This window comes from Juglans microcarpa x Juglans regia, chromosome 4S (genome assembly GCF_004785595.1).
Source record: "Juglans microcarpa x Juglans regia isolate MS1-56 chromosome 4S, Jm3101_v1.0, whole genome shotgun sequence".
In the NCBI taxonomy this organism is placed as follows: domain Eukaryota; kingdom Viridiplantae; phylum Streptophyta; class Magnoliopsida; order Fagales; family Juglandaceae; genus Juglans; species Juglans microcarpa x Juglans regia.
In genome coordinates, this window is record NC_054601.1 from 10,358,566 (window position 1) to 10,430,654 (window position 72,089).

The window sequence follows — 72,089 nt, forward strand, 5'->3', positions numbered from 1 at the left end:
ATATTTTTAATATCAAGACAATGATGAGAAAGAACAACAGATATTTCATTCTTTACAGTCAATGTTGATGTATTTTTAACACGTACAAGATCAAAAGATCGTTTTTGTATAAAACCATCATCATCAACAAATCTCAAGATTATAACCATTTGCTCCCTCTTAGACTCATCTCGTGCCTCATCAACAATAATGCAAAATTTAGAATTTTCAACATCTTCACGAATTTTATTTCTCACCTCTTTTGCAAGAACTTTCAAAATCTCTTTTTGAATTTTAGGTGAAGTATACTTTGAAGATTTATGAGCATTTTCCAAAACAAGTTTTCCACCTTTGTCATTATACGAAGTCAAGAATTTAAGCATCTCAAGAAAATTACCTCGAGTTTTTGAATCAGGGATCTCATCATGACCTCTAAAGGCACATCCTTGAAATGAAAGCCATCGAAAAACATCAATAGATGTTTTCACTCAGAGTCGATTGTTGAGAATTTGCTCGGAGGTTTGTGCATTCATTACTTTATCAATATACTGTGATTGTTTTAATAAATCCTCACAAGCTTTCATAGCATTATTATGACAAGAGCAAGGATCCTCCCTAATATGATTCAAAAAGGCACAATATTTTCGATCATTAACCTTCTTCCAATTTCTAAATCTTATTACAGTAAATATATCTAATCCAAAGCGTTGAGATACTTTCATTATAAAAAGATAACAAGATAAACAATATGCAGCATCTTTTGATGGAGAATACTCTAACCATGATGTGAATTGTACAAACCAAGAAGCTTGAAAGCCGCAAGAATACTTTTCAAAACCATAAAACGGATATTTTGAGAGACATCGTATATAATATGGACCCATTTTCAAGTAAGTTTTTATTTCATCACATTGATTGACTCGATGTCCCACATAAGAGGATGTAATCCGGGATCTCGTTGTAGAGAAAATATATCAATCTCTTTAGAATCAAGAGTTGACGATGTAAAATAAATCTCTTCAGACTCCACAATTGGAGAGTTAAGATCAGAATTTTCCTCAGGTTTAATCTTTAAAATTTTAGAAGAATTTTTTAAAGTATCAACTTCTTTTCTTTTGAAGAATGAGTTGATAGTTCTCAATTTAGACATAATTTATGAACCTAAATTAAAATCAAATTAAAACATATAAAATAAAGTTAGATATATATGAATTCAATTACTCATTAAACACGAATTTAAAGTTAATCTTTAAGCACAAAATAAATAATCATTCAATAAACATAATTATATATAAGTCAAATCAAGTAGTAATCAATATATTTCAAAAAGAAAAAAAATAAACAAAAATACAATTGAATGAACATTAAAATCGAAAAAAGAGAAAAATAAATAGAAAAAAATCAAACCATGTATCAGACGACGCACTGGCAAAAAACTTTAAATTGCTTCAAGGTATGAAAACGTAATCGGTAACCGTAGGTCCGTAAGCCTCGAAAGCTAGCATTTTGGCTGTTTGGCAGATCATCTAGACAAGACAACTTTAACGTTTAAACGTTTAGAATAGAAAAAGAGAACTGCAGCGTAGAGACGACAGTGAAGGAGACCATCCGAATTTTTTTTGTCTTTATTGAAAAGCGTGTGATTAGGTTATTAGATCATTTTATTTTATGTAAGATGTATTTTATTTATTTTATTTTTAAATTGGATTAATTTTTTTAAAATTAGACTTATAAGTAATTAATCTATAAAATCAAAATAATTTTGTAGAGAGGGCTAAGATAATTTTTTAGAGGGGGCCAACATAAAATAATATTAATATAATCCTATTAAATTATAAAAAATTAATATATATTATTTTTTTAAAACTTTGGCCCACCTGCCCCTTCATAGGCCCGCTGATGTGTGGCTGTACGACTACACTACAATAAATAAGGTCTTTTGAGATGAAAATTTTTGTCTCAAAAGATTGGATTTGGGACCAAAATCACTATCCCAAAAGGTATTTTGGGATAAAAATAAAAAATTCATCCCAAAAAATATCTTTTGGGATGAAATTTTGCTAGATCATTTCATCACAGTGGAACAATTTTTTTTTTTTTTTTGACAATTAAAATTCGTCTTAGGAAGTCATTTGAACGGCCAAAAAAACATTTGAACAATATGTCTATTCGAACAAGTACTTCAGGACCGGTCAATCGATATTAGTCCGTTCGACCAAATAAACATGAAGAAATGTTCAAACAAACAAATTGATTATCGAACGTAAATTATATTAATTTTCATAATTGAATATGACGTTTGAACGTGCTTGGGACGGAAAGTGTGAGTTGCTTGTTCATGTTGCAACGTTTTTTTATGATGAATTCTAACTTGTGAGGTTCTGACGATTGTGTCTAATGAATACATGTTCAAACGTTTGATGATCATTTGAACGGTTAGTATTTTCATGGAGAATACTAATTTAAAACCAAATAGATATTTATATTTCAAAAATATATTATAAATTTTTCAATAGAAATAAAACTAATTTAATAAGTCATAATTAAATAAATAAAATAGTAATAATACTAATAATGTTATCAATACATAATTTTATAAATCCTAAAATTTATGCAAAACATGAAAATCAATTGCTTTAAGGCTTGAATTGTTGCATAAGCGTCTGAACTAGGAGTTGTATCTTTCTTTGTTAATCTTCTTGTTGTTTTATGTGCATATTTATATTTGCTTGTTTTGTCAATTGAGCATCTAACTCATGCTGTTTTGCATTCAATTATTCGATCCAAGAATTCGCATTCTCTAACGCAATGGCAGTAGTACTTGACGTTGATGAAGAGGCTGAAGACTTTACACAACGATGCAAACCCTCAAATATGCTTAACGTTGACCCAAAACTTGTGTAAAAATTTCAGCATCACTTGTTGATGAATTCTGATCTAATGCAGCTTCAACATGGAAGACAACTATTTCATCCTACACATAACATATAAAACTAATATTAACACAAGAATTTAAGTAGGTTTAATTAAAAAAAATTATAATACTTATATAATTCTCACAAGTATCGGGATGAGTCTACTCTCCATTACTATTAGTATGTGATGCAGCATATAATTTTATCAGATCATAATTGGTGTCTGACTCTTTCTATAAGAGACATTGTTAAAATATAAAGTCAATTAAAAAAACTATATAAAATAAAATAAAAAAGAGTACAATACCAATTTCAGAGAGAAGCGATAGAAATATCTTGAGCCTGCATGATGATGAATCTTTAACTTCGATCTATTAGTTTTGCTTATAAAACTTCACTCCTGCATAGAAGTTGTAAAATTAGTAATTGAAAATTACAAATAGGACACATAAAGAATTCATTTAATTTACCTAATACGATGGATCCTCAAACATGTCGCAAACTTTTTCTTAATCTTCAAGTCGGAAATCCAGAAAATGATGTTGGTGTGCATCTTCTTTGTTGTCGTACTTCTTGTAATGCTCGTAATACCTCGCTTTATACTTGCGAAATATATTACACATTAGCTCATCAACAGTCTTACGCTCCTTTCTCCGAATAAAATTTAATTCGAAGTCATCCATGAAAAAGTATATACACAAAAATATTATCATCTATAATATTAAATAATATCAATATAAATTTATTATTTAAATATTACGAACTAAACAACGCTTCTTTATAAGCTCTTTCACATCTTGCGAAACTTTATGCCATGAACTCGTAGTTAAATGTGCATAAGTCTATGTAAGAGCAACCACATGTGATGCAAGCCAAGCTGTTTGTTGTCCCCTACCTTCGGTATGTTCTTCAAAAATGTTAACCTTAATCTTACTCACTTTATGATATTTCTCCAACGTCACACCTCTAGTAGTGCCTCGTCCATGATGAGATTGTACTGTTATCTCTATAAAATAATATTTAGTTATTTATCTCGTATCAATTATCAATTATCTTAATTGAAAAAATGAGTATTAGCTATTTATCTTGTTTCGCAGTGTTAATCCCTAATGGTGAGTCAGACAGAGAGTTAAAACAAGTGGAGATGGGATGCGAACTTCCTTCCTCTTTGGTCACATAATTGAGAGATACTGTATAATGTGAACACAAAATCGGCCAATTATCTATATCAGTTTCATCTATAAATACTTTAGATGACTCAACACTTTGATCAACTGTCGTCTCAACTATTTCAGCCTCAATATCTTCTAGGGGTGGGCAGCGAAGCCCCGTACCCTACTACCACTCCCCTGTCCGCCTCGTCCAGCATGGGCGAGCGAGCTACCCCGCTTTGCCCATGTGAGGGCGGCGACATCCGCCCAGCATGGAGAAGGCCTAATGGGACTTGCTCCGCTCCACATATATATAAAAAAAATTATTTTTTTTATATTTATATATATAAATATATTGTATATAGAGATGTACAATTTATTAAAGATTTTAAATTGTATTCAACTTATTGGACTACTAAGCCTCACATTGTTTAAGTATAACTATTGTATTGCCTTTGCCTCCTATATAAACGTTGGCCTAAGAGGCCAAGGTAATCTAAAATCTAACTCTAATGAGTTTAAGTTCTTTTTGTATTTATAAATTTTAATTTATAATTTGGGTCTAAAAAAATATTTTTGGATAAAAAAAAAATTAGACCCAATATATTGGCCTAGTCAGGGGGCAGGGCGGATGGGGTTTTTTCCCCAGCACCCCATCACCGAGAAGGTGGTGCAGGGGGAAAAAAGCCCACCTCCCGCATGGTGGGAGAATGGTCCACCCCACCCCGCACCATGCGAGTAGTAACCCTAATATCTTCCATATGGGATCATCTCATACTGATTCAAATCCACAAATAAGTTAAAAACAGGTTGACTTTCTTTGTATACTTCTTATGTAGAGGAATCATCTTCTTCGTCATTTTGTTCCTCCGCCACAAAGATCATCTTCTTCTTCATTTTGTGACGTTCGAACGGTTTGACCCAAACAAGATATTTTTTGTTCGACCACAGTTTTCATTCGACCACTATAGATATCGTTCGAACCAATTATTTAATATTAACTTGTTAATTTATTTTCATCGTTTTATTAAATTGTTCTATTAATTAATTTATTAAATTGCTATTAGTATATAATTTTGTGAATCTTTTCTCATATTAGATTTTATTACTAATGTTGAATATATATTTTATTTTTTAAATTTCAGGTTCATAATAATGTCTTATAGGGGTCGTAAACGTGGCAAATCAAGCAAACCTTCTATCCAAACAGTTCGGGAGTGGACTGTTTTACTAGAGCGGCAGGTAAAACTGTCTGATTTTGTGACTCTTATATGTGAGGGTTATTCCCTTCCATCAGTATTCAACGATTGTGGTTGGACATCAATCCTAGATCAGCGAGAAGATGCAATGGAGTTCATTTCCTATATTGACATCGTCGCTAAATTCTATAAAGAGCTCGGTGGTGCTAGCCTAGACGATGGAGGGACATACAAGATCTTTATCTGAGGAGCTCCTGTTATATTTTCAAAGGACGGACTCGCTGCATATCTCAGTATTCCTAGGTTGGTCGATGCTTATCCGAACCTGCTGCCTAAAGAGTCTTATCCTTCAGGTGATGCGAAGATGGCTCAAGACGAGAGACCAGTTTACACAGATAAGGTTGATACACTCACTGATTATGAGGTCAAAGACCTGATTGTTGGTCCAAATGCTCCAATGTACGATGGGGCGAATAACATTAAATAGGCAGATTTATCTTCTTTTTTCAAGATCATGAATTTGATAATCGCCAACAATATTAACCATCGACTGCACAAGACCAAGGTTGGCATGGATCGAGTGAAATTTCTCGCTCGTGACATTCCAATCGACCTCGTGGGGTATATATTTGAGGGGATTCAATCAGAGACTCGATACATTACGACAAATATATTGTCGTTCAAGATCCTGATTACTCAATTTTTACTATATTTCGAGGTTATGCCAGATGTTGCCGAGCGTGCACGGGAGCCGATGAGACCGAATAACAGCACCACTCTGTCACAAAACACAGGACACTCGATATTTCATTTTTGTGGACTTGTTCCTGACCGGACTGATTTTCAGAGAGATGTACAGCTGGGATATCTTGTAGTATCTGCTGGTGAGGCATCTACATAGGCCGAGGCATCACACACATCTAATCGTGAGGAGATGACCGACATACTGCGTGCTGAGATCGGCATACACACATCAGCGGTAATCAATGCAGTGCATACTGCTATGTCTGAGTTGCGTACAGAGATTAGTGCTAGCATCTATGAGTTACGTACAGAGATTAATGCTAGCATCTCTGAGTTACATATAGATATTCATGCTAGCATCTTTGAGTTACGTACAGAGATTCATGCCAGTAATGCAACTCAGGTCACGCTTAGTACTCGACTGACACAGGTAGAGAGACGATTAACTGCAATCGAGGATGTGTGCAGAGAGCTCGCATCACAGTAGTTTCTATTTTTTATTTATATTTTTTTGTTTATAGTTATGGACAGTATATGGTGTTTTGATAATTTGCTTTAGTTATAAATTAAATATTTTTTATCTTTTTTAAATTAATTATTGATTTATATTATATGGTATATAGCTGATAATATTTATTTAACTAAAAATCTTATTTAACATAAAAGAAATCATTAAAATATTTTTAAATTAATTTATGAATTCATATATATGATACATATATTTTTTATATTTTGAATTACGTACAGAGATTAATATTATACTTTCGAATGTATAAATGTGGTGTTCGAATATGTTCAAACTAAATATGTTCCGTTCAAACGGTCTAGAAACATTCCTGCCAGATTTTGCCACCAAATATTTTCCGTTCGAACAACAAAATTTACATTCTAACGGTTTTGAACTTTCCCCAGCAAAATAAATTACTTTCCCGCCAAAATTTATTTGTTCGAACGGATTTTTTTCCGTTCAAGTGTACATTACTTTTTGAGACTATCTAATTCGTCACAAAAGATCCTATCCAGTCGAACGGTTTGGTAAAGTCATCCATTTTTGGGGATGAAATTTAAATTTCGTCTCAAATAATTACTTTTAAGGACAAAGTTAGTCTCTAAAAATCAAATTTGTTGTAGTGACTGTTCGGTCGCTAGTGAAACGTTCATAAAACATCATATATAATACATATTAAAACTATGAACAAAGTTGGGGAAGGGAGAGGAAAGTGAAAATTAGGAAGGAATACTCGGGAGCTCATTCTCCCTCCTACAAGGACTCAAGAAAGGGTGATCGATGAATTTGGCCTTTTAGAGAGAAAGGGAGAGAAGTTTCCTTAAGAGAGGTTTAGGGTGTAACCCGACTTAATATGGCCACAATGAGAAGTTTAATTAGAAGATGACAACCTCTAGAGTTCGAGCCTCTAACCTCTTTAATTTCCTACGCCTATCGGTCACTAAACAATCTAATGCAATAGGCTGCGTCAAACCTAGCTAGCCCATTCATGCTTTATCTAGAATAAGTACGTACCTACAAGTTGCAACTACGTACATATATATATTAAAATTGCCATGCCACTCACGCCATTGTAATGCTACAATAAGCCTATAATAAACAGCTTTGACATAGAATATAATTATAAGAAATAATATTTACAGTTATAAAATATTTAAATAATGTGCATTCTTTTTTAAAAGAGTTTAATAGTAGAACTCACTTTTTTCTTTTTTAAAAAGAGTACACTACACTTACATAATTTATAACTGTATTTAATATTACCTATAAACGTGCTAGCTAGAGCCTAGAAGGGAAAGCTCGAGCAAGCAAAGTGTTTCGGCCTTGGGCCTCTACTTTTTGAAACTTACACGGTGTTATTATTAATATTAGGTGATGGAAGAGTAGAGTCCAAAACAGGAGAAACTTACATAAATTGGGTTAATTTGGGCTACTTAGCAGAACTCCAGCCCGGCCTTTATCTATGAGAAATTACCAAAGGTGCAAATTTATTGTGAGGTCACACGTTACAGTTTTAGAAAAATAAAATAAAATCAAACACCAAGAATTTTTCACGATAGTTGACGAGGAATACTTCTACATGATCGATAAAATGTTAGGTGTGTCAATAAGGAGACTTGCAAATTATAAATATTTTCGAGGTTCGTGATAGATCGAGTCAATAATGTTTATATATGTATTAGATCAAGAAAAAAGTGTGTTGTAGTAGTTGTATGGCTCAGCTAAAGCAAAAATAATAATAAAAGCGTTGAGAACAACATAATACCTGAAAAAACAGGTAGAATGCATGCATATATGCCTTGTAAAATGTAGGCGAAGTTGCTTCTTTATGTAATTAATATATATCATACCTTAGGACCTAAGTAAGGAAACTAAAAACAAGACAAGCTATGCTTTACCTGTAGAGATCGATATAAATCCTAAAAGAAAAGGATATTATATATATATATATATATATATATATATATATATTATTGTATGATTATCTAGACTTGGAGTCAATACCTTGTTCAAGTCTCCTTGGTTTAACTTCATTGTCAAGATCATTTCATTTTTCAATGTCATCTCATCTTTTTTTCTTTTTTCTTTTTTCTTTTTTCTTTTTTCTTTTTTCTTTTTTTTTTTCCTTTTTTTTCTCTAACATGAGCGTGTCGATCACGGATTCAGCGAAAATAATGTTTTTTTTATATGAAGTTTCATGACATTAGATGTATGACAAGGACGACTCCTGGCATACAACATGTTAGAGTAGATATATAATTGGCATGCAGATTGAGTACTAATTTCCAATTAATTCATCTTAATTTTTATTATCATTTAATAATGCACGTACGCATTGGGTTACATGCATGTTTCATGTTCTTTTGTTACCATTAATAACAAATTAGCTAGTAAAACAATCAAATAATATTTGTCTGCAGTAAAAAGGGATTATATATATTGGTCATTAATTCACTGTAGGTCATTTTCTTGACACTATTTTCTAGTCTCTTTTAGAATTTTTTTTGCCTGCAGAGTTTGATGTGCTCAAAAGTCTTGGAAAATGGTGGGTAGACTACAAGTCAAATTGCTAAGATATTAGAATTAGCGGCCCTCCATTATTCTTTTGGCCCTTTTGTTGAGCAATTCAGCGGTTGCAGGTGATTCAAATAACCAAATCCTTACTACATTGACTACATCGAGCTTTATTAATAGAAAAGAGCTACTAAAAATACAAAAGGATCCCATAAAGGAATTTCACACACTGATAATCAGTGTGCCACGTTTCCATTTTTCCTAACTCCTGATTCCCCTATTTACCTTCTCTCTCCTTTTTTCCCATCTAGCCGTGCGCCTCACCCGACTCTGTCTCCCAACCATAGCAACGCCACCGCAACTTGTTGCCGGCCACCACCAATGGTAGTTCCCCCTCATCAGTGACCTCTCGACCAGACCCAGCCCCCTACAGTGCAGCCCCTTTCCCTCTCCTCCTCCCGAAATCGAGTCCCTCTCACACAGCTTCTCCTTCTAGCCACTGCCATCATTGCCGTCGCAACCCAACTGCGCTACCGCACCCAGCCCCTCTTCGACATAAGCTTCTCCTCCAGCCAGTAGAGCCCTTTTCTCTCTCCCTTCTCCCCGAGCAGTGCCTCCCTCTCTCAATAACCTCCTTATCGGTGCTCCACACTGGCGGTGCCGCTTGGACCGCCAATGTCTTCTATCCACGACGGCCGATGGGGGGAGAGGACAAGGGGCGAGAACGGGAGGAGGGGGAGAAAGGAAAAGAAAAGAAAAATAGAGGGAGACGTAACCAGTGTGCCACATCAATGTGTGAGATTTCTTTGTGAAATTCTTTTGTGTCGTGTCTATAGTGTTTTCTTTAATAGAAATATCTCAGACACTACAAGAAATCAGGACTTTTTTAGTGTTCAAAATCGTCACAAAAATTCTAAAAAATCGCCGCATTTATCCATTTTCGCCGATTTTTCGTTTGCTGCATGTTTAATGAAATTAAACCTTCAATTTTGAGTTAAACCAGCGATTCATCGGACAAAATGCATAATTCCAACGATTTTTGTCAGTCGCCAATGACTTGTGCTAATAAGAGGAATGTTATGAATAAAATGACAAAAAATAATATTTTTTAATTACTTTTTTTTAATTATATGACATTAAATAATTGGTAAATAAGTGAAAGATAAGAAATCATTTTTAAATAATTTAATAATGAAAAAGTAACGATAAAGAAGAAATGTTAGTAATAATGGATTCTTAATTAATTTTGTTTACCGATAATCATGTCTAAATTAAGAGAAGAACCGGTTTCAATGCATTTTTCTTTAATGTTGAGTCTGAAAATATACTGAAATTTGACCAAGTATAGCAAAGAATTCACTGAAAATTCATTAAAAAAATAAAAATAGAATAAAAACTAAACAATGTCAATAGATTAGTTGGCAAACTAGGAAGAGTCATGCAAGGGGATTGGTCCAACAGGTTCCTACTCCCATTTTTATGGGTACTACTGATCATTCTGGCAACCAACTTTTATCCCTAGTTACAGGAGTTTATAAGAATTTACAATATTAATAGGAATGTTATAGGAATGTTACAATTTTAAATAATAATAAATTTAATTATAAGTCTATTTTTTAACGCACCAAATACGTTATTGGTATAGAAGTCAGTTCACATAGAAATATAATAGTACTTCTTTCAAAAAAAAAATATATATATATATATATATATAATATTACTTGAATTTTCTTTTATGAATATAATAGGTTCTGCGGTAAGTGGTGTGTTATACACCTAATTTGTATATATTATATACTCTATTTAAAATTTTAATACTTTTAAGATGTATTTTTATGATATTTTGAAGAAATAATTTTATAAAAAGATTAAAAATTCTAAGAAAATCACTTTGATTTTTATTACAAAAGTTCACGTAAAAGAAATTAACATTACACATAGAGCAAAGCAAGCGCACCGACAAGACTCGGTCAATGCGTTTACTTGTTTGGAAATTGGTGCCAATTGTGGAATCAGGTGCAGAAACCGAGAAGGAAAATGATACGGTACTGGAAGTGATCTTTCCAATTTCATCGATTTTTATAAAAAGTATTTTATTAAAAAATTATATAAAAATAAGTATATAAATAAACAGAATTTTATATAATACATTAAATTATAAAATTATTTTTATTATAAAATAAATATAATAAATTTTATAAAATTACTTCAATTTATAATTATAATAACCGATACAACAGGGCAAATTTTCAATCCCATTGTCCAATCGAGAAAGGAAGCTTCCAGTAAGGCAAGTATTGATCTCCCAACGGCTAAACAAACCGTGGAGAAATGTCAGTGAGTCGGAGTCGGGAAAAGGACTTTGTCGTTTAAAAATTGGGATATTTTATTTTAAAAAATAATTTAACAGATTTTATAAAATAAATTTATAAATTAATATAATTTAATGTGATATGTTAGATTATAAAATTATTTTTATTATAAAATAAATCTTATATATATTTTACAGGTTTATTCTATAAAATTTCTTTGTAATTAAATATATATATATTTTTTAATGAAAGAAAGTTCGAGTAGAGTTCCAACGGCTAGTCCAAATTAACGTCATCTGCCCTCAACTAACTTTGCTGAATTCTCGCTACTTGCACTGAACTGCACACTAGCTGATATTTTATTAATTGTTCTATTGCCATGTGAATCTGTGAGGCTTTTATTGGCTGCACCCTTAAGAGAAAGAAAAAATAAAATCTTTTTATATTAAAGATTTAATAAAATGAAATTTTATAGATTTACTTAATTCAAAAACTCAACTTGCAACCGAGGCTAGGAACCTCTGCGTACCATCCCTTCACGTGTACAATAATGAAACGGTGTATTGAAACACCTTCATAGATGAAACACGAAACACTGAAAAAGAGAATACGGTTAGAGAAAGCAAATTTGAGGGAGTGACCAAGACTTAGAGAAAGAGAGTGAGATTTTTACCAAGAGAACAACCGAGAAGAGTGGAGATATCCTATGATGATGGCTCACGGAGGTACGAGCTCTGTATAGTGTGGGGAAAGGTTAGATTTTTATGATATTGACCAATGATGGAAAGAAGAGGAGGAGAGGTGGCAGTTTGGGCATCTTACTGAGAGGGGCAACAGGCCAGTGGTTAGAGCTGAAGTCGTCGGGGATAGAGACTGCGGGATGGAGGATGTGCTGCGGCACAACACGCCATGGAGCAGCCAAGAGGGTGGTGGAGGATTGGGCTTCCGTGGTGGGTGGCAGAATGCTCTATTTCAGAGTAGAAAAACATAGTATATTTCAGCCGACTGCAGCGTGGAGTAACAGCGTGATGTGGAGGTCCTAGGCGGTGGCTGGTGGTTCTTGGTGCAGGGTGGTAATAGCAAGGAGAAGCTTGGGCAGTACTGGGTGATCTTATTCAGTTCTCCTCCAACGAAGGTTGACGTGTGCGTGGAGCTACTTCTCATTTGAGGACACAGGACCTGGGCCGTGGGGGCTTGGGCAGTGGACGAAGTGAAGGGCTGGGTGTGGCTACTGCGGTGTGGAGGCTCGGAAGGTGGTGGTGAAAAGCTATAGCACACGGTGGGGCTTATAAAGGATGATTCCTTGAATCAAGTTGAGCATCAGGCATGAAGCACGACAGTTAGAAAATCACAAAGGATTTATGACTCTATTTGACTCTGTATCCAACATAAATTTTAGCCACAATTTTAGTCTTGTTACTTAGAATAGAACCTGCATACTTATTCGTGTATCAATTAGTGTGTGAATATACAATTGTTTTGTGAGCAACAAAGATTCTGTCCATATTCAATCTTCATCAGGGCTTTGGGCTCATGGTTTGGCTATTTCACAAGGGTGGTGCTTCCGGCGCTAGGGTCGTGCAGTGGCTTCGTTGTTGGGTTGGCAAATGAGGGAGGAGCATGTGGTTGTGGTTGTTGGGCAGGGAGAATGAGACGGCGTGGGAAAGTGCTCGTCGTCAAGTTTGTAGACGGCACCAATGCGTCTCATTTCGTTTCGCTCTCATTTCATTTCATTTCCTCTTATTTTGTGGTTTTTTTTTTTAATATGTCACCACGTCAGCTGATTCCCCCAAAGGTACCTAACCCCATGTACCTGTAGTAGAACTGTACTTAATTTGATGTAACATGACATATTGTAAAACACGTTTTAGTGTAAATTAAATATAATCTATCACATCATTTGATTAATTTTGTAAAATTTTTGTGTAGATCTAATATTTCTAAATAAAGAAAAGTATGAGTTGAGCTACTACAAATGAAAATACATGCTTTATGTTATCAAAAATGTTAAAATGTAATCTCCCCATACAATCGCTACACAACCGACTATCACATCAGTTAAATGCACCGACCGTGTTTCATTTAAGTAGCAGACAATATGAAGTTTGTTTTGGGCGGGCGGGATATAATGTTTAATCAAACTCGAATAATCGGATTTCGGAGGTGGTTATTGGCCAAGATTTCACCTGGATTGATAACTGGATTACCCACCTGCCCATATCTGGGAGCATGTACAAACACATGAGGTAGGTATTGAGTTTAAAACCTGGTATCCACAAACCAAAATTACATTTTTTTAAAAATAACTTATGTCCAACTTGAGTACTCAGATTTTCGAGTTTCAGATTCTTCTAAGTACTGGCCAAGGTTAACTTGAGCGAATACTCGGACCACATTACAACTTTGAGTCTAGGTATAACTAGATACCTAAATCCGTACTCGGGTGAATAGTCATAATTGTAAGGTAAGTAGTTGATCCTAAAGGACACCATCCACTAAAAGCATGCCCATGTCATGCGATACTTTAAATGAAAACACTATGTTCACAAAAAAAAGCCACCGAAATTTTTTATCGAAATTTTTTTTAATTTTTTAATTTTTTTTATTTAATGATTAAATAAGTGTTTTTAAATGAATATGTGATTTTTTTTATTTTTAAAAAATATTTAAATAGTTTAAAAAAATAGTAAAAGAAAAGATAAAAAATATAAAAAAAAAAAAAAGATTTGTAGGATTCGGTGGAAGAAATCTTTTGTGGACGCAGCAACGTCCTACTTTAAATCTTGATAAGTGGAGCTGGGTGACGTAATGTACTAATGTGCCTCACTTCGAGTCCTTCTCATGCTTTTGATGGGCATCATATGTTGAGTACATGCATGTGTTCTATTCTTCTCATCCAATTATAGGCATTGCTGAATTAAAGGCCTTGACATGTTAGTGTCACCGACCGACTACACATCGACGTGAATCCAAAACATTTTGGTCGTTAAATTGTCAATAATGGTTTTTAATGTCAAAATGACGGTTCAATTCTATAATTTTATCGTTGTCAAGTATCATGCGCCTACGCACATGAAAATAAAAGGGTTTATAGGAATAGAAAAGTTTACCCTTCGTCTACGCAAATTGAGTCAGATCTCACCTACTTAAAATTAGTGCCATAAAGAAATTTCAGAAAAGAAATCTATAAAACGACATGTTTTAACGTGAAGTTTTAGAATATTGTAAAGTTATTTTTATTATAAAATAGATGATATATCATATAAAATTATATAAATTTATAGATTTGTTTTTATAAAATCTATTTATAGTTGTAGCACTTTTTAGGGGTGAAAATCGACTCCTTTAGTGCCGTTTTTGAACAAAACCGACGCCGATTGATGAGAGAAAAAGGATTGGAGCAACCGACCGTAATCAGTTGATGGAGAGTGGTAAAACCGGCCGACGTAGTTTCGGCTGGTTGTCGTCGGTTCATCGGCGTGAACATCAGTTCAAACACTCAACAAATTTCTCAATACTCAACAATACAAATTCAAATATTCAACAATAAACATCAACTATACACCGTACAGATCCAAACAATAAACATCAAGTTGATTTCATCAACTATTCCATGAGAGAGAGAGAGAGAGAGAGAGAGAGAGAGAGAGAGAGACGAAAGGGTAATGAGAGACATGAGAGGCTGAGACAAAGGCACTGAGAGCCCGAGAGGTAGATGAGAGGGAAAGGGAGAAGGGATCACCGCATCAGAGAGGAGATGGCATTGCCGCATCGTCGGAGAAGGAGATGGTATCGCCGCAACGGAAAGGGAGGTTGGGGGCTTGGCTGCCGCTTGGGAGAATCTGAGAGAGGGAAAAAAAATTCGAAAGGATGAATGAAGAAAAAGGGCTCGTAGGGGTCTTTTACCTTAATTCAAAACGACGCCATTGCATTTATATTTTTTTTACAACATGCGTCCCCAAAACGACGCAGTTTCACTCATTTAAGTGAAACGACATCGTTTCATATACACATATTTGAAAAAAAAAAAAGAGAAAGAAATATAGCTGATGTCAATCGGTTCAGAGGTTTTTCCTTGGGTCGAACCGAGACCGAACCGGCCGACGTTGGTTTTGCTTAATTCCAGCCGCCGGCCTATCGGTTCTATGCTCTGGTGGCCGATCTGAGTCTATGTCGACCGGTTTTCACGGTTTCTATACAGCCCTAGCACTTCTCATATTTATAAAATGATGCTTAAGCAAAAGCTTAAACTTAATATACCCGACAATTAAAGTCTAGGGTTCGGTGAGAGGGGACTTTATCTTACCATTTGTTGTAATGTAAATATGATCTTTTTTAGTTTTTTGTTGTGGATTTGTTCTCTTCATATGAATTTTTTTGGACTGTAATTTTATTTTGATTAAATATCTGGAGACTAGCTGGATATGCTGGAACATGTGCAACTAATACAATTAATGTTTATAAGATACAAAATTATGTTAATCAGGTGATATCAATAATTTATAAGAATTCAACAAACTAAATAAATTCAAGCTGTTGATACATTTAATATTAGTCAATCATGAACAATTTATTCAACAAGTTGTGTACGCGACACGATCGATTATATTAAAGATTTTTGTCCGGTTTAAATGTTTGATCCATGTGATTAAATATATTAAATTATAATTTAGTGGAATTAATAGTTCCTAGCCCCCTAAAAATATGTCATTTATCCTTTTATTTTTTTCATAAACTTTGGAGGAATGTATTATTCTATAAAAAAGCTTTTTAAAAAATGGGTTTTGATTAATATATATATATATATGTATATATAATAATTTTGGACTCATAAAATAAAAAGAACTACTATATTTACTTACTTTTTTTACAATATTTAAATTACAAGCTATTTTGTAAAGTAAATGAAGATATAGTCTTAGCGTATGTAAATTATGTGTAATCCCTTGAAAAAAAATAGAGTCTACCATTAAAACAATTGATTTCATCAAGTCCGTTCCGAATTTTTCTATTTTTTTTAAAATGCATAAGATTTATAAATTCTAAAACTACAAATCGATTTCTTTTAACTTGTTTAAAAAGTTAATTAAAAAAATAAAATTGATAGATATAATAATATAAAAAATCAAGAGTCCTCCAACCGTAATTTCTCACTGGAAAAACCCGATGAGAAATGATATTTGCAAAGTTTAACGTCTTGTTTCATACACATTTGGGCTGGGTTCTAGCAACTTGGGTCTTGAGTCTTTCACCTGCATATTTAAAAAAAACGAAGAGTGTGGGGCCTTGGTGGAGGCTAGGGAGTCTCTGATGTTAAAGTTAGTATATCTCTTTAATAGTTTGTGCGTGAGTTTTTCTTAGGAATCAGAGAGGATACCTCGTACCTGGGGTTGACTTTTATACTAGGTTGTTGGGTAGGGATAGCTCATACCTAATTTCAAAGAGCCCATGTTCCTTCAACTGTTCGTTTAGTCAGAATCCTTTAATATAGCGTGGCTTCTGGGACGGCGTCATTAATGCGGTATAGAGTTCGGGGAGTGGCACCATTAGTACGGCATGGCTCCCTAACTCACTTTACCTTTCGGGCGTTCCCTGTTAAGCCCCTTCATGCTTGCTATTAGGAAATCAATGGTTCTCCATATTTCTCACCCACCTCCCTACGCAGGTTCTTGAGGGTAAGGTGTCAGGGAGGCGCGTTCCATCTACCCCTACTGTCCGCAATTCTCACGCATGGGTTGCTTCGTGGGTGAGTTTCGCTCATGGGTCAAGTACTTTGCAGAGGCCCATTGACTTTTTTTAGAGGAGGATCTTTGGGGTTGGCTGGGCTTGACTGGGCTCTCTGATTTACTTCCTCAGTCCTCCCTCGTGGGCTTGCTATACGGGCTGATAAGAGGAATAACTCCCTTACAGTTACCCCATCAATTATTATCAGACTAGTATGCTGGAAATTCCTTTTTGCTTTTGTCTTCATGCTATATATTTTCCTGCAGTCGCTGCTGTTGAGATCCTCTTCCCTAGAATTGGATGGTTATTACTCTCTAGGCTCTTCTACGTGTCAGGTTCTAGGCTCTAGATTATGCCCGTATGATGTTTTCATCATTTAACGATGTCAGGCGACGGTTCCTCTCTCAACCTTATTGGCACGTTTTCTAACAGTTGGATTTCGCACTTGATTGCATCCTTCCAGTTCCCTGAGCATTGATGGTGTCAGGCAACTCTTTCTCTTCACGTCTCATCGTACAATACATGCCATGAGATTCATGCACGTCTTGCCAGCTTCGTGGGGCGCATGCGTTCCCACTAGGGGTGTAAATTTAAACCAGGAAACCAGAAAATCAGACCGGTTGGACCGGTCTGGTCCGGAACCGGTTCTTGAAATAAGCAAACAGGTCAGAACCAGTCCGATTCCGGTTCTACAATTTCCGGGACTGGACCGGACGAGTTGGGGGAAAAAATATAAAAATTAATATTTTATATATAAGTTTTATATGTAATATATAATTATATGTGAAATTTTTATATATAATATATATAATTATATATCATATATGAAGTAATTTCATATTATAATTTATAAATTATAACATAAAATGTTAATGTTAAATATGAACATTTGTAATTTGTTTGATTATATGTTATTAATATAATTATATATAAGATAATGTTACTATAATTTATAAAATAAAAGTTTTATCTTGAAGATGAAAATTTAATTGATCATATGCTTTAAACATAAAATATATATATTATATTATATTATATATAGTCTAATATATTATATAACTATACTAATATATAAGTTTATGACTAATACTAATATATAACTATACTAATAGTATAATATTAATACTATTATATAGTCTAATATATTATATAGCTATACTAATATATAAGTTTATAACTAATACTAATTTTTTTACTAAAATAGATTTTTTTAGTAGTGTAGATTTTGTAATAGGAACATAATTTTAGAACATATATTTTGAAGTATTTTTTTTTTATTAACAGATTTTTATTTTTTAGTTACAAACTTACATTTTAAAAAACCGGAAAACCGGACCGGACCAAAAACCAGTAAAATCGGAGATACCGGTTTAGGAGAGTAACCGGTGCGTAATCGGTTTTGAAAAATACAAAACCGGTACATACCGGTTCGGTCCTAAATTTTGTCTAAAACCAGACCGGACCGGTTACACCCCTAGTTCCCACGACTTTGGGATGTCAACCCTTGCTTGGGTCTATTTAAATCCCCCCCTCGTCGTTGGAGCCCACTTTGCCTTCTCTTCTTTTCTCTGAGCTCTTTGTGCTTCCTCCCTTTCTCTTCAAACTTCTCTTTGTATGTTTTATGTTTTCCCTTCTATTGTCTTTGCATGTCCTGCCCCTAAAAACCCTAAGCTTACCTAGCCTTCTGGTCCTTCACATGCTCTCGGGGGCCTAGATCCTCCTGAGGTCTACACTACACAAAGATTTGACAGGTTCTCATGGCGGTCAGTAGTGACTCCTTGTGAGTTGGAGTCGCTGAGAACAACCTATAAGGTGCCTAGCATCGTAGAGTTTAAGGTGTCGTCCCCCAACGAAGGTGTCGTGGATTCCGAAAGGTACGTGTCGAAAGTGGTTGTGTACCCTAGCATGTTCTCCAATGGCCTTAGGCTGCCTTTCTGCTGTCCAGTTCGTGATATGCTGGACTACATGCACTTGGCATCTGCCCAACTCCACCCAAATGCGTAGAGGATCCTGGTATCGTGTTACGTCATCTGACAATGAGTGCTAGAGGAAGCAGGTCTCGAGCACCCTGATCTCACTGCATGTGAGTTCCTCCTTAATCACAATCTTCTAAAGGAGAGTGGCAACACATGCAACTTCAGGTCCATTCTAGCAGTTACTTGTTTGGAGCCGCAATATAACGGGGTAAAGGTGTGGAGTCTGCACTTTTTATTCTTGTCTGGTAGAGGGTGGAATTACCTGGTTAGGCAGGCCAATAGGTGTGACTATCCCGTTCGTGTCATTTGGGGGTTCGTGGGCGATGATAAGAGCTTTAAACCCTTGGCAACTCCTGAGGAAGTGAGTAGGACTGAGATCGTTTGCAGTTGGGTGAAAGCCCTTCTGAACGCTATTTTTTTTTTAGACCCTATTGGATGAGGGCAGTATTTGACAGTATTTGCCTCCTCCGGCCAACATGCGTTTTGCCGATTGGACTTTACTGATGCAGGCGACAGTACCTCAGGACCGTAGCCATTCCCTTAGCCTACAGGTGGAGGGGAAGGGGAAGAAACCCAGGAGGGAGTCTTCTACCTGACAGACGAAACACCCATTCCCCCTCCGAGGCAATCTTCTATTACAATGCTCGTTTAATGACCAAAGTCGTCGTCGCCGAAGGATCTGGCTGTGACTGTACTACTTTCTCACCCTACACCTTCTTCTTCTTCCCCAAGAGGGGCAAGCGGCGCTGATTCTCTTCAACAAGTTCGGGCTAATCTTTCGATGGCCAATCTTACGCAGCCCAGGGGGCTTCTCCCAACTATATCAGAGACTTCTTCTCCAACCTCGCCAGGCAATATGGGTGTTGTGGAACTCTTGCCTAGAGAAGAGTTGCTCTCCATGCGATTTTATAGGGTCCTTTTGGACCATCCCATTTGAGAGTCCTAGATAGTGCCTTGTCCCCTGACATTGATCTCGAGAAGGCTCATTTGCCCTTATCCGGAGAATGTCCTGTCGGGGGTGAGGATCTTCTTGACTGGGTTTCGGTCCCAGATTCTCCCATGGCTTATTCCCTTGAAATCGAGGTTGTCTCAAACAAATTCAACATGGAGAGGAAGGTGACAACATAGTGTCTGGGAGGGAGATAACGAGGGTCATATTATGGTCCGAGTGGGTTCTGGCAGATGCACCCGAGACTAAGGTTATGGCGATGTAAGTGGAGGTAAGCGAAGCTTCAACTGTTGCGGCTAACGTTGGGGCTCCACTGCCCTCCACTTACACCACCCGAGCCTTGGCTTCGGTGGAAGTTGGGGCTGGAGTTGATGTTGGCGAGAGTGGTGAGGCCCCGGCCACTTTGGTGGAGGCTGGTGTTTCTTTAGCCTTCATTGACACCATCTTAGCCTTGGTGTCGATTGGGGCTGGTGTCAAGGCAGGGATGCGTCAGCGGGCTGGCGAGGCTCCAGGAGTTTCCACGAGCTCAAGGGTCAGAAAGATTCACGAACATGCCCTGGACGGTGAAGGAGAAGGCGAAGGTTGGGGAGGTACATCCTGGCAGAGTTCATGGTGGGTGCTAAGGCATCGAGGGGTGATGGCATTATGCTCGAGAACCCTTATGAGGAAAGGGGGGAAGATGCCCCAAGGTTGGCGGTAGGCAGGACCGGTCTAACCGTATCCAAGAAGTGACTGGAAGGCTCAAGGAGTTCTTCTTCAGGGTCAGCTATTGACTCGTCATATTTTCCTTTAAGCTTTCTTGGTGCATTTTCCTTCGTCACTAACTTGAAATTTTTGTGCCAAGGCATAAAGCAGTTGGCGACATTCATTGTGGATGATTGGGAGGGACTGAAAGGCAAGAACTGGGCACTCCAATCTTTGGCACGGTTTACCTTGCACAGTGCCAAAGAAGAGAGGGAGAGAAAAGTGGAGTTGGAGGAAACGCTCGTCAAGGTGCAGTTTAGTCAGCAGTGGAGGCAGAAGAAGATACAAGGCCTAACTTAAGTCCCAGGAGGAGGCCGAATCACACCGTCTTGAAACGGTGCTTACTAAGGAGGTGAGGCACAACCTTTAGGAGTCGCTCAATCGCCAACAAGAAGAGAGCAGCTGCAAGCTGACAACTCGAAGTTAATCAAACAGCACGACTTTGTCTCCCAGTTGGAAGTGGTTGCAAGCTGACAACTCGAAGTGGTTGGAAGAGGGGTTCAATGAGGCCTCCAAGTCTCTGCAGGAAAAGATGGACTCTCACAAAGCCAAAAATAAGAGAGTGAAGAGTTTGGAGTTAGAGAAAGTTGAGTCCGATCGTGTGATAGCCGCCCATGAGACCATCATCTTGGACTTGCACTCTCACCTTGACAGCGCTGAAACGGCCCTTCCCCAACTGCACGAGGAGTTGTCACACGTTCGTTTGGTCCACAGTGATCCCTAGAGTTACGGCTACTTGGAGGGTTTGGAGAGAATGAGGAATCACGTGCTCCTGAATCTTTGGAGAAAATTGAGGGCACTGAACGTGCAAGACCTCCTCCAAACCCAGCAGCATTGAAGGGAGGTGCCTCGTTAGGAAAATAGTTGATCCCAAGTGCACTCTCAGACAACCCAGCCAGTGCCAACCCCACCAATTGAATATTTTTCCCTATATATTGATGTATTTTCATTTTCTTGTATTTTGTAATAACATTAATGGAATTCCTCGTACATATTTTTCTCCTATTATTGGGTTCTTTTTCTTCTTCGCTTTGTAATGTACTTCGTAGTAATATTAATGAAGTTCCTTGTTCATGCTTTTCTTTCTTCTTGGGTTCTTCTTTTTCTTCTTTCCCCTTAGCTTTTCATTCGCACGCTTCGGGGAGTACACTGGGTGAGGAGCATAGGGATGATGCCACTAGTGTGATAAACAACAAGAAGTAAAATTTGTCCTTTATTAAAATTATAAACTTGGGTTGTCTTGATTCGTTGACGTCGGTTTGGGGGGCAGGGCTCATTGGGAGTCAACGTTATGTAATGGAGAGAATAGGACCCATATTTCACGAGGAGAGAGGTCGAGATGTCTTAGGCTAAGCCCTCCTCTTTGGTCTCCCCGAGGGGCATGAGTCACCATGTAATTAAGGAGTTGTCTCATTTTTTGCCGTAAGGTAGGTAGAAATTGTTTAATAGCACTAGAAAAACTAAACAAGTTAATATAACTAATCCGCAACTAGGAGTGCGAAGGTTGCAAACTTGACTTCTCATTTGGTGGATGAGGAGTTCAGCGAGGATTTTGAGGCGCTACTTGTTCGACGTTCCATTGTTGAAGATAATGTAATGTCGGGTAGTCAAAGGACTAAACCCACTATCCATCGAGAGAGGGGTCGGGATGCCTTAGGCTAAGCCCTCCCCTTTGGTGCCCCCGAGGAGGTAGTTTGCTAGACGGTTGAGAAGCCGATCAGCTCTTCGTGACGGGGGTAGGGTAAGTTGTCGGGCAACCGAGAAGTTGGACCCACTCTCCCATGTGAGGGAGGTTGAGCCACCTATCCATCTATTAACACTCACGTAGAGGTAAGTTGTCAAGCAGTTTGAGACTGGACCGGCTCCCGCCCGTTAACATCATAGGGAAGGTAAGTGTTGGGTCAAGTTAGTGCTAATCAGGGCAAGTTGCCGGGAAACCAAAGGGCTAGACTCGCTCTCCATCGCGAGAGGGATGAGATGGCCTTAAGGCGTATCTCACCCTTTAGGGCCCATGAGAAGGTCAGTTATCAGGCAGTTGGGAACTAGACCTACTCCCGCCTTTTAACGCTCACGAGAAATGTAAATGTTAGGCATCCGAGGGTTGGCCTGCTCTCCACTGCAAGAGAAATAAAGCAACCTTAGGCATAACTTATCCCTTTGATACCTCGCAAGGAGGTAAGTATTGGACAACTGAGCAACCAGTCTGCTCATCACACCGATGGTGGTCTGGGTAAGTTGTCAGACAACCAAGAGGCTAGACCCGCTCTCGCCCGTTGAAATCACAGGGAAGGTAAGTGTTGGACTAGATAGTGAATAATGATACTCATTGTACTATTTTTTAAGTTTCATTATTTTTATACTATATACACTTCAGTTTGCTTGGTTTTGTTTTAGAACATCTGAGATATGACATTCTATTTACCACCATTTTTTTAAATAAAAGAATTATTCTTATTAAAGTTGCATGAAGATACTTACAGTTTTTTTATAACATAATTTTTTTTACATAGCAAATTTTTGTTATAAAGCAGATTTTTTATAACAGAATTTTTTTACATATCAGATTTTTGTAAATAGTAAAAATTTTTAATCAATTTTTTTTTTACAATTTTTTTTTATAAACAGATTTTTTATGACAAATTTGCATTTTATTAAAACTGAAAAACCAGATCGAAAACCGGCAAAACGGGAGGTACCGGTTTAGGAAAATAGCCGGTGCGTAATTGATTTTGAAAAATATAAAACCGATGCATATTGGTGCAATCCTAAATTTTGTCCAAAACCAGACCGGACCGGATAAGTTACACCCCTTGTCGCGAGAGGGATAAGATAGCCTTAAGACGTATCTCGCCTTTTAGGGCCTCGCAAGGAGGTAAGTTATTAAGCAATTTGGGACTGGACCCCTTCTCGCCAATTAACGCTCACAAGGAAGGTAAATGTCAGGTAGTCGAGAGCTAGCCCCTCTCCGCCGCAAGAGGGATAAAACAGCCTTAGGTGTAACTCATCCCTTTGGAGCCTCGAGGGAGGTAAGTTGTCGTTGATGGAGATTACGCTATTGGAGATTACGTTGTTAGGGTAATGAGTCAAGATATGGCTAGGTAAGACGTGTTTTATTCCTGAAAAGCCACACTTTCATTGATAAAATTTACACTATTGATATGGAAATGTAAATTACAAGTCATCAAGTTTTTTAGCAATAAAATTTCCGCAAGTGCTCGGCGTTCCATAAGCGTGGCAACTCGTTCTCTTGGGAGTCTCAAAGCCAATAGGGGCCTTCCCATCGAGGGCCTAACTTCCCTTTGTCTCGGGTAGTTTTTTCCGTCTGTTTTAGCATAAGATCCCCGACTTTGAATATCCTTAGGCATACCCGTTTGTTGAAACATCGTTTTGCCCTCTACTTGTTGATGGTTGTCCTTACTTCAGCTTCAAGCCTGACCTCCTCCAGTAAGTTAAGCTGCTTTTCTAATCGCTCATTGTTGAAATCTTGCTCGAAGTGTTGCACCCTGTAGGTGGGGATCCTGACCTCAACTAGCGGCATCGCCTCATGACCATAAGTGAGAATTAATGGGGTTTCTCCTATTGGGGTCCTCATTGTGATCCGGTATGCCCATAGAACATCGGGAAGTTTCTCTGCCCAAGCACACTTTCTATAGCTAAGTTTCTTTTTGAGTATTTTCATCAATGTCTTGTTGGTCACCTCCACCTACACATTGGATTGAGGATGTCTTGGAGATAAGTAGCAGAATTTGATCTCCAGTTTCCGGCACCAGTCTCGGGAATACTCAGAGTCAAACTATCTCTCATTATCTAATATGATGACGCGGAGAGTGTCAAATTTGCAGATGATCGTCTTCCACAAAACGCGTGTGATGTCGCTTGTCGTGATCATTGCCAATGCCTTGGCCTCCACCCACTTTATGAAGTAGTCCACTGCCACTACTACAAATTTTACTCCTCCTTTACCAAAGGGAATGGGGCCTACTAGTTTAATTCCCCATTGGGCAATGGGCTACAACAAGGTGATTGACGTCAATTCTTTCGGCGGGCAATGAGGCACTTTGGAGTATTCTTGGCAGTTCGTGCACTTCTGCACGTACTCCTCGGCATCCTGTAGAGCTCGAGGCTAGTAGTATCCCGTCCTCATCACTTTGCACCTTTCCTCCGGAGTGGTCGTCGCAGGTTCCCTCATGTACTTCCACCAACACATATTGGGCTTCTTCGAATGAGATGCACCTCATGAGAGGTGTGAAGTATATCCTTCAATATAGGACCCCCTCGACTAGAGTGTAACGAGCTTCTCTGTTCTTGATCTTTCTAGCTTCTTCGCACATGTCGTCGGGTAGCTCATTGGCATCTATGTACTTGATAATATCCTCGACTTTACCTCTACCACTTCAATTCTCACGATGGGTATTTCGACAGTTCTAAGTTTGTTCTGGCAGGGGAGAATCTTCTTGCCTGAACTTCGTTCACGCCAATTTATCCACCTTTTGATTATTGGCCCTAGGCACTTGTTGGATCTAAAAGTATCCGACGTGGGCATGCTCAGCCTCTATCAGCGTTAGATACTTCTTTAATATTTCGCTCTTTACAGCGAACTCCCCCCATACTTGATTGACCACAACTTGAGAGTCGGCTCGCACCTCTACTTCTTTGGCACCTAGAGATCATGCAGGTTCCCAAGGGTAGGGTGTCAGGGCGGCAAGTCCCATCTACCCCTACCGTTCGCATTCCCCACGCGTGGGTTGCTTCGTGGGTGAGTTTTGCTCATGGGCTTGGGTACTCTGCAGAAGCCCACTAATACCTTTTAGAGGAGGGTCGTTGGGCTTGGTTGGTGTTAAATAAATGTCAACCAATGAGATCCTTGCATATGTCAAGATGAACTAAGTCTTGCAGCCAAGATTCAAGACTCAGGTAACAAAGATTATTTTAAGGTGGAGGGCTGCAAGGTCATTTTGTGTAACTATACATTTGTATAAATATGAGGCTCTATAATTTTGAGAAGCATTCTTTATAATACATGATACCAAGCACAAGAGAGATTAGAGAGAGTATATTTTTCTGTAGAGAAGATTCTTCAAGAATCTAAAAGAGAGCAGAAGAGTGTTCTTGTAATCTCACAAGCTGTAATGCTTTGATCATGAATGAAAAAGACTCTAGACTATTCCTGTCATGGATATAGATCATTAGGATCGAACCACATAATTCTTTTGTGTTCTTGCATGTATTTTAGTTTATGTTTTCTGTTGTTCAATACTTGTGGAATTCCTGGCAAACTTGGAGAAGGCAATTCTGCTCTGGTATAGAGATAGAGGCAACATAAGTTCAACGGTTGGGCTTGACCAAGCTCTCTGATTTACTTTCTCAATGGTTCCTCATAGGCTTACTATACAAGTCAATAAGAGGGAAAACTCATTTACAACAGTTATAGAGTGCGTAAGCTTCATATACTCATATTGAAAAAAGTGAATAACTATGAAATTCATATTAAAAAAATTAATTTTTTAATAATAAATCTCACAATTCTTTTAAAAAGAATATCCGATACTTACATAATTTATAATTATATTTAATACTATTCAAATCCAATATACATGATTGGATAGTGGAGGCCAGACTGGTGGAGTTAAAGAGAGCAGGGTGTACAGACTGCTCGGCTGCATCCGCAGGAGCACCGGCTGCACCTAATCTTCCTGAGAAAAGCGAAGCAAATTCCACATAACCACCCTGCCCAAACATTTATTCCACGCGGCAACAATCTATTGGTTTGAACAGTCAATCTGGTCCACCCATCTTCTGTGAACTACGTACTCGCTGCCTGTCTCCTGTGTTCTGCTGAACTCCACTGGATTTTTCCTCTCCCAGGCTTTTTATTTTATTTCTTTTATAAAACGACAAAAAAGGACAAAATTGTGAATTCGGAAATCTTAGGACCCACGTCTGTCTTTTAATCATATTATTTAATTATAGCTTAGTTTAGTATCTGTTTTTAGCAAACTCTTAATTTAGTAGCCTTGATTCCTGTTGACGTTGGGTGAAAAAAAAATAAAAATAGAAATAAAAATAACGCAGTTTAAGGGAGGACAAGCCGTGCTGTACCAGTTTTAGTTTTGGTCGTTGTTTTTTTAGGCATATGATCTTGTTGTTTTTTTAGGCATATGATCTTGTTGTTTTTTTCTCTTGTGGAGAGCATATAATAATACTTCCAATTAAATATGTATTTATTTATTAATTATAAACTTCTGTTATAATATATGAATACCAGGTGTGTCCAGGGTTTGAGCAATTTAAAATTCTCATAATATTTTATCTCTTGGTTTTTAATTTGTTAGTTTTAAAATCAAATAGATGAGATTTTAGCACTTAGAAGAAGTTTGGATAGTGAGATGAGATGAGATAAAAATTAAAAGTTGAAAGTTGAATAAAATATTATTTTTGTTTACGAATTTGAAAAAGTTGAATTGTTTATTGTATTTTATGTGGGAGTTTAAAAAATTTGTAATGATTAGTTGAGATCAGTTGAGATGCTCTTCCAATCCAAACAAACCCTTAGGCCTCGTTTGTATATGTTAGATGGAGGGGCGCCCACGTGGGGCTGACCCCTCCTACAGTTGCTTGTAACGCATGGCTTTAAGCCATGCGTTACTAGTAACGCATGGAGGACAGCCGTGCATAGGAGGACTATATATAGTCATCCTCAATTGTATTTTTTGGCACCATCTGAAAAGTAGAAAAAGACTCTCTCTCTTTTTGTTCTCTCTTGATAAAATACTTAGGCTGTAGATTTGTTAAGTGTTACTCTAGTTCCATACTACGTAGTACACTTTCGCCACTAAGAGGAAACGCTTGGAGTTTATCAATCTGGAAAAACTTGTGGAACAATTCTTTAAGCTGAGCTTGAGGTACTTTTCCGCTGTGCATTCTTACATTGATATCAGAGACATTTTTTTGAATTGCTTTCAGTTTATATTTTTTTTTTCGTGTCACTTGAAATTGGAAGCTGAGCGCCTAGAGGCTGCTAAGCCCAATCATACGGCCTATGTGGCTGATTCTGGTTCGCGTAAGGCATCAAGGCCTAAACGCAAGAAGTCCAAGAATGGCATAGCTGCTGGACAAATTAAGAAGGTGTCAGGAACTTCTCAGCGCAGCAAGAGGGGCAAGCGCGGGAAGAACAAGTCAAAATTAGAGTGCTTCAACTGTGGAAAGAATGGCCACTTCACTCGTGACTGCACTGAGCCAAAGAAGGTACACTCTGACTTTTCTCGCATTGTTTTTGTAACTAGCCATGTGATGGTTGCTCACTCCTATCCTTTGTGGACCGTTGATTCAGGAGCAACCGAACACATAGCGCGAGATAGAGTCGGATTTGTGAAGTATCGCCGGATTCCAGCTGGGAGCCGTGATATCAAGGTAGGGAATGGAGCTAGTGTGGAGGTACTAGGACTTGGTACCTACAAGTTGGACTTGCTGGGTGGCCGCACTCTTTTCCTTCACAATGTGCTATACGCTCTCGAGATCCGACGAAACTTACTTTCTGTAGTCACTCTATTAAGACTTGGTTTTCGTATTGTATTTGAAAACAATTATGTTTCCTTTTATTTGGGCCATGTGTTTTATGGTAATGCTTTTCTACAAGACGGTTTTATGATATTGAATTTACATTATTCAAATATAAATGAGTCAATTGCTTTTCTTTCTACATCTGATAATTTGGATTCATATAAATGGCATGCTAGGCTTGGCCATATAGGTCAGGATAGAATGACTAGGTTAGCTAGAGAAGGCCTTATAGGCAATCTCGCTAAGGTCATCTTGCCCACATGTGAATATTTTCTAATGGGAAAGGCTAAGAGAAAACCGTTTGGAAAAGCCATTAGGGCATATTTTCCACTGCAATTAGTCCACTCTGACATCTGTGGTCCAATGAGTGTGAGGGCAAGACACGGAGGTGTCTACTTCATCATATTTATAGATGATTTTTCACGTTACGGTCATGTATACTTAATCTCCCACAAATCTGAAGCATTGGAATGCTTTAGGCGATATTTAAGAATGGTTGAGAATCAGTTAGATAAGAGTTTAAAAACTCTAAGAACTGACCGAGGACGAAAATATCTCTCTGAGCAATTTAAAAGGCTCTGTGATGAAAAAGGAATCAAATGACAGTTGACGATGCCAAGTACGCCGCAGCAAAATGGCGTGGCGGAAAGAAGAAATCGAACGCTGCTTGAGATGGTCAGGTCAATGATGGCGCAAGCAAACCTACCAATTTCTTTTTGGGGGAATGCACTTTTGACTGCTGCCTACATTCTTAACCGAGTGCCTTCTAAATCAGTAACTTCCACCCCATATGAACTATGGACCGACGAGAAACCCAATTTGAATAACTTGCGGCCATGGGGTTCAACGGGTTTTGTTCATGATCTTTCTCATAAGTATGAGAAGTTAGGCCCTAGAGGGAAGAAGTGTATCTTTATAAGGTACTTAGAACACTCTAAAGGATATGTGTTAATAGGTGAACAATCTGATGGGTGTGATTGAGTCACGAGATGTGGATTTCATTGAAAATGAGTTTCTAAGTAGAGGTGAGGTTGATAGGAGTTTAGAACTTCATGAGATTGTGGAACAAACAGAAAGTGCTCCAAGGAATTTAGTTGAGAATGAGGAAGAATTCTTCAAGCTCCTACAAATTATAAAAAGGATTTGAATCCGAGTGGGAGCACATCACTTGTCAATCAATCACAACAACCTCAGCCGCGTAGAAGCACACGTGAAAGGATTCCCCGTCGTCATTTTGAGATTGAAGGGGAAGCTTTTATGGTAGCTCCGCATGATGATGATGAGCCTAGGACGATTTATGAAGCTCTCTCATCTTCTGCTAAAGATGAGTGGATGAAAGCTCTTAATGATGAGATTGAGTCTATGAAGACAAACCAGGTCTGGGATCTGGTTGATCTACAGACAGGGTGTAAGACTATTGGGAACAAATGGGTTCTTAAGGTCAAACGCAAGTCGGATGGATCAATAGATAAGTACAAAGCTCGCTTAGTGGCGAAAGGATATACCCAACATGAGGGTATAGACTATGAGGAAACTTTTTCACCAGTGGTGAGGTTTGCCTCAATTCGCCTGATTCTAGCTATAGTAGCAAATATGGATTTGGAACTCTACCAAATGGACGTTAAGACAGCATTTCTCAATGGAGAACTAGATGAGGAGATCTATATGGATCAACCAACGGGTTTTGTGGTCAAAGGTCAATAGCGCAAAGTGTGCAAGCTCAAACGATCTATATATGGCCTAAAGCAATCATCTAGACAATGGTACCTCAGATTTCATCGAGCCATTCTCTCAAATGGGTTTATGATGATCACAGAGGATCATTGTATTTATGTCAAAAGGTCTAAGAAGAGTTTCATTATGTTGTCATTATATGTTGACGACATACTACTAGCTAGAAATAATAAAGGGTTGATAGTCGCCACAAAAGAGTGGTTATCCTTCATTTTTGAGATGAAAGATATGGGTGAGGCAGAATACATTCTGGGAGTTAAGATCTACAGAGATCGCTCAAAGAGACTTTTGTGCTTGTCTCAACAGACTTACATAAAGAAAGTCATCGAGCGCTTCCTAATGAATGGATGTAAACCCATTGACACCCCTGTTGCAAGGAGCGAGAACTTGTCTAAAGTGAATGAAAAGATGGCTCGTGTCCCTTATGCTAATGCTGTGGGTAGTCTGATGTACGCAATGATGTGTACTCAGCCTGACATATGCTATGCAGTTGGCTTAGTGAGTAGATTCCAATCAAACCCCGGACTAGCTCACTGGAAAGCGGTCAAAAGGATTATGCGATATCTCAAGGGAACTGCAGACTATGTGCTGTGCTATCAGGGTTCAGATTTGCAGCTAAGAGGTTACAGTGATGCCGATTGGGGCAGCGACCTAGATGAGCGCAAATCAACCACTGGGTATGTCTTTCTGCTCAACCAAGGCGCCATTACATGGAACAGCAAGAAACAACCCTGTATAACTTTATCCACCATGGAGGCAGAATACATAGCTTATTTTGCAGCAGTTCAAGAAGCTGTTTGGTTACGGAGGTTCCTCAAGCATTTAGACATTGGCACGGATACATCAGATCCAGTGACAATATTCTGCGATAGCATGGCAGCTCTCGCATATGCTAAGGACTCAAAGTATCATGGAAGAACCAAATACATATATATCAGATATCACTACATCAGAGACATGATAGCGCAAAAGGAAGTGGTTTTGAAACATCTTTCTACAAGTCGCATGGTTGCTGATCCCTTAATGAAGCCTATAGCAAGAGATGTCTTCGAGGCTCATGTTAGGAATCTAGGACTGCGTAGACTATAAATGTAATTTGTGTTTCAAATGACATAAAGATGTAACATTTCCTTTGGGATATTAATACAATATGATTCAGTTTTTATCTTTATCATATTGTTTTTAATACACACACACAAGATATGTCAACAGGCTTAGATCGGCTTACTCACACGAGCGATCGCCTCTAGCGCTTAAGTAGTGAGTAGAGATGAGACATTGTGTCCCTAGGTACTTGTCCAAAGGAATAAGTTGGTTGATACAAAGTTATGTCGCCTTAGTGGGAGCTAAGATGAGGTTCATTGATAGGACTATGCATGGGTTACCCCACCATCCATGTAGCCTGTAGTAAGCCAGATGCGAGTTCCTCTTTGACGCCTTGGAGACGTGCAAATAGAGGAATTCAGATTAGACGCTTAAGGAGCGGCTAGACTAAGATCTGTACGGTGTTGATATAGACATATGCTCTTTAAGAAAGAGAAATCCACCGTAATATGTGTTTCATACTATATGTGCTTATACGACCATATGAGTAAGTGAGTAAAATGTTTCCTTCTTTCTCACTGTGTGAGTCTCATTTATTAAAAAATGTCATTTACTTTTGACTATGTCACGAGATGGAGGTTGTGATGTTTGCTACTTTGGCATGATGTCTATAACCATAATTGATACGGTCTAAAGAAGTATTGTTGGGAAAGCAGTTTGACCAAAATTGAGTGATATGAGTGTAGAGGGCAGACTATTCGATATCGTATCTTCGATAGTGTTTGCTGACGTCATACAAATGACGTTACATCTTGGTAGCGACTAAAGGTTGTAAACACATTGAAATATTTGGAGGTAGTCAAGCATTGTTCTGAGTTTTTTTAAACTCAAGAGGGTTCGAAAATGCTTGATCTTGATGCGATCGAATAAGTCTAGGACATGACCAGACACTTTAGGGATGTTACTATGTTGGTCTTCTCTGGGAGAGATTTGGTGTATGTACTCCCTCCTTTCTACAGATGTGCTTGGTGGTCGCACGGCCTATTTATTTGTATGAACAAGATTGAGAACATTAGAGAGATGCTGACCTGGGGTCATGCCCACTGTGTGCGAGTGGAAGATGTTAGATGGAGGGGCGCCCACGTGGGGCTGACCCCTCCTGCAGTTGCTTGTAACGCATGTAATGCATGGCTTAAAGTCATGCGTTACTGCCGTTTCACAATTCAATTGAAGGCTGGCCTTTAAGGCCAGCCGTGCAGAGGAGGACAATTGTGTTTTTTGGCACCATCTGAAAAGTAGAAAAAGACTCTCTCTCTTTTTGTTCTCTCTTGATAAAATACTTAAGCTGTGGATTTGTTAAGTGTTACTCTAGTTCCATACTACGTAGTACACTTTCGCCACTAAGAGGAAACGTTTATCAATCTGGAAAAACTTGTGGAACAATTCTTTAAACTGAGCTTGAGGTACTTTTCCGCTGTGCATTCTTACAGTATACACATATAAGATGAGAATAATGTTAAATAAAATATTGTTATAATATAATTTTTATTTTAGAATTTAAAAATTTTGAGTTGTTTATTGTATTTTACGTATAAATTTAAAAAAAATTATAATGATTATAAGATATGAAAATGAGATAGTTTATAAAAACAAACGAGCGTTTAATGTTTATTACTTTTATCAACCCAATATGTAGTGTTTTAGTGTCTATTATAGTTCGCATTCAAGGTTATAAAAAGAATTGGAAAGGATTTGTACAGCGTGAGTATAATTCTTTAAAAGGAAAAATTATATTTACAATCTTAAATATATAAGCTATATGCATTCTCTCTGATAAAAATAATTAAATATTAAATTTATATAAAAAAAATTAATTTTTAATAGTAAACCTCATTTTTATAAAAAAAAAAAAATCCACAAAATTTATACACTATAACACTGTATTAAACATTACTTGTTTTAAAAAAATAAATAAAAAATAGTACTCATTTCAAAAAATTTATTTTTAAATCTGAATTTTAATTTTATTTTATAAAAGAGTGCGTACATAGGCACCTTAAAACTGATGTAACATTATTAGAGAATAAACAAGAAACAAAAAGGCTGGAAATGGTCAGGGCTATGTCTTGTCATGCTAATTTATCCTAAAATACGGTAACTGTACAGCTAAATTGGATACATAAAAATGTTGTAAACCACATGGAAAATTGGTAATTAATCTCTCTTGCATTTTGTAAACCACACATAAAATGCAAATCGACAAAAATCTTCAGTTGTTTATAAAAGGCAAGTGGGTCATGTGTTGGTATAATTATGTAACAAATGGTTTTAAAAATGGATTAATTTAAAAATGAATTATTATTTTTTTTTATTTTGCTTATAAAAGGTAAAAGTGTAGAATTAGTTAGTTTGTAAGGATATTTCATTCCAAGTTTAAGAGATAAATATTCAGAATTTATTATGCATCAGTTATTATTTAATCTCACACTCCACATCTATAGTTTTTTTATGAGGTGTGGGGGTATTTTTCATAAAGTATGAGGATTTTTTATAAGGCGTGAGGTATTGATTGGTGAATAGTAGTTGAAAAGAAGAATTTTTCTAAATATTAACCACTCTACTAAGCTCCAAACTATTGTTTGCTAATAATAGCTCAGCTTCTATAATCAATCAAATAGACAAAGCCAAGGAGAAAATGCCATTTTAAGTTTTTAACCAATCAGATTAGTTGCTGCATATATTAATCTCTAGACATTTTCACAATATTCAATAAAATTAATAGCACGGAAAAACCCACCAAAATCACAATCACACACCCACTACAAAATAAAAAAGTCATAAGCACACTCGTTGTTTTGTTTAAATTATACATATATATATGTATATATATATATATATCTTTTTTCCACATTAGAATTAAAATCAAAATAAGTTCACAAGAGATGTGTGTGCATTATTTACCATTCCATGTTTTTAAGGCTCAACGTGCTTTTGAATAATAATTACAAATTTATTATATTTTTCTCAAAGAGTTTCATCTTTTGGAAGTTTTTTTTTTTTTTTTTTTTGAAACAAGAAAATATCCTCTTAATTTATTAAAAGTTCTCGCTTAAGGCGGAGCAATACCAATATTACAAAACCAACCAATAAACCAAAGAGCCTAAAACAATAAACCAACCATAAATATCTATGGTCAAAAATTTTGTAGTCCCGACTTATCTATCCGAACAATTCCCCTCAACAATCTTGGTAAATTCCGATCGCCTTCATAACAAATAGACCTCCCTTCCTCACCTTGTTTTGCAAGAAATGCACCGCTTGGTTTCCTTCACAAAATTGATGACCCACCATGTAATTAACCCCGTCAAACTCCTTAAATAAATCTTTCCAAAAATCCACAAGTACCGAATCAAACAACGTCCATGAATGAGCTAGTCCACCACCAATTTAGAATCACTCCCAATGATCACATTAAAAAAATTAAGTTGTTTACACAAAACCACACATTCTCAAATGGCTCTTAACCCAGCTTCATTATTAGTACCATATCTAAAGTGAGCGGAGAAAGCCCCCTGGACCCTGCCAAAATGATCACTTATCACTCTCACACCTCCGCTGCTCCTTGGATTATCACAGCAACTCTCATCACAGTTTAATTTAAACCAGCCAGTAGGAGGTCTTGTCCAAGCCACCAAACTATTTCGACAGAATAATTTTGCTGGCTGAGGCACACCTAGGTTGCGTAGGACTAGTTCATCATGCAAAGAAAATGAACCAGATGCCGCCAAATCACCTGCAATTGTATGCATCTAGAATTTTACCGACCACCAAACAGACTTAGCTGGATCATGCACCCCTTCCATACATGCTCTGCACCTCCTTGTCCATAACCTCCACGTTATCAAGCGGGGGATAAGACCAAGCAAAATACCATTGACAGAGGACCTCTTTGATTTCCCATTTACTATATGCATATGCCATTTTAATTTTTGTGAATATTGGTAGAAGGTTGGTGAAGAGGCTCATTGAGACATTGGATTTTTATCAAAGATGGTCGGGTCATAGTATTAACGAAGAAAAATCTGCTTTTTATCCATCCAAGCATATTAATCCTTGGAAGTATTACATAGTACTTCCATGATTAATGCTATATGAGAAGTGAACTAGTCATAAAAGAATTACAAAAGAATAAAAATAATAAAAGATTAATAGTAATCTGTTAATCTATTTTATAATAAAAATAATTTTACAATCTAATGAATAACATCAAGTTACATTAATTTATGAGATTAATTTTATGTAATATTTTTGTGACTAAAGTATTTCTCATACTATATATATATATATATACACACATATATATATATATATATATATATAAAATAAAGTGAGATGGTGGAGTTTAGATTCTTGGGTGAAGATTGTTTTGGATAATTTGTACATATTGGCAGTACTTATATAAACTTCACCTTATAATTGATCTATCAATTATTTTTTGGGTACAATAATAAAGAAAACTCACTAATCATAAAATAGATATCCAAGATTTTAGTCCTAATTTCTGTGGATAACGTCATAATCCATTAAGTGGGGATAGAGATTTGGGTAGATTATATAACATTAGATCTATTTTATAATAAAAATAATTTTATAATTTGACGTATCACAATAATTATATTGATTTATAAATTTATTTTTATAAAATCTATTTATAATTAAAACATTTTTTATAAGTTAAAGGTGCTGTTTGAGATGGTCTGAGGAGTGGCTATGCAACAGCCCAAGGTTTGGCCTTTAAGTGGCGTGCAATTGCCCTGCCAAGACCCACGGGCGGTTGCGTCACTTCAGCGCCAAACTTGGGGTGGTGCATCGCGCCGCCGCTAGCCACTTTTTCTTTTTTTTTAATTGATAATTACTTTTTCTTCCTGTTTTAACGTTTATATCTACTTTTTAAGCAATAATGTAGATAACATATATGTTGACATATGTCCATAATAGATTTGTGTTGACATGGCATATATGGTACATGACATAACTAGGGATGGACAAACCTTTATTAAAAAATTTGAATAAAAAACTACACGAATGGTTATAAACTGTTTAGTAAAATATAAACTACATGAATAGTTTAACCAAAATATAAACTATTTAGAAAAAAGTATATATTTATGAGAAATGCTTTAAGGAAATTTTACATTATACACATTTATCTAATTAATATGTAATTTGTAATTTTTATATTTCTATTTAAACATGCATATTTAAGGTGTTTCTGGAGCAGAAAGTTGACTCTCCCTTTTCTCTTCAAATAGCCGTCCCAACAAAATCCCAATGGAGAGGGAGAGGGGGGGTGCTTCGGCTCCTCCCTCCCTCCTCTTATCTGGTTAGACTAGAGACTGTGTAGTTCTTTATTTTTCAGTTTTGTTTATTTTTTTGTCCAAAATATGGTGAAATGCCGATCTGTTGTTTTTCGAAGCCCAACGACCACCACGCGCCCCTCTGCAGGATTCCCAGGCTATTGATCTTTCAGAGCGGCGCGTGACTCACATGCGTGGGTCATAGAAGCGCATGAAATCCACGTGCTATCGCACCAGGAAGCTTCTACTGCCACCATGCGTGACGTTTCTAGGATCAGGGACTTCGATTTCTTTAGACTCAACCGGCCGCCACACTCCTAGCGTGGAGCATGTCTCTCAAGTGCTACCATAGTCTCTTCATTTCTTGTATTTTGCTTTCCTTCAAGCTAAAAATTCAGATCTACAGTTGTAATCCGTCATTTTCACACCTATCTTAATTTTTATTATTATTTCCTTTTGTTTAGGTAAAAATAAAAAAGAAATAATTTTTTGGACTTTTTGTCCATAGAGTGAAAGTCATCTCCTCCTATAGAGGTGAGGTTTGAAATCTCTGTTTTAGGCAGAGTGTGATCTCTCAGATGGTTTATCTGTAGAGAGTTATAGAAGTTAAGACTATATAAGTCACAAAAGAATTTGTGTACTGGTGAAGATGAGTAATTGGCTTGTAATATGAGATTTTTCCTCAGGTCATAACTGTAATTTTGCTTTCATGAATGAATGAAGTTTATTTCTTATAAAAAAAAATGCATATTAAAATATTAAGTTAGAAGAGAAAAAATAAAAAATTATATATTAATTAGGTGAAAGTGTCTTGAGTAAAACTTTTACCTATAATTTCTTTATATATATATATATATATATTTATAAGAGTTATCCTTGAATATTTATTTATTTCAATTTTGGGGTTGGACCGTGGATTTCTACGGTGGAAAACGCAAGGCAAAGCTGGAAAAGAAATGCTCGTTCGCTCTCCATCTAGCTCCCTGCGCTTCTCTCTCTACTTGTACTGCTGCCTTCTCTCGTCCATCTTTTGGGAAGCTGAGAGATGGTGTGAGGGAGGAAGAAGAGGAGGGGATTAAAAGAGCTCTGGCGGTGCATTGTAGAAGAGGGCAATTATCCTGCGCCCTGGTTCGGTTCATGGAGGATTTTTCTTCTCCACTTCTGCTTTATCTCTCCTCCGTGGTGGTGGCTTCGTTCCCACGGCAACCTTACTTCGATTGATAGAAAAAGGAGCAAACTTCGAATCGAAGAGCTTTTCCATTCTCTCTCTGCGTTTTTCTCATTTATTAATCGTCTTTCTTGGACAAAGCTCTGGCGGACCTTAAAGGAACCTTAGCGTTCCTCTCTTCGATTCTAGCTGATCGGCTCGATTTCAGGTCCAAGAAGAAGAAGCGGAGTGGGTTTTACAACTTGAAGATGCTCTGGATTATGAGGTTCTCTGGCTTCTTCTCCGCCGCAATGGTCATGATCGTCCTCTCTCCTTCCCTGCAGTCCTTCCCTCCCGCCGAAGCCATCCGGTCCTCCCACCTCGACAACTACCTGCGTCTACCCGTTCAAGTGTCTCCTCCCGATTACCTCGTCCACTTTTCTTTCCGGAAAGCCCCCGCTTTTCGCAATGCCGATGAATGCGGTTCTGTCATCTCGCGTATTTCCGGCGAAACCAGCGTCTGCGATCCTAATTTGGTACACGTGGCGATTACGCTTGACGTCGAGTACCTCCGGGGCTCAATCGCCGCCGTCCATTCGATTCTGCAGCACTCTCAGTGCCCGGAGAGTATCTTCTTCCACTTCCTGGTCTCGGAGACGAATCTGGAAACCTTAGTGAGGTCCACTTTCCCTCAATTGAAGTTCAAGGTGTACTACTTCGATCCGGAGGTCGTTCGGGGCCTGATTTCGACCTCGGTGAGGCAAGCGCTCGAGCAGCCGCTGAATTACGCGAGGAATTACTTGGCCGATCTTCTCGAGCCCTGCGTGCGGAGAGTGATATACTTGGACTCTGACCTAGTCGTGGTCGACGACATCTCCAAGCTGTGGACTACGAACTTGGGTTCTAGAACCATCGGAGCCCCGGAGTACTGCCACGCCAACTTCACTAAGTACTTCACGGCGGGGTTCTGGTTGGACCAGCGATTTTCCGGCGTTTTCGAGGGCCGGAAGCCGTGCTATTTCAACTCCGGGGTGATGGTAATAGATCTGGCCAAGTGGAGACGGGTCGGGTACACGGGGCGGATCGAGAGGTGGATGGAGATCCAGAAGAGCCACCGGATTTACGAGCTCGGATCCCTACCGCCGTTCCTGCTGGTATTCGCGGGACACGTGGCGCCCATAGAGCACCGGTGGAACCAGCACGGCTTAGGTGGCGACAACATCAGGGGCAGCTGTCGTGACCTCCACCCCGGTCCGGTTAGCCTGCTGCATTGGTCTGGTAGCGGCAAGCCATGGCTCAGGCTGGACTCCAAGCGACCGTGCCCACTCGACGCTCTTTGGGTACCCTACGACTTGTACGGACTCTCCCACTGAAAATTTACCACCCCCCACGACATTCGCGGGGTGGGTGCTCGCCGGTAAATTCACTCCCGGACTGTTTTTTGTTTAATTTTCTCTTCATTATACTGTGTTCTCTCTCCTTCCTATTTCTCCATCACCTCTGCAACCTAGAATTTTCTTCTTCTCCTTCTTCTGGTCTGTTATTTTGATTTTTCTTTCATTTTCATTAGTAACTTACTTCTCAGGCGATTTGTATTCTATTCTATTCTATTCTATTCTATTACTCCTTCCTCTGGAAATAAGAAAGAAAAAAGAAGGGTTATTCAATTTGGTATTGCATAATGTCCAGACTCTGTTTAGAGTGTGTGTTTAGATTTGTAGCATTCTCTGGTCATAGTCCAAACAAAGAACTCAATGAAAAGCTGTCCTGCAATGGAGGCTGACATAAAAGGACTAACTTGCGCCATTAAATTTACTCTTAGGAATCGGAAAGAGAACTAACACAGACTGTCCTCTTTTTCCTTGAAATTCATTACTTGAACACTACGATGGCCAAATTTTTAGTGTGTTCTTAGACACTTTAATTTTGTTTGGCAAAGAAGAAAACATGATTTTGTCCATTTCCGTAACAACGTGGATGTCTATGGAGCGAGCTCTTGGGTGGCGGCATGAGGATATGCTAAATTGAGGCGATTGGGAAGAATCTAACTAAAAAAAAAAAAAGGCTTTAAGACGTTCGCTTCGGCAGCAGCGGGGCGGAATAATTGGGAGTTGTGAGCTACTCTCCTAGACCCGGCTATGTCCCTTTGCGCACTCTGCAGGCAATCCCTTATTCTCTCAATTTTTTTTTTTTTTTTTTTTAAAATTAATTAATTTATTTTGGGTAGTTTTTTGGGATCTATATCTATCTTATTAATTCTATTTTTAGGGAGCATAAAATGATTGATAATACATACTAATAAGATTAGCAAATAATGGTTGATAAAAAGTATATAGGGAGTTGAACAAAACAAAAACTAATTGGATTTGGGACCCAGATGACATTTTTGCGTAGCAAGTGTCCAGATTAGAATGAAATGGATTCCTTTTACCCTAGCAGCGCGCACACGTGGACTGTGGCCTGGGAGTGTGGCATAATCAGGGTTTAACATGTGGTCAGTATGCTCTATCATTAGATTGCTAAAATATGTTTTGTTGGTCTTTGTTTGCCTTTTCCCAAGTTTAGAGTTTTATACCCTTTGTTTATTTGTTTGTTGCATTTAAATAAGAAAGATGATTGGGACTTGGCAACAGTCTCTGAAAAATATCAGTGTGACATCGACAGCAAAGCTGTCCACAATAATAATATTATGTTAATTATTCTCCTAATGCAATCTTTTTGTTCTTTTAAATCATTTTGAGTTTGGGTAAGATGGTTGCAGAAGCGAGAGGTGGGCATTTAATTGGTGCATTCGAGCACGAGGCCGACTGACATACACAGAGCAACCACTTTGCTTACATAGTGCAAACACCAGATTAATCGGTTTGTGCATTGAACGATTGGCTTTATGCATGAGAGATAGACAGAGAAAAAGGAGAGAAGATTAAGATGCTTTTCTCTTCTCCAATTATGTATATGAAAATGATACTTGTATTCGTGAGTGCGCACGTAAATAAATAAATATGAAACTCATATTAAAAAAATTAATTTTTTAATAATAAATCTCAATATTTTTTAAAGTGATTACATGACGTTTGCGTATTACACGATTGTATGTAACATTATAATTCTATTTTTGGGTAGGAGAGAGAGTAGGTTATTCACGTGGATGGAATTGACTCGTACGTGCCTCAATATATATTGTTTGAAAGAACTCTATCTGCATGGTAACAAGATGAAGGTAAAAGAAAGAGAGCAAAACGACTCTTATCTGGTGTAGACGCGTAACCCCTCCGCCCTTGTCATCGGTTGGTCCACACTGACTAGAATACATGTTCTCCAATTATTCTATCTATGCGTGCCATATATTGCCTATATATGCTATTAAGGAGCCTGGCCCTCGACCAAAACACAAAGTTAATTTGGACATCAAGGATATGGAATGCCTGAGGTGTTGTCATCGTTTTTCATAACAATTGGTATCAAGAGCCAAGGTTAGGGTCTGAGAAAAAACGATGGCTGGAGAAGAAGTGAAGGTATCGGGGATCGAGAGGTTTGATGGCACGGATTATGGGTATTGAAGGATGCAAATAGAGGATTACCTCTATGGGAATAAACTTCATCTTCCATTGTTGGAGAAGAAGCCGGACAGCATGTCAGTTGCTGATTGGACCCTGTTGAATCGACAGGTTCTGGGGGTTATTCGTCTAACCTTGTCGAGATCTGTTGCACACAACGTCATCAAGGAGAAGACGATTGCGGATCTCATAGCGGCTTTATCAGGTATATATGAAAAGCCGTTAGCAAATAACAAGATACATATGATGAAAAAGTTATTTAATTTGAAGATAGCCGATGGTACGTCTCCAGCTGCGTAGAAAAGGGAGAATCAGATCTTTTTGTGAATTGAAAGTCACAACGATCTGATTTGTATGGATGTATCAGATTGTAAAAATTTATTTTTACCATAAAATAAATTTAATGTATCACATCTAACCACGTGGCCGGTGTGTGATCCGTTCTAATTTTGTATCACATTTAGCCATATTAGTATACGAGTAGTTCTAGTATTGTAAGATCTTTTTCACCTAGCATCCAATCTCTGATCTTGAATCATATGATTAGTTAACCCGAGAAAAGTTGAAGACAACTCAAGGTGGGCTCTTTGTAGAGATGCTGATATCCCATCCCCATTTAAGCTTTTATGGGTCTAAAAACATCTACAAGTCGTTGTAGTATGTAAAGATAGGAACAAAAGAAAGAAAGAAAAAGAAGCACGCAACACACTCACAGGTAGGCCAAAAGGCTGATCAGGCCATTGGAAACCTCTACAGCTAGAAACAGCCATTTAATTAAAATCTTGGGTGGAGGGACCATTAGCAGTTCTTTTGGCCCACCACCATAAATCGTTTCCCAAAATACAAGTATCCCTTTTGAACTTATTAGGGAGACCTAGTCCTACATATACAAGGTTATCAAACCTCTAAATCATAGGGCATGCTTGCCATTTTGGCGTGGGACTGGGACGTACGTTTTTGTACCTAAAAAACTCATATGATCACTCTGACCAGATATACCTGAAAAAATACCTAATAGATTCTGAAAATACATCCTGACGGTTGCATAACAATGGAACTACGGTGGTTTAAATTACAGCAAGTAATTTAGTGGCTCAGTTTTTTGTCAATGGCTTTAATGGATGGTCTGAAACAGCTCAAGTTGGAAGGGAATATTCAATATTCCCCACTCCTCCACCTTCTTGGGCTGGGCCTATGTCATCGGAGTGTTGAGACTTGGGGGTCGGGCATTACCAAGTCCGGCTCACCATCGTGGGGGAGGTCCAGGCCAAAACAAGCATCTACACTCTCCTAATATATAAAAAGCCACACCGCATTAAATGCACTAGCATGGGGTACAAATATGAAATCCCAGCAGAAAATCCTGTTACTGGCAAAAGGCTGCCACATTAAATGTGACAGTATGAAAATTTGAGCGGACAAGACCCCAACGTGAGGGGTATAAGCAGCATAAAGCTGCTAAGGGAAAAATGTTAATCACTATCATCAACTTCTTAGCTCTTTTTCTCTTGGCTACACACTCGACCACCCTCTTTTATTCCTTTGTAGGTTCTCGACGGGATTCGGAGCTAGTGGCTACAAAACACGTCTTATCACAAGTAATTCAGGATGGTTTGAAACACTTTATATATGTATCCCTTAAATTGTAGATTCACCCCAAAGATATATGCATTTATTTATTTATTTTTTTCAGTTTTTGGGTTCTAATATGAAATTCCTGAGAATTCTTGAGAATTACAATCTATAAAATTCACGGGCTTTGGTTGTATCTTGGGGATGATTTACCTGAAAGATGGTAGGAAACTTTGAATGAGCAAGGGCAAATATCATGTTAAAAGAAGCGATTCAACGCCCTCAAAACCAAAGTTTTGTTCTTGCTATCACACGAGTTTTCTAAACCTTAATTAGGATGCGCATGATGGCTATGAAGCCAAAGGCGGCATTTGGCTGCACTAGAGTACTGTACATGTATTCATCAACTGTAACAGCTCCGGAGTACCAATTCAATGAGAGGTAGCTAGCTGAGTTAAGATACTAAAGAGTTGAGATATTAGGTGCAACTTTGCGAACCCCAAATTTTTGTTTTTGGTCAGCCCTTAAATTCTTCATTCTACTAGCCAAAGCAAGGATATTGGCATAAGATCGATACTTTCAGAGTTGGAGTGCTAGGAAATGTATACCAAACTTGTGGGCCATGGTCCTTGGGACGCTATAATGACTACTTCTGAATAATACAAAAGGAGGTGCGAAATCACTACTTATCTAAAAAATTTAAACTAATAGAAAGTGGTAGATTTAATCATTTATATATGTTTTAATACTCCTCCTTACGTGTGAGCTAAACTCCTTTTCAATAAGTGCAGTTTTTAGATAAGTAGAGATCTTACATGGTATCAGAGTAAAAGTCCTAAATTCGAAATCTGACTGTACATTTTAACTATTTAATTAAATATTTTACGTATTGAGATGGAGTGGAGTGTTGAGACAAATATAAATAATTAAATCTATCTCTTCATATCAATTTAAGATTTCGGGACAAGTGGTAATTTCACAGGAGGCTAGAATAATAGTTAGACCCATAATATAGGAAGATCATTTATACCTTGGAGTAGTATTCAATCAAGCCATGTAACTGAGTAAGATGGGGAAGGGGAATTGTTTTAGGATTTATCAATATATTAGATGTTTTTTCGGGATTTCGAGTTAGTTGTTATGGGTTATTTAGACACCTAAGTAGTAGATACTAATTTAATTAAAATTTTAAGATATTCTATAATGTATAAGGCTGTAAGACTATCGGTCTGGATCGGAAAAATCAACCGGACCGAATGGTTCGGTTTGGACCAAACCAATAGTCTTATTGGTCGTTCTCGAGGTGTGTTTTTTTTTTTGGATCGAACTAGACCAAGATTGACTGAATGTGTATATTTTCAAATATTTTATATAGATCTAATATATTATTTTATATAGTTGTTGTATAAGTTAATTATGTAATTTTTATTCAAGTGATCACCATTGACCATATATGCAATGAACTTATTTAATATTCATTAACCATATATAAAATGTTAAAAAGATCACTTAATTTTTAATTTTACTAATTTAATTAATTTTTATATTAATTTTTCTGTAAAAAAAAAAAAAAAAAAAGAAGGAGGAAAAATTGTTCATGGACCAAATCAGACTGATTAGACCAATAACTAATGGTTCGGTATGGCAAAAATGATGAACCAAAATTTTCGGTCCGTGACCCCCTTGGACCCTGACTGGACCGATTACACCCCTAATCATATAGACCAATGATTAAAGTTCTAACCATTATTTCATATGCCCTTAGACTACTGAATTCTAATCTTATCAAACTATTAACCTGTAAATTCTACCATCTATCACTCCTATGCTCATTTCGTGAGAGGTTTGGATAGCCAGAACTGATCATTATCATAATGGAAAGGAAACAACAGTTGCTGTAGTTATTCACAAGGCCTGTCGATGGATATCTGAGTTGAATATGTTGATAAAACCATCCAAGGTTTTACCTTTTGATGCAAATCTATCCTTGCAAACTTTGGATTTAAATCCAAAACAAGTGATGGTTTAAAGGCTTATTTTACTCAGTAGGCCGCACCCATCTTCTGGGATGCTTAAATTAGATGGGTCTAATAGGCCTAGGAAGACAGGGTGTGGAGGCATTATTAGAACAATTTGGTTTTTGCTCTCTCTTTCATTTGGGAGATGACATTAACGCGTATGCATAACTAATGACTTTTAGACAGGGATTTTTATACTACTTACAATTTGGTTTATTGGGAGTATTTTTGGAATAGTTTCGTAGTTCTTATTAGGGATGACAATTAGTGTGCGCGAGTCATGTTCGTGTCATGTCAAATCATGAGTATTAAACTATATGAGTCAACTTGTTTTGATCTAAACTCATTTATCTCAAATCCAAACCCGCTTGTTTCTTGTCGGACTCACGGGTCGTATCATATATTACAATTCCTAATTTTTGTACATTGGTTGACAAATTCTATTTGTCCTTCCTGGCAGTGTACTATGGCATATGGGATGACAATATCATTCCAGCAAGTTTTCCCATTTTCTCTTCAACACTCATATAGAGAAAATAACTCGTGGTTGATGCTTTGGTTAAAATAGGGTAAAAGAGCATTGTTATTCATAAGTTTCATACACCACGCAATTTTTTTTTTTTTTTTAATTTTTTTTTATTTTATTTTTCTTAAAACAATTGAATTCCTTTACTCATCATTCATACACCACATATTTGATAAGAAAAAAATTAAAAAAATAATAAAAATGGTGTGTGGTGTATGATGCAGGTAAAATAGGGCAAGTATTTCATGAACTTATTTCTTAGCTTCCGAGAGCTTCCTAAGGCTGCATTAGATGAAGTTAGGATGGATTACATGTACTTGCCTCATTAGATACATTTTGTTTCATATAGTTTTCTAACCTGTACACAATCTATAATACTTGATTGATGTTTGTAAATATGAACATCTAGATTTTTACATTCTCACTTTTTTTGAAGTCTTGGTTTTGGGATTTTTGGGACCCCAGGCTTTCTAATTTCTATAGTACACATGATATTCCTTTGTTGAAAGCGAAGATATAATTTTTAAGAAAATTCACCTAACGATGATAGTCGAAGACTAAGAGGCTATTCATATAGAGCTATTATATTCTTAAACCGGTGTGTAAAACACATCGTCCACATCATTTAAATAATAAGATTTGATTTGTAAGATTCAAATTTCAAAATTTCTCTTCCAAATCAAATCATGACATGCGGACATTTTATTAGGCGTGTGTTATTCACATCGGCTTATAAGTAGATTTTTTCTTTTACATATATACTTAAATGTTAAGGGCTTACACTTAGTAGGTGGAGTAAACACACGGAACATAACTAAATAGAGGTACAGGATAGAGTCAGAGTTCATATTATTAAATCATCACTTTCCAAATGCTTAAATTGATGAGAAAAAGATAAATAATCACTTTTAGGTTATACATGAACTCAATTTTCAGCAGGACTTAGTCTGTGGATCTAATAATTTTGTGGGAATGAATACGGACATAGTGACAGATGTTGTGTGCAACACATGCTAAATTGAGCGAAGCGAGATCCGGGTTACAATGGCTGAATCCATACTGAGCGAAAGGTGCCCATGTAAATGCAGACAGCGTTGATATTGCCTATTTTTTCGAACTTTCTGAGATAATAAGGACCAATAATGCTTTTGTCACGAAGCATGCAGAAGAATCTTATCGCCTTAATGTGTGTCCTTGTTATGCCATTTGGATTCATCCCAGAAAACCAAAACCAACGAAAACTCTTAAAAATCATAGAACCACCCAAATCACATGCAAAAATTAGCTGCATCAACAAAACAAAGGACCGGGACAAAGAGCAACCAGCAACTCTTAAAAATCCTTTTCTTTTTTGCCGAATAAAAGAACATAAATCCTTCAAAGTATGAAATGGTAAAAACGTAGTACATTCCAAACTATAAAAGAGTAAGAAAAAAATGTCAGATTACAAGCCAAAGTACATTCAGTATGAATGAAGCAGAAAATAACAAAACGAGTAACTACAACATGAAGCTCAGGAACTTCATTTCTGTTCAATGCAGACCAGAAAAGTAAGAACAATCGAGTATACTAGTAGTGCAACATATCCGAGCATGGGGTGTCATGCTTGGTCCAATCAGAAATATGTAGTTCAGAGTACAAGCCAAGTAAATTCAATGTGAATGAAGCTGAAAATAACAAAACGTAACTACAATATGAAGCTGAGGAACTTCATTTCTGTTGCCTGTGGCTGCCTGCATTTACAGCTGCTCAGGACATTCAAGGGAACTGGAACTTCATGTAATCTTGCTTTCCAGAAGGAGGGCTAATATACACCCAAAGCAAGGAAAGAATGATTGAGACCAATCCTGACCAGACAAAGACAATGGTCGGAACCTTTCCCCTCCTTCCCATCAACCCCTTGGCAAATGGGTAGAGATGGCACAACACCCAGAAGCTGAAGAACACCCCTCCGAGGAGCTTGCTCCACTGAGGGAACAGGCTGTACATTGTCCTTGCTACTCCAACAGCGATTGCAATCATGTTCACCATAATGATTGTGATTGGAGGAATCATTAAGAAGCTCCATTTAACCTCATACAGATCTGCAAATTCATCATCTCCATCATCTGGAGTGCCAGACTTAGAGGTCAATGTAAAAGAGATGTCAACTCCTGCTATAACCTTCAGTAATCCTTGTATCACAGCAGCAGGATGGGCACTAGTTCCACCGATCAACCAAAACTGTTCATTTCGCCACCAATCATGGAGATTAATACCTGACCATTTAATTTCAAGAATTGCAAGCATGCACAAGGTGATGGTGATGGCCAACAAGAACACCAGGAAGGTCACACTGAGGGATTGGACTATGAACTGCCCAGAAAAGAGAGAAGCTGCAGGCAAAAAGCAATAGACTATGAGAAACAAAGATGTGAAAGGGTACATTCCCACATTGAAATATGCAACCCTCTGCAAGAATTTCATTCGGCAGCTTGCAAACAGTGCATTGTTCCTAGAGAAGAAAATCTCAACGGATCCTGTTGCCCATCGAAGTACTTGGTGAAGCCTGTCTGTCAGATTAATTGGAGCAGTCCCTCGGAATGCATCCCTTTTCGTGACACAATATATTGATCTCCACCCTCTGTTGTGCATTCTATAACCAGTTACCACATCTTCTGTTACAGAACCGTATATCCATCCTACTCTTTTGCCCCACTCAGTTTTATCCTCATAGAAGCAAGAAATAACACTTATCGCCTCTGCCACAGTTGCAGCATCTAAAGGCTCACGAGGAACGGCAAGAGAACCAGCAGGTCTGCCTCGGTAACCATTTCCTTGTAAATCTTGAAGCAACCTTCCTTGGTATTCTGCTACTGGGATAGAAGCAGTCAGAGAATTAGAGTTGCCAAACCTCCTCGGAAGAAGCAAGGACTCGATATCTGCATCATCATCATTATGATCATCATTGATTGGCAAAATTACCTCTTCATTCTCTTCCTTCTTTCCCACCTTTGATCTTCTCAGAAACAACTTAATTTTTCTCCTACCAAACCATCCATGGTGTTCTGTGGTTCTGGGAGGACTAAACCCATAGAGTGCAGTTCTTCTGAAAATGCAGCCTGTCCCTACATACATTGGACCCTGTAGCCCATCCAGAGCTCTCATACTCACATCAAAGAAAACCGTATTATGATTTGCATACCGGTCATTCGGATCAATACCCTCAAACCTTTGTGGGAATTGAACATAACAGATCCTGTCACCGCCCCTGTCCAGCATAAAGCACATTCCTTCCCTAAGAGCCAAGGAGTTGTATATGTAGTGATCACAGTCGAGATTAAGAATGAATGGGCCATTTGACATGATTGCACTGGTTCGCACAAGTGCATTCATGGCTCCAGCTTTCTTGTTGTGATCATAGCCTGGCCTCTTCTCTCGAGACACGTACGCCAGCATTGGCAATCTAATGTCAACTTCTGTTGTGTCAATCAAATTCTCCGCATCTGCTTCTGCACCATAAACCGGTTCTACATTGGGTGGAGCTAGCATTGCCTGCAGAGAAACCACATATTAGTGTTTGAAAATCACGAGCAATTCAAAAGCAAAGCCCCTCTACAAATTGAAATGTGAAGAATTACCTGAATAATACCAGCATGATCCCCTCTTGAGTGGTCCATCTCTCCCGAAGTCCATGTTCCAGGCCAATGAGAACCATCTGACATCCAAGTAGCCTTGGGAAACTTAACAGGTTCAGAGAGACTCCCCCCATTTCCATCTGTTTCTTCTTTGCTCGCAGCTCTTCGTGCGCATTGTAAGCATCAGATCTTCGTCGTATAGACTCTGGTAAGGAATTGATCCTTACTTTGAATTCATCATACTCTCTCTTCACCCGCCTCCTCTCCCTTACGAAATCAAGCCGTACTTTGTTCTTAAGAAAATCGCGCTTCTGCCCAAAATATGCCTCAGGATTCCTTGGTTCTATCCCATGCTTCCGACAAAAAGGAACCCAAATTCTCGCAAAGCTGGCAGTCTCGGCAAGAGCTTCAAATGTCAAGAGAGAGCCACCATCATCGGACAAGTAACACGCGAGCTTTTCCACCGGATAATCAACGGCGAGGATCGAAAGAATGGTGTTCGCAGTGACAAGAGGGGGTTCTTTTTCTGCGTCTGCCGTGGAAACAAACACATCAATCCCCGGAAGGTCGGACCGCCCTTTCGGGTTGCGCAGGTTTGGAGATTCGAACCGCTCTTTAAGAACAGAGAGGTCAGTAACTCTGTTTACAGGGCAGAGCTTAGGGAGCTGATCTAGAAGCCACGAAAAAGCAAACCAAGTCTCACAAACTGTGGACATTCCCCACAACCACATTGCATCTCGATTTGGGTGTCGAATCCTCCAAGTAAGAAAAAAACCGAGGGCGACAAGACGTAGCAGAATAAGTAATCTGCAGAAAAACAAAGTTCCAGTTTTTGAAATTTAGATGGTCATCACAAACCTAACTGAATTAGCCAAGCTTATAAATGACCATACCAATAATTGAAATAGCCATTATTAAGAACATGAAATAACTATGTCCCAAATCAATTTAGTGGGAGAGATATATTACACCAAGTCAGACACGATCAACAATAACCACCATTCGAATTCGCGACTAGCACAAAAATTCATTTTTCAAGATAAAAATGGACTCTACAAATAAAACATACAAAGAGTGAATGAGAAAAGAGTCCAGAGTTGAGCTCACCTATATGGACTGAGAATGGCAGCAGAAACCTTCACTTTTCTTGTCAAAGGCCTCCTGCTTCTCTCTCCAAAATCCGGAGGGTGTTCAAACTCATTAGTCCCAGACCCAACCCCATACCCATCTTTAGGCCACAGCGCATTCCCATACCCGTACGTCCCTTTCGTCTCGAAGAGCCACCGGGTGTGATCAAAATCTGGCGGATGGTTTTGTTGTGCCTTAAATGATTTCACGACCGAAAGTCGCTTATCCAGCTTAAACTCTGCCATAGAAGGCAATGGCAAGGCTTGGTCTTCTGCTTCCGACCTGGGTTCATCATCATCATCTTCGTCTTCATCATCATCACTAACTTCCTTATAAGAGTCTTTGCACCCAGGGCACCTCCCTCCTCCACTTCCAACACAATCCAAGTAACAATCCCTGCAAATCTTAAACCCACATTCGCATAAACCCCTCCTCGTTGTCATCCCTTGCATCGCCTTCTCATCACAACCCTTCATCCCACAAATTAGTCCCGATTTCAATGCTGGATCCGTCCCTTCCATTGAGCAATCAATAACATGTCCTCTAGTGACCGAATTGTACCCTCCGGTGAATAGAGTACCCGAGATGAAGCTCCTCTCAGGCTTTCCGGCACTCTTACAGTCCTCGGGGAGACTAGTCTGAGAAGCTGACATGGGCGGAGTAGGTGGTATATGCACGGTGTAACTCACAAAGTCGGAGTTCAGTTCCTCCGTGGTGGAGGTGGTTTCCTCCTTCGACATCGAACAGTACTTTCCGCCGCTCGAAAGCCGTCGGTTTCCTCGGCTGCTGAGTGGAGAATTCTGGCTGTTTGAAACCGAAGCTCGCGGCACTGGACTGGTTAAGCCCATGCTTCTGATCCCTCCTCCTTTCCCTCCCGATGAGACCGTGATGGTCACCGGGGAGGAAGAAGGGGACGAAGCCGATTTCACCATTTTATTAGCAGCTCAATTTCGGCCAAGAAAGCAAAACTTTCCTGAGAAAGAAATAGAAATGCACTGAGAAAATATGGAAGAGTCGCAATGGACAAAAGTGGTGAGAGAAAGAGAGAACCCTCAAAGACCCATTACGAAAAAAACTGAGTTTCGTAATGAAAAATGGTAAATAGTAGAGGAAGCTGAGATACTTGGGTGAGAGAGGAGGAAGAAGAAGAGGAAGAGGAAGAAGAAGAAGAAGAAGAAACTGGGGGCAACGGTCGGATTTGAAAATGGTCTTCCTTGGGGTTTGCGAGAATTTCAACGGTCGGCTGATCTGGACCGTACATTAGGAAAAATCCTCCAGTTGCTTTTGAACTGAAACGGTCGATTTAGGTGGAAAGCTTAGGTTATCATGAAGTCAGTCGGGTCCCATCTTCAACGGTCGACTAGGAAAGTAAACGGCTTTACATGTTTTTGAAAGGCACCCCCGGATTTCAAACTTTTGCTGCTTCTGATCATGCATTTAATTATTTGGATCCAAACAAAGTTCAGATTTTTTTAACATCTATAAAAGAAATACAATAAAGTTTTATAATTTAAAGGTTTTTATGATATATTACTTCTTTTATTTTTCAAATTTTCGAATCCAATCTCTTTTAGGTGAGAATATTAAATCCATAATCTACAGCTTAATCTTGGACTTTATGAATCCTAAGTTTTCCTTGACTACCTTTTAGTTTGTTAAAGTAAAAAGAAACGATTTTGTTTGGTATACAATATGTTCTATTGAGATATGCATTTTTAAAGTTTTTTTCCAGAATTAAAATTTTAAAATGAGAGAGATAGACATGACTTGAGAGTTTTTCATGACAAATTCTTTTAATTATATCATCTAGAATTTTATAAAAAGAACATAAAAACTTATGTATTTAATGGGTATAACTAACGGTTAATTTGCTTCATTGCCTGACAATTGTCTTTTAATAGCATTTTAGGCCATCTGGGAGTCTTCAAGAACCCTAAGGGCTCGTTAGGATAGTGAGATAAGATAGTTTTAGTAAGTTAAATAAAATATTATTATTGTTTTGAGATTTAAAAAAGTTGAATAAAATATTATAATGATTATATGATATGAGATGAGATAAGATCATTTCTCTATCCAAACAAGCCCTAAATCTATATTGATGGAAATTAATAGACTGATGCTGGCGTACAGGTGGGGACAAAAAGGGATGGAGAGAAGAATTCAATGGATCCCATAGGAGCAAATGGGGAAGAGGAAGGTTGTGGGAGGTCTTGGGTTCAAAGACTTGGAACATTTTAACATTGCTATGCTGGCTAAACAAAATTGGAGATTGATGCAAAATCCAAATTCACTTGCTGCACAGGTAGTGTCTTTAAAATATTTTCCTGGAGGGGACTTGCTAAATGCTAAGCTAGGGACAAAGCCATCTTACTTATGGAGAAGTTTTTTGGCCGCTAGGACTCTCCTCAACGAATGCTTAATTTGGAGAATTGGCAATGGAAAGGCTGTCAAGGTCTGGTCTAAAAGGTGGATTCCTAAGTCTATTACATTCAAAGCTCAAAGCAAGGTATCTGTTTTTTTTGAAAATGCATGTCTCTAAACTGATTCATGAGGACACGAGGCAATAGAAGATGTAGCTGGTTCAAGCAGTGTTTAATAGTGAAGAGGTTGGTTTGATTATAAGAAAGCCCGTTAGCCCTCGTGGAAGTGCAAATAAACTGATTTGAAGATGCACAAAAAATGAATTTTTTTTCTATCAAGTCTGCCTATCATTTGCAACTAGATCTCAAAATGATGAAAAAAGGACAATCTTCTGTTAACTCCTGTCCTAAGGATAAATGGGCTGCACTATGGGGACTCAGGCTTCCTAACTCTAAAAAACTTTTTATCTGGAATGTGATACCCTATATGATATGAATAAGGGTAGGTGATGTATGAGATCCCACATTACTTGGGAATGAGAAGTTATTGCTCTTTATAATATTCCAATGGGGCTCCAATTGTATCATTGACTAGTCCTTTTAGAGTATAGGTCATGTGGTTTGGGCCTTCCATTGAGACATTACATGGAAGGCTTGTCATGAGGAATTGCCAACTATATTGAAGTTGTATAGGAGGAAAGTAACAAACAACCCTTTCTGCCTAATCTGTGAACAAACAAAAGAGTCTATTGAGCATGCCCTCTAGTCATGTGCCTCGTCTAGGGATGTATGGGCCTACTGCTCCAAGAAACTACAGAAATGCAAAGTGATAAATCAGAGTTTCAAGGATACTATGCTTAACCTTCTTGAAACTCTTGGAAAAGAGGAACTAATGGAACTTGATGTGGTGATGTGGAAATTATGGAAAAGAAGGAATGAAGAAATTTTTGAGAAACAGTTCACAAATCCCCTCACATTGTATAATCAAGCTTACCAAAGACTGATGGACATCAAAGCTTCTCACCAGGAGCATGAAACCTCAATTGTAAGATCACCTGATGGTAGTTCTCATTGGGAGGCACCTCTTCATTATGTGATTAAAATTAATTGGGATGCTGCTCTCGACAAGAACAAGTGTAGTGTTGGCTTAGGAGCTATGGCAAGGGATTCTGAAGGACATGTGTTGGCTACACTGAGGATGAACAGACCACTTTTTCCAAACCCTTTACTAGCAGAATCATTGGCTGCTTTTCATGCTTCTATTTTGGGTCTTGAGCTGGGTTTTTAAAGAATCATATTAGAAGGAGATGCTTCAAATGTAGTGCAGACAATCAAGGCTAGAACGCAGGGGTGGGATAGCAGTGGTATGATCAACATTGATACCTACAAGATTCTATCACATTTCAAGAGCTGGTCCATTAGACATGTCAAAGAGAATCCAACCTCGTGGCTCCTGCTTTGGGAAGGGATGCATTAACAATTTCTGATGTTATTATTAATATTGAAGAAATTCTTTATTGTATTCAAACTTTTTTATAGAGTATGATCAATAAAGTTTCCATTTCTTTAAAAAAAGAAAGAAAAAAAAAAAGCATTTTAGGCCAAAGTATATGCATGCCATTTTTATTTCATATCAAAAGAATTCTTCCATATGGCAAGGGCAAGCAAAATAAAGGGGAGCCAGACGTCTCTCAACAAAAGACTCAAGGATGAGAAATCCAAAGGGACATGTCTTTAAAGCATTGGCATTAGTTTCATCAAACCCATCTTCAAAATTTGATGAAAAGTATATATTTTTCATAAATCCAAAATCTCCCTATCCATAACCCCACATTGGATTAGTCATTAAATTCATCAAAATAATAATATAATATTATTTTTAATTCTTTTTGCCATATCTTACAATTACACTAACCATATGTTAATTAAAGTAACCATAGTCATTGCAGGAATAGAACAGGTAAATATTTGCAATATTTCGAACACGAAAATTTGGAGAAAATGTTATGATATTGTATAGAAATTAAAGTAAAAGCTCCTCCAAATTGCCTACTTAAAAAAAATGGATTGCAGTAGCCGAATTTTCTCATTACACCAAACTGGATTCTACTTTCGAGTGTATCAATCACAGAAGACACTCAAACATATAAATATTAGTTACTGATGTTGGAGTAGTAAATCAATACAAATTTGCAGTATTTTCATTCATTCATGAGTCGTGGTTGCTTCTAACATAGATAACAAATGACACAAAGAACTCCCTCCATTCATCAGTCAGAACAAAAACTGGGTTGTCCTCTTCCTCTTTTAATTCCTCATAGTTATGCTCTTGTAACATCCTATTTCAACACCACCATGAAAGACCAATTTGAATAAGAAAAAGCAAATGGAAAATACTGTTGTAACTAGTAGAAATCTTTTTTATGCATAACAATAGAACTAATAATGAATGCGTTTATACAAAAAGAAATTAGACAAGAAAACTAATAATAGAGCTTGGAAATCACTTTTTTCAATTAGACATCAACAAATAAACAAAAAGACATTAGATATTCAAGGATCCAGCTAGTACCATTGCCACAATTGACTCCTTTTGTGCAATCGAGGAATTGGTTCTCTTTCATATGTAGACAAGAAAACTGGCTTAGACTACATGTAACATGTTCTAATTGATAAACAATTCTAAAGGTATTCTCTCATTTAGACCAACTAGTCTGAACATTTATAGCACATTTTATTGAACAATAGTCTTAGTTTTGCAACACCACGGATGATGAAAAGATGCAAGTGCCAAACTTTCGTAATCATGGCAACCAAAGCAAGCATGAAATTCAATTGAGAAACACGTCTCATTAGTCATATAAGTTCAAAAATCAAAGGTCTTGTACAGGAAATAAAAAAAATTCCATTGTTTGCGAGAGAACTTCCAACAAGGGCGTCTAAAAAATTCAACAAATTACCTCTTTTTTCCACTTGATCTAGGCGCTAACATTTTTCTCTCAATGAACTATCTCTAACTCAACTCTTTTCCCCCCTTCAATATGTGTAATAGCCACTTGAATCAGGATGTCCAAATACTACCTAAATCAATTCCCAACCCAACCATCTAAAATAAACGAAAGAATTTAAGCTCACTTAACTGAGCTCAACTTATCTAATTTTCTATGAAATACAAATATTCTACCTACTTTAGCCTCATTTCAAAAGCCCAATTAACTCCTAAACATAATGATATGCCATTCTATTAAGATCTTTTATCTAGTACTCTCAAGATTTTGAGAGTAAAAGGCCTTACCATGACAAATAAATGAACGAATCGTATCAAAATGTAGAGAATAACTGGGTTAGAGCAATTTACGGAGTGGAAAAATCATAAGCTTCTTCATGCTCAAGAAGCACACCTATTCAAATCGTTTGGGAGAGGAATGGGACCAAAAGGTTCTGTAAGATTTAATAAACACAATGCTAAAAGGGAAGCAGCGAATACTGCTATGAGTATATTTGATTGACATATATAGATGTTACATGAGTATTGATCTATTTGCAGTAGTTACATAAGACTTATTTGTACAAATTTAAATATTAGTTTGATTCTAAAATAGGATAACAACTAGCCTAACAACTAGTCTATCATTTTCCTCTCAGTGTTGTGTTTATCTTTATCTTCATTTGTATCTTTTGTATATTTATCCTTAACATCCCCCTTCAAGCTGAGAGGCAGTTCACAGACTGAAAGTTTGTCCCGAATAAAATGAAAACGAGATGTAGTAAGTCCTTTGGTGAAGATGTCTGCCAGCTGAACATAAGTTGATAAGTATCGAAGAATAATGTCTTTTTGAACAACCTTCTCACGAATGAAGTGATAATTGACTTCTATGTGTTTTGTCCTTGCATGAAAGAATGGATTGGCTGCAAGTGAGAGGGCTCCAAGGTTGTCACACCAAAGTATAAGAGGAGAAGTGAATGGAACTTGAAGATCAGAGAGAAGCATGTGAATCCAATAAAGTTCTGCTGTTGCAAATGCCATGGCTCAGTACTCTAATTATGTGCTAGAGCGAGAGACTATAGGCTGCTTTTTGGCACTCAATGACACTAAGCATGGGCCAGGAAATACTGCATAACCAATTGTTGATCGACGATCCATCACATCACCTGCCCAATCAGAATCATTGAAAGCCTAAAGTTGCAAAGAACCTTTGGCAAAATGAAAGCTCTGATGCAGGGTGCCTTTTAAGTAGTGCAAGACACGCTTGGCAGCAGACTAGTGTAGAGAGGTGGGAGCATGCATAAACGGACAAAGTTTGTTAACCATAAAGGCTAGCTCAAGACGTGTGAGTGTACAGTACTGAAGGGCACCCACAATTTGTCTATAGCTGGTAATGTCTTGTAGAGGGTCACCAGTGATTTGTGAGAGCTTGGTACCTGTTGCTAAGGGAGTAGAACAAGGTTTAGCTCCAGCCATCTTGGCCCTGTGAAGTACATCTGTAATATACTTGGACTGAGATAAGTAAAGGCTTGGCTGATCCCTAATGACTTATATGCTGAGAAAATAATTTAGAGATCCCAAATCTTTCATAACAAAATCCTTCTTTAAGCAGGAAATGAGATTTATGATTAGGGAGATATGTGTTTCTGTCACTATTAAATCGTCAACGTAGACAAGTATAAAGATATGCACTCCAGGTCTGTGATATGTAAATAAGGAATAGTCTACATGAGATTCACAAAAGCCAAGTTGAAGTAAAGTCTAAAAGAGTCGATGGAACCAGGCTCTAGGTGCCTGTTTCAGGCCATAAAGTGATTTATGTAATTTACACACATGATTTGAAAGTGATGCATCAATAAAACCAGGTGGCTGTTCCATAAAGACTTCCTCCTCCAAGGACCCATGTAAGAAAGCATTTGAAACATCTAACTGCCTGAGAGGCCAGTTATGATGGACAGCAAGAGCTAAAATAATTCTGATAGTAGAGGGTTTGATTACTGGACTAAAAGTCTCAAAATAATCTAAGCCGTCTAACTGCTGAAAGCCATTGGCTACAAGTCTGGCCTTAAGCCTTTCTACTGACCCATCTACCCTTTGCTTGACTTTATAGACCCATTTATTTCGAATCACATTTCGGTTGCTTGGCCTTGGACATAGAGACCATGTGCCATTACCCTGTAGAGTTTGAAATTCTTTCTTCATTGCATCATGCCAAGCAGCAACCTTAACAGCCTGGTGAAAAGTAGAAGATGCAGTAGGTGTTGAATTTGAGGTAAGTGCACACAAGGGATATTTAGTAAAATAGTAAAGATGAAAGTCAGGAAAGGTTTTGGGCTAAGAGGTTCCTGTTTTAGAGCGTGTGAGCATGGGATGAGTGTTTGATGAAGCCACTGGAGGTGAGGGATCTACTGATGGGGTGGAATTCACAGGTAAGTCATGACTGGGGCTTGAAGAGTAAATGGGAGCAGTAGTATTCAGAGGTGAAAGATTATCATCAGAAGATAATGGAGATAAAATATGAGGGGTAGAGGAGGTACCTGAACCACTGTTGATGGTTTGTGTGAAGTTGTTCTCTACAACATGACAGTATTCTTTTGACTGGGCTGAGATAAAGATGAGGTTGTTGTAGTAGCTGAAAACTGAGCTTCATAAAAAATAACATGATGACTAAGATAGACACGATTGGTAGAAGGGTCAAGGCATTGATACCCCTTATGATTGGAACTATATCCAAGAAAGATGCACTTCTTAGATCTATAAAGGAGTTTATGATGATTGTAAGGTCTATGTAAGGGGTAACATATGCAGCCAAAGACCTCATTAAAGGAGTAATCAAGGGATTTATTTAGCAGGAGCTGAAATGGAAACATGTTGTTGAGTACTGCAGTAGGTATTGATCAGAAAAATGGCAGTATTGAATGCTTCAACCCAATAGGTGAGAGGAAGATGAGCATGAGCCAGCATTGCTAAACCAGTTTCAGTCACATGTCTATGTTTCCTCTCATCAACACCATTTTGCTGATGGGTATGTGGACAGGACATGTGGTGAATTATACTATTGGATTGAAGAAAATCTTGAAACTGATGAGAGGTGAATTCACCACCTCCATCATATTGTAGGCATTTAATTTTTTGGTTTAATAGGTTCTCAGCATAACATTTGAATTTAAGAAAACAAGAAAAGGCTACTGATTGAGTATGTAATGGATAAAGCCATAAAAATATAATCATCAATAAATATGATGCAGTAACGACAACCACTAAGAGAAGAAATGGGAGAATACCACAAATCACTGTGTATTATTTCAAATGGATAATAAGATACAAGAGTTGAGATAGGAAAAGACAACTTTTTACTTTTAGCCAATTGACAGCGTGTACAAATGGAACCACTGTGTGAATGGCCTTTAACAAGAATTTGGCTCTTATACTTTAATAAATTAACTACCTGAGCTGTTAGATGACCCAAACGAAAGTGCCAAGTGGAGAGATTTGCTGCAACACCAAGTTGAGCAGACAAGGCATGAGTTTTATTGCTTGCTGTTTTATTAAGAGATGTAGTAAGTTGAATAAGATAGAGTCCATCTTGTAAAAGAATCTGCCTCGTGAGGTTGTCCTTCACAACAAAGTAATCAGTAGTGAATTTAAACTAGCACCTATTATCTTGACAAAATCTTTGAATGGAAAGAAGATTTGTAGCAGCAGTAGGACAATGTAGTATATGAAGTAAGTGCAAGGTTAAAGAATTTATTTTAATCTAAGTAAAACCAGTGTGTGAAATGTGCAAACCTGATCCATTACCTACTACAACTTCATTTTCACCACGATAAGGTCCACTAATTTGAAGATTGCTTAAATCAGAAGTAATATGATTATTGGCACCACTGTCAGCTAACCAAGTTTGATTATCAGGGACAATATCTTGACTAATAGCAGCCATTGCAGGAAGTTGAGCTGGGGGATGGCGTCCTTTGTATGCAAAATCCATCCTGTGATAGCAATCAAGAGCTTGGTGACCAAGCTTGCCACAAATTTGACATTGGGGTCTATTCTGATTAAAGGACAAGGAAGACTTAGGTCGAGAGGATCTCTATGTGTCATTCTTCTTTTGAGGAGAAGAATGTTGGTTTTGTTTGAATGAACCACCAGGTGTGTATCTATTGTTGGGGTTGTTGGGATTATATTTCTTTTTATGAGAATATAAGGCAAAGCCACCTAAGTTTGGGGTAGAATTATGACTGTTAACCATCATTTCATAGTTGAGCAATTCTGTCTGAAATTCATCAAAAGAAAGTGAAGTTTGACGAGTTGCAAAAGAATAAGAGGTAACAAATGCATGAAAAGATGGATTTAAACCACTAATCAAGTAACAAATTAAGTCACCATCATCAACTGGCTTTCCTACAATAGCCAATTGATCAGCCAAAAACTTAATAGTCTGTAAGAATTAATTGCAGGTTTGTGCTCCTTGACGCAGTGTTTGTAATTGCCTCTTGAGATGAGCCACTCTAGACTTAGATTGAGAGGCAAAACGTGAGGCCAACATTGTCCATACTTGCCTTGAGGTTGTGAGACCATAGACAGATGATAAAATAGTCTCAGTTAAGGTTGCATTCAGCTAACTAAGGAGATATTGATCCTTTCATTGCCATAATTTAAAGCCTAGATTGATGGTTGTGGTTTCCTCGCCCTCAAAATCAAGTATAAACTTGTGAGGTCAAAGTTCAGATCCATCAACAATTCTAAACAAATCAAGGCTTCGAAGAACAGGTGTGAGTTGTGATACCCAAAGAAGATAGTTAGTGTGATTCGGTTTGATGGAGATCAGGGGAGCTAAATTTTGGGTAGTGAATGGAGTAGAGATGGGGATGGCATCTAAGGAAGACATGGTTGGATCGGAAAAGGTGTTAACCTAAGAAGGGCTCTAGTACCATATAAGATTTAATAAACACAACGCTAAAAGGAAAGCAACGGATACTGCTATGAGTATATTTGATTGATATATATAGATGTTACATGCATATTGATTTATTTGCAGTAGTTACATAAGACTTATCTGTACAAATTCAAATATTAGTTTGATTCTAAGATAGGGTAACAACTAGCCTAACAACTAGTCTCTATCATTTTCCTCAGTGTTGTGTTTATCTTTATCTTCATTTGTATCTTTATCCTTAACAAATTCTGGGTTTCAAGGAAAAGTATTAAAACTCGGACATATATGGTGGCGACCATTGAATTGGTGATGATGGAGTTAGTGATGGTGGTGGAGGTTGTGATGGTGGCCATGAGAACAGAAACATAAAGAATGGATAGCTTGGCCAAAAAAAGGTGAGGAAACGGAGGGAAGAAAAGGAGAGGAATAGAAAGGGGGAGAAAATAACGAATTCATGATTGAAAGATGATGATTTTGCTAATAAAATAATACAGATAGCAATAAACAATATGTCTTTAAATTTAAAGATGAATTGAAATGCATTATAGCTCATTATTTCAGAATTTGAAGTATGGTGATGCAGTGATTTTAAAGTCAAATTCACCAAATTTTAAAGCAATGTCAATGCTTAAATGTGCAGTAAGGCCATTGCTGAGATCATTGAATGAACTAGAAATAAAGCATCCGGGCATTAAAAGAGGTGAGAAAAATAAATCTGAATAATTAATGAGGAAGCGATATAAATCCAACCACGCGTGATAAAAGAAATTAACCATTGAAATGATTTGTAAAATTTTAAATAGATAAATTTTATATAAGTTCTTGTAAAAGAAGGAGATTTCGCTTAAAAAAAAGTGTAAAAAAAAATATTCTTTATTAATAAGACTTACTTTTTAAGAAAGAGCTTATATAAAATCTCATTTATAAGAACACATCCATTTTTGTTAAAATCTATAAGAGCTTATAGAATTGAATCTCAACCGTGTATTTGAAAAGAGAGTAAAGTGACAATATAATAAGAGATGTCCTGTTACTAGACAACTGGAGGCAAGCCAGACCCATTTCTTGTATGGTATAAGTAGGGGTGTAAATTTAAACGGGAAAACCGGACCGAATCGAACCGGACCGGACCGGTTGGTCCGGAATCGATTTCTATATTATGAAAACCGGCTAGAACCAGTCCGGTTTTGGTTCCGTAGTTTCCGAAACTGAACCGGACTGAACCGGACCGGTTAGAAAAAATATATATATAAATTAATTTTATATATTATACAAAATATTTATATATATATAAGTTTTATATATAATATATAATTACATATTAAATTTTTATATATAATATATAATTATATATCATATATGAAATAATTTCATATTATAATTTATAAATTATAACATAAAATGTTAATCTAAAATATGAACATTTGTAATTTTTTTGATCATATGTTATTAATATAATTATATATAAGATAATTTTATTATAATTTATAAAATAAAAGTTTAATCTTAAAGATTAAAATTTAATTGATCATATGCTTTAAACATAATATATATATTAAATTATTAATAACATTTAATTATAAGAAGTAACACTTTATTATATATTTTTTACACTTTAAAAAAATCAGAAAACTAGACCGGACTGGACAGAAACCGGTAAAACTGGATATACTGGTTTATGAGGGTAACCGGGGCGTAATCGGTTTTAAAAAATAAAAAATCAGTACATACCAGTTCGATCCTAGATTTTGTCTAAAACCGAATCGGACCGAATCGGTTACATCCTAGGTATAACTGCTATCAATGTTGCTCTTGTTTATAATTTGTATTTTCTTTTACCAGTTTTTGGTTTGTTGATGGATTGAACATGGGATTAAGTGAGAAACCATAACTGATAAGTCATACAAGTCTGGATTTATGCCTCTGTTATCTCAGTTTAGGTTTAATGATTTGAGAACTTGTGGGCCATGGTATCCCTTTATATATATATATAAATTTTTCCTCTGCACACGTTTTTTCCCCAGCATGCATCCGATGCTTGCAAACTCAAAGCGACGTTAGATTTAGTTAAAGTTAAAAGTATATTTTTTTATGAATGTAAGATGAATTTAGTTTTTAATTATTTCATTTATATAAATTTTTATATTGGAATAGCTATTTTTTCATTATATAACAATAAAATAATATAAAATGAGTTTGGCTTTAGATATTCATATCAAATTTTCATATTAGATTATCTATTTATTCATTATATAGCAATGAGTACTTAATAATTAAAAAAATATTTAATTTTTTTAATTATTAATTTATTTTATTTTATCATATTTTACTAATTTCTATCATTCCCATCCAACTATATTTTTTTTATTAAATTTTGATAGAATATTCATGAACCCGTGTAGTTGAAGAGAACATCAATTCAACAAATATTTCTAAAAGCTGGACATGTTGGTTGTTGAAGAGAGAAATAATTTATAAAATAAGAATTTGGCCTATGAACAGGAACATTCAAATTTGTAAATTATTTTGAATGTAACTGTAACTAAATTCTAATTATTTAGAATTTGACTAATCTATTGTGATCTTTTTTTTGTTCTTAAATAGTTAAATACTCAATAAATTTAACTTTTAACTAATCTATTGAAGATGCTCTGACAGCTTGTTCATGTTGACCTTTAGTAACTCGTATTCACTTCAATCGCTTGCTCATTATGGATGAGTTATTACACTAAAAACTCATGTAGACTGTATGTTGTCACTGTTAGCTCATGCACACCTGAATTTACTAAAGGTATTATCTTATATGTAATATATTACATCGTCTTTGGAGTCTTAACTATCTCTCTGTAGATCTGAATTGTAGTTAGCCTGTTCTATTTGCTCTAATTGAAAATTCCATTGCCTAAGACTGGAACCAGCTTTGTCTTAATATGGCCACCACTTCTTCTTTAACAGAAAGGCAAAGCAGCAAAGAACATGCTGACTTCTGTAAGAGGATTTAACCTAAACATAACTCTGTAAAGGTGAGTTTTATTCAATTTCTTCCTTTTTAAAAAAGGAGTTTGAGAATGGACATTTCATTTCCAATCTCTTCTTGTTGGGTCATCTCCTGTGTCTACCTCTAAGATGGTTCCTGATCCTCCGCTGTCATTTATTTACAATGCACATGTTGCTGACAACTCTGAAAGTCATGTGCACCCTGATTATTCAACGCAACCTTATACTGTTCATAAGTGTAAAACATTTTTAATTTATTTCTCTCCTCTGAACTTGTTTCCCCCATTGCATTTCTTTATTTCTAATTTCATTTTAGCCCCTATTGTTTGGTGCAAGCTTCCTTTTTGTTTGGCACCACTTTCTGTTGTGCCAATAGAGAAAATCTCATCACTGAATGCCCGTTCCTCCACATATTTCATCATTGATCGTAAGCTCCAGAGAAATAGACAGCATACGGTGGAGGTAAGTCTTCTAAAATTTTTCATTGCTCCTCCAGTTCCTAGTAAAGATTGGGTATGCATGTAGCTTTTGTCTCTCAAGCTATTTTAAACTTTTAATAGATCAAATATGAGATTTCTGATGATCTTGGTACGTTTTTGGATAGATTTCTTCTGCAAATTTGGGGAAGATTACATTTTTAAGGATTTTTGTTTTATTTTCCTAGGTTCAGCAGCTTCTACCACTTCAAACTCAATCTCCTTGTTTTCGGTACGATTATTTTTCTAGGTTTAGCTCTTGAGATGCAATGATCTAGTTAAAAATGAAAAGATTGCATATATGTATTTGCTTTTTTGCTTTGAGGTTGTTGTCGTCGTTTCCATTTTTTATTCCATTGTCTCCTAAATGGCATATGAAGTTTTGATACATTTCTTCTTAGTAAGGATGGCATATAGCTATGTCTGTGTAGAAAGCTTATAGTAGAAAGCATATGAAACTAAATGGCATATGGAGTTTTAAAGAAGCTATTCAAGTGCTCTAATTTAGTGTCTTTGGTTTTTATTTTAATTTAGAATATTATTGAATGGTTTTCATCTACAATGCCTCGTTTATTTTCGCAGATGAGATGAAACTTAAAAATTGAATAAAATATTATTAGAATATATGTTTTTAATATTATTTTTGTTTTGAGATTTAAAAAAAGTTGAATTGTTTATTTTGTTTTATGTGGGAATTGAGAAAGTTGTAATGATTAGACGTGATAAGTTGAAAAGTTTTGTAAAAACAAACGAGGGCGTTTGTCTATTGCCTTTATTTTTTTTATTGTAGTAGTTGTAGGTATTTACCAATAGCCATAGTTTAAGTTAGTCTAAGCTTATTGTAGAAAGCATATTAGTCTTATAATTTCTGTTATAGCTATATAACTCTAATATTAAGTAAAAGAAGCTATGTTAGAAACTTTCAAGAGATCATAGTTTAGGTGTTTGCATAGAATCAAGACTTTGAGATTAGGATACCCTTTTATATCTTTAAACTATACAGTATGTAGTGAGCAAATATATAGTACTTACATATATGAGGTATGTAACCTTTTGTAAAATCAGTAACAAAGTAGATATAAACCTGCACAACTAAAATTACCATGAAGATTAGTTAGCCTTAACCAAACTTTCGGACATTACCATGAAGATTACTTTGTCATCTTATCAACCAAGGAGTCTTGCTTAACATGTAGCTCCTCTCATTGTAACAGAGAATATTTTCCAATTGTGAATTGAGTGATTATAGAAAACAGTATTTTAGCTTGTTTTGTTTATCTTTACAATGAAGAAGAGCTTAGGTTGTTAGAAACTAATCAATGTCGGAAACTAAAAGAGTATCCCATGTTAGTTCTCATTTCCTTCACCAAAAAAGGATGAAGGGTTACAAAAGTAGTGTCATTTGCAAGATGATGACTAAGAGCAGTATCATTGTTGTCCAAATGTTGATCTCAGTGAACTTTCCATGTAAGAAAAGCAAGATGGAAGGGGAGATAGGCACGTGTGTGGGGGGTTAGGGGCAGACCCTTTGTTTTTGGCTTCTCACTTTGACTAAGAACATATCGTAAACAACATCATACCTATATTTTTTTTTTATTATAAACATTTTGGGCTAGAATATAAGAATACTATAAGAAAAATAAGAAGTCTACTTCTTGTGAACGTAGCTCGAGCTCTCTTACGAATAGGTGGTCAAGCATCAACGTGCCATAAACAAGTTTTTTAGGGCCTTAGCCCAAATCGAAGGATTGTATCTAAGTGGGATTACTGAGCAAAATAAGGCAAAAGATACTGTCTACATCTACTTTCAATTACATTGTATATATATTTTAACTAATCTTACTTATTGATTTTTCAGATTGAGCAAGCAAAGAAGCTCACTTAGAGTATTAACTCGGCCACATTTAATTTTCATCATTGTTGAACTATTCTAAGGTACCACTCGAAACGGAAACAAATGGTGGTTGAAGGAAAATTAAAATCTAAGTGGAAATTAGTATCTGCAGAAGCTCATGCGTTGGAGTTGATGGATTTAGATGGTCCATGTCTCCATCTATATATGTAGATTTGGAAAGACCTATTGGAACAAAGGCTGAAAAAGAGCAAGAGAAAAAATGAAAGAGGCAAGACATCACATATTCCAATCTTATTGACTTGGTGAATGAGATGAAAGTGGAGAATAAGAGAGCAAATGTTGAGAAAAGAGAAGATTGAAAAGAGATTATCTGTCTCACAAAAGAAAGGCTTGAACTAGACCAAAAAAAAAGAGGAGAAAGAAATTATGAGGATAGACATCGGAACATTGTCTCCAACGTAGCAAGAGTATTTCCATTGCATCCAATTGAAAATACTTGAAAAATAAAAGTCTACAAAACTGTGACTATGGGTTGGGCATGAACTGCAGTAAATATTTTTTGAAAAGTACCAATGCAGCAACTTTAGGTAGTTATATTTTGATCCTTTTTTTTTTTTTGGCTTGGTAAAGAACACAACTTATAACTGGAAGATTTAGTGTGAATGCAAACTAACTACAAAAATAAGATTGGATTGGATTGTGTTGTTTCTTTTTATAAATTGGGTGGTACACTAAACTGCCTCCTGAGCTCACGAGTTTGTTATGTATGTAATGATTGATACTAAAATGCCTACTTAGCTCACTTCTTTTGCCATAGTCTAAGTTTTTATTTAATGTGGTATGTACATGACAGTATTAACTATGGTGTATGAAGTTTTGAATACTATGAGATTAATATGGATGTAGTACCAATGCTGCTATGAATGCTATGACGTTTATGGATTATGATGTTGCTATATGGATGTGATCTTGCACGCACAAGTAGGTGTTGTTGCTATGTATGATAGGGAGTTTATGGATGAAGTTCCTACTATATGAATATTTATGATGTTACTATAATGTAGTATAAATGCAAGGGAAGATACAGGTACAGGCATACATACAAGGATATACTATGGATTAATTATACTTTGCTTCCTCGAATTTTCACTCAATTCACATTGTACCTCCGAAACTAATAATTGCATCAAAGTAGACTCCCGAACTTTCAAAATTTTCCAATCCACCCCTTTTGTCTACCAGCAACGTCAAATCTACCGAAAATTCACTGCAAAGATATAATTTTTATCTAATTTATTATCATTGACCATAGAAAATATAAAATAATATATAATATCAATTAATAATAAATCATTAATCATTAACCATATATAAAATTATTTTATACCTAAGTTACAAGTAAATATGAATAATCTATGTACACAATGAAATTATTTGATATTCATTAACAATATATAAATTAATAAAAAAATTATTTAATAATTTATGATTTATTATTAATTGATAGTATATATTATTTTATATTTTATATGGTCCATGATAATAAATTAGATGAAAATTACATTTATATAGTGAATGTTATGCACATGAGCAGCATGTGCAGTGAGTTTCCGTTAGATTTAACGTTGTTGGTAGACGGAATGGGGGAATTGGGAAGTTTTAAAAGTTTGAGGATCCACTTTGATGCAATTATTAGTTTCGGAGGTAAATTGTAAATTGAGTAAAAGTTCGATGGAGCAAAGTGTAATTAACCCGTATACTATTTATAAACGTATAATGTTGTTGCTATATGCCAGAGTTTATATTATTGATGTAGTGTAAATGCAAGGATATAAGTGTAAGAGAAGATGATTGCAGCAGAAATATCATACAAGTATATGAAACAGGCAGTACACACATAATTTATTGAACACATCTTGTGAAAAACAAGAATATAACATTAGGTTAAATGAAATAAAATTTAAAATACAAGTAGTTAAGATTGACAATATATTTGTCATAAATATTCGATGAGAAACAAGTTCTCGATCTCTAATGTGATGATGATATTAATGAAGATAATAAATTCATCTCTATGTTCATGGGACTCTAGATCTTAGGATGTTTCATTGTTTTGTTCATATACAAAGTCTGCTCCCCAAAAATATGAATGTCCCTCATCTTCTAAAGTCGTATTATGCAAGATTATGCATCCCATCATAATCTTTTTAAATGTTTGAAGATAAAGAAATCATGTACGTCCGCGTACAATTGTAAATCATGGTGAAAGCACTCCAAGTGCTTGTTCTACGTCTTTTTTTGCTAACTCTTGAGCTATAGTAAAATGTTTTTCTTTTTAATTTTCATGTAGAGCATGAATTTTTTTGATAAATATCGACCCCGTAAGATATATATCATTAGCAAGATAATATCACATTGAGTAGTCATTTTTATTGATTGAGTAGTTGGCCTTGGAAGCACGTCCTCTAACAAGCTCTCCAAAAACAGAAGAATAATTTAAGAAATTAATATCATTATGAGAGTATGGTAACCTAAAAATACATGCCATATCAAGAGATTATATGACGTTACGGCTTCCAAGATTATCATTGGTTCATGAATGTGACCACAATACATTCTTTTCTATTAACTTTGACAATTTTATATTTTTGCAATCAATATTCTCTAACACCTCTCGTAACCCACGATTTTCTCCAACTGCTAGCAATCTAATAATATTGCTAACATCTAGTGACCTCAAGTACTCGTTGTAAAAATGAAAATGACAACTTTAACAAATTTTTTAAAAAACGTAGTTGCTGTATTTTCTACAATTCTCAAGTATTTATCCAAAAGATCACCAGATACTTCATAATCTAGTATTCTCATTGCAACATTTATTTTTTTAATGGATGAATGCCCAAGCCTTCTAGCAACATTTCTTCTTTGGATGAAATATGGTTTGTAAGCTTCAATTGCAGCTTTAATACGCAAGAAAAAAGGATGTTGCAATTGAAACCTCCTATGAATTATGTTCAGAGGGTATACAGGAGATTCAACAAAACAATCCAAGAAAAGATATTGGTGGCATTCTAAAGAATTACATTGGATGAATGTTGTGCGGATTAGAATCACGACATAATGTTAAGCCTTTTTATACCCAATTGTTCTTTTTCCATGGCAAAAACTCAATTTAATCTCCTCATCATAAGAAAGAGTAAACAATATCAACGACATGATTCATAAAAAGTGTATGGGAAGAGAACTATAAGAGTTGTGCAAAGAAATAGAAATGAAAATGTTGATGAAACTTTATAACAAATGGTCTTATTTATAGTTAAAATTTTGAGTGTTTCAAAGTAAGGTATATTCTCATAATATGCTCAAGAATATCTTGAGAATATTCTTTCACAATTATTGAAAATGGATATTCTCATAATATATCAAGAATATCTTGAGAATATTCATATAAAATTCTCGAAAATGAATATTCAAAATATATTTGAGAATATTTTCGTAATATAATCTCATTTTTTTATATTTTGATTTTTTAAAATTTTTGTTTGGCTTATAAATTTTATTTTTTGTATAAACATAATTATATAACATTGTATATGAGGATATTGCAAATTTATTGACAATTAGATAAAATATTTGAAATGAATAAAAAAATATTAACAAATAATTTAAAATGATATAAAGAAAAAAATAGATAAGTTGATATATTGTATATTATAAAAGACATTACATAAAATAGAAAAAAAATATATTTTTGGTGATGTATGAGAACAAAATATGAGAGTGCTCTTAAATAGGGGTGGCAATATGTGACACGACCCGTTAAACCAACACGAACACGACACAATAAAAGCGGGTTAGGGTTTAGCCTTAACGGGTTCGGGTCAAAACGGGTTGACCCGTTAAGACACGATAGCTTAACAGGTTGATAACGGGTCAACCCGTTATGACCAGTTAAGAAAATTAAAGTTACAATTATACCCTTATACCTAAAAAATAAAATTTTTGAGATTTTAATTTCGATATTTTTATTGTTTGAATTGTAATTTTAGACTTGTAGTTAATTTTATATTTTTTATAGATATTGTGATTTTAACATTTATATAAAATTATGCTAAACTTAACTAGATCAAGAGGTTAATTTTGGGTCTGTTCAATCCATTTACATAAACGGGTTAAAACGGATTGACACGACACGACCCGTTATGTTAATGGGTCGTGTTAGAGTTTGAGATCTTGACACGATAAGTTTAACAGGTCGGGTTAGGGTTGACCTATATAGTATAATATACATATCTTGACACGACACGAACACGACCCGTTAACACGATTTGATACCACTACTCTTAAAGACTTTAGAAATTCAAAAAGATAGTATATTTATGTATGTTAATTTTTGATGTAATTCTTTGTAGATTCTTCTAATGCAAAAAGATAATTTTTCATGGTTCTTTTGATCATTATAGAAGCTGGAATGTTTGGAAAATTTCTTGAAAAACTTTCTACATACACACATCAACAAATATTTATTCATTTGGAAAACTTTCTTGGCAATCATGCATCAATATTTGCGAGCTAAATCTTTAAAATTAAAAGACAAATTTTTCATTTCAATTTGGCCTCAAGTTTGTGATTTTCTTTCATCTATTATGGCCTATTCGCAGTACCATTTTTTTTTTTTTTGGAATTTAGAGTTTATTGTTAAAATATTGATATATGAGTTTTATCAATTTCACATATCCTTTTTACAATTCCAACATGCTATTGTTGGACGTTTATTAAACATAACAGTTTTGTTTCTTCTTAAAACAATCAAATATAATATCAACTATCAAGCATGTGTCTTGTTGATATCCGACCTGCATATGCCAGTGGTTTATAGCACGTTTTGTGTATTGAGGATTTTTATTTATGTATGTTAATTTTTTTATGCATCATGGTTCTTTGCAGATTTTTCTAATGCAAAAAGATATTTTTTTCATAGTTCTTTTGATCATTATAGAAGTTGGAAGGATTTGAAAAATTTATTGAAAAACTTTCTTCATACACACATCAACAGATCTCTATATATTTAGATAATTTTCTTGGCAAGCATGCATCAATATTTGTGAGCAAAATCTTTCAAACTAAATGAAAGATTTTTGATTTCAATGTGGCCTCGAGTTTGTGATTTTATTTCATTTATGGTGGCCTATTTGCAATACCAATTATTTTTTTTTTTAGAATTTATATTGTTAAAACATTGATAAATGGATTCTATCAATTTCATAAATCCATTTCATAATTCCAGCATGCTATTGTTAGACGTTTCTTAAACATAGCAATTTTGTTTCTATTCAAAATAGTCTCATATAATATCAACCATCAAGCATATATCTTGTTGATATCTAGCCTGCATATGTCAAGGGTTTATAACACGATCTGTGTACTTGAAATTTTTATTTATGTATGTTGATTTTTGATACAGCATGGTTCTTTCCTAATTCAAAAAAAATACTTTGCATGGTTATTTTGATCATTTTAGAAACTGGAAAGTTTTTAAAAATCTCCTGAAAAATATTTTTCATACATACATCAACAAATTTCTATACATTTGAATAACTTTATTGGCAAGCATGCATCAATATTTGTGAGCTAAATCGATAAGATTAAATGAAAAAAAAATTATTTCAATGTGGCATCGGGTTTATGATTTTCTTTCGTCTCTTGTGGCCTATTCACAATACCCCTTTTTTTTTTTTTTTTTGAAATTTTGATTTTATTGTTAAAACATCGATAGAGCGGTTCTATCAATTTTACAAATCTATTTCATAATTCTAGCATGCTATTGTTGGACCTATCTTAAACATAGAAGTTTTGTTTCTTCTTAAAATAGTACCATATAATATTAACTATTAAGAAAATGTCTTGTTGATATCTGGCCTACATATGCCAGCGGTCTATAACACAATCTGTGTACTGGAAATTTTTAATTATGTATGTTGATTTTTTATGCAACATGGTTCTCTTTTAATGCAAAAAAATTTATTTTTTTCATGGTTCTGTTGATCATTATAGAAGCTGAAAGGTTTTGAAAAATCTCTTGAAAAATATTTTCATCCTCACATCAACATAATTCAATGCATTTGGATAATTTTCTTAACAAGCATGCATCAATATTTGTGAGCTAAATCCTTAAAACTAAATGAAAAATTTTTCATTTCAATGTGGCCTCGAGTTTGTGATTTTATTTCATCTCTTGTGGTCTATTCACAATATCAATTTTTTTTTCTTTTTTTTTGTAATTTATGGTTTATTGTTAAAATATTGATAGATGGATTCTATCAATTTCACAAATTCATTTCATAATTCCATTATACTATAGTTTGACCTTTCTTCAACATAGCAGTTTTGTTTCTTTTTAAAACACTCATATAAAATCAACTATAAAGCATGAGTCTTATTGATATCTGGCCAGCATAAGCAAGTGGTTTATATCAGGATTTGTGTACTGAAAATTTTTATTTA

General features: G+C 36.3%; 2 protein-coding genes across 2 annotated transcripts; one reads left to right on the top strand and one right to left on the bottom strand.

The window, feature by feature from the left end:
* The first annotated feature begins 37,314 nt into the window (after positions 1-37,314).
* On the top strand, positions 37,315-39,224 carry LOC121262511 (probable galacturonosyltransferase-like 7). Its single transcript, XM_041165006.1, has one exon. The coding sequence runs from the start codon at positions 37,827-37,829 to the stop codon at positions 38,928-38,930; it is 1,104 nt and encodes a 367-aa protein (XP_041020940.1). The 5' UTR covers positions 37,315-37,826; the 3' UTR covers positions 38,931-39,224.
* A 7,393-nt stretch (positions 39,225-46,617) lies between these two features.
* LOC121262510 (cellulose synthase-like protein D5) lies at positions 46,618-51,159 on the bottom strand. The gene is given in 4 exon segments (XM_041165005.1): positions 46,618-48,764; positions 48,851-48,981; positions 48,984-49,654; positions 49,955-51,159. Coding segments are annotated over 4 exon segments (3,531 nt in total). The 5' UTR covers positions 50,908-51,159; the 3' UTR covers positions 46,618-46,988.
* Positions 51,160-72,089: the final 20,930 nt, after the last annotated feature.

What these genes read in the sequence shown, in the direction of transcription:
- LOC121262511 (XM_041165006.1), top strand. Translation starts at nt 37,827, where the DNA reads ATGCTCTGGATTATGAGGTTCTCTGGCTTCTTCTCCGCCGCAATGGTC.